The 72089-nt window shown below is 37.9% G+C and overlaps 3 protein-coding genes across 5 annotated transcripts; 2 read left to right on the forward strand and 1 right to left on the reverse strand.

Annotated features, from left to right (window-relative positions):
- The first annotated feature begins 15001 nt into the window (after window positions 1-15001).
- LOC133800968 (uncharacterized) lies at window positions 15002-30251 on the forward strand. Of its 3 annotated transcripts, XM_062239087.1 has the most exons (8): window positions 15002-15586; window positions 15672-16164; window positions 16306-16460; window positions 16539-16703; window positions 16778-16882; window positions 16970-17036; window positions 29771-29872; window positions 29969-30251. In XM_062239087.1, exons 2-8 carry the CDS (start codon window positions 16120-16122, stop codon window positions 30056-30058), a joined length of 729 nt encoding a protein of 242 aa, XP_062095071.1. In that variant the 5' UTR covers window positions 15002-15586; window positions 15672-16119; the 3' UTR covers window positions 30059-30251. The 3 variants fall into 3 exon arrangements, with proteins under 3 accessions (XP_062095071.1, XP_062095070.1, XP_062095072.1); XM_062239086.1 differs by lacking the exons at window positions 15002-15586; window positions 15672-16164 and having other exon boundaries at window positions 16179-16460; XM_062239088.1 differs by lacking the exons at window positions 15002-15586; window positions 15672-16164; window positions 16778-16882 and having other exon boundaries at window positions 16179-16460.
- Window positions 30252-49481: 19230 nt separating this feature from the next.
- On the reverse strand, window positions 49482-50518 carry LOC133799537 (uncharacterized mitochondrial protein AtMg00810-like). The gene is made up of 2 exons (XM_062237547.1): window positions 50365-50518; window positions 49482-50275 (listed from the first exon to the last, which is right to left on the reverse strand). Exons 1-2 carry the CDS (start codon window positions 50516-50518, stop codon window positions 49482-49484), a joined length of 948 nt encoding a protein of 315 aa, XP_062093531.1.
- A 19466-nt stretch (window positions 50519-69984) lies between these two features.
- LOC133799538 (uncharacterized) lies at window positions 69985-71987 on the forward strand. Its single transcript, XM_062237548.1, has 3 exons — window positions 69985-70294; window positions 70835-71240; window positions 71324-71987. The coding sequence occupies exons 1-3, from the start codon at window positions 69985-69987 to the stop codon at window positions 71985-71987; spliced, it is 1380 nt and encodes a 459-aa protein (XP_062093532.1).
- Window positions 71988-72089: the final 102 nt, after the last annotated feature.

The raw sequence follows: 72089 nt of genomic DNA on the forward strand, positions 1-72089 counted from the left end.
TATATATATATATATATATATATATGGATGTCCATAATAATGGAGAACTACTAGGTTACCCAAAGTTAAATATCAGCATTAATTCTTGATTGTATTTAAGGTAGTTAATTGATTTTCTTAGGTCATGTTTATCTATATAAATAGGGTCCATCCCCCACTGAAACAACACACAAGATTTCACTATTCTTTGCATTACCCTTTATCCATCTCTCTATATTTTATATTCTAGTTTGTATTATTTTCAATAATTTTATAACAATTATGAACTAATAAGAATAAGTGATTTTTTTGTGTTTATTTGTTACCATTGTTAGGAATCATATATATTTTGATTTAGTGAGATTTTGATATAAATTAGTGTATATATTTGTATACTATATTTTGAATATTTTTGGGTATTTTTCTTTAATGTTATATGTATGTTTAAAATTTTGGGATAAGTTAAAATATAGTTGTTATGCTGCTGTAATTTGGGAGGCTAGGCTTAGGAAAATTAAAACTAATAAAAAAAATAATTTCATAAATTTAATGTATTTTTAAAATTTATTTAAAAGGTAAATAAATAAAAAAATATGATTATGAATTTAATATGAAATAATTAAGTGAATTATAACTTTAAAATATATTTAATGTCCCAAAACAAGAAATGTAAGAAATATATATAGTTTCTCAATTTTTAAGGTAATAAAATTCAAAACTACAAAGAAAACCGAACAAAAATATTTTAGGGGCTCGAAAGTGGTTCAAAAAGTATTTTTTGGGCCTAAAATTGATGTGTGACGGGTACACCCATGTAAAACATTATAACATTTTAAAGTCAACCTACGCGCGCTTATCAAAACACTCGAACACAGGCATCGATTTTTTAATTATACTATTTTGAGACAAATTTATTAATTAATTTTTTATTTATTTATGATTTTTATTTTATTTAATTTTCAAAACATCAATTATGGCAGCAAATATCGCCACAAAAGGATTAAAAAAATTAAATATATATTTTTTTAAATTTAAAATCAATTGCGGCTACAAATTTAAATATTGTTGCTGAAATTTGGATTAAATATGACTATTTGAACAACTAGTTGCGGTGATTTTTTGGGGTTAATTGCGGTAGCATTGCCATCGCAATGGACACTCTTTTGCAGCAACACTATTTGTCACCGCAAAAGAATCCAATAGCGACAATCCTATTGCTTGTTGCTACAAAAGCCCATGTTTTTTGTAGTGATAGTTCCTTGTGAGTATGACTTGGTGGGAGTTGTTCAAGGAATGAAAGTGTGTACATAAAGCATACAACATGAGAAAAATTGTGCCTATTGTTACTTGAATAGTTGGCAGATCGACCTTAGTTCAAAGTAGTCAAGGTGTCGCGTATGCGCTTGCATCCTAAAAAAGTGAGCTTGTGACACTCAACACCATACATTAGAAGAACAAGTTGTCACCACACAACATTAAATTATCACATAAGATCATTACCTCTATTGAGAACGAAATAAGAAAGGCTGGTGAGGAGGTGGCCGACATATAGAGAAAAAATAAGGAACAAAGGGAAGCTCACACTACTACAAAACTGGGCTTTCCCGACACCCAACCACGACAGTCAAAGTTGCTTAGCGGGACTCTACACCGACAGTTAAAATCTGTAGGCATAGAGACCAACGTCAACGGCTAATAACTGTCACCATTGCTTTTAACTGTCGCTATTGACCCCAACATCGACAGTTAATTCGAGACCAATGCCGACAGTTAAAATGTGTCGCTATTGACCTCAACGCCGACAGTTAATTCTAGACCAATGCCGACAGTTAAAAGGTGTCGCTATTGAGCTCAACGCCGACAGTTAAAAGGTGCCGCTATTGACCACATCGCCGACAGTTAATTTGAGACCAATGCCGACAGTTAATAGGTGTCGCTATTGACCTCAACGCCGACAGTTAATAAAACTCCAATGCCGATAGTCATAAAATGTCGCCAAATTCAAATAAAAAATTATAATAATTGAATAATATAATTTTAAAAATATAAACTAAATTATGTAAATATATATTTATAAAAATTATGTGTTTATTAAAAACATTTAAAAATAGATTTTTTTTTTGTTTCTAAATTTTTTATTTACTTTTGTATTTATAATAATTTTTATATCAAAATTTAAATTTATTATTCTTTAACATATTTATCAAAATTTGTATTAGTTAAAATAGAGTTATTTTATTAATTGGAAAAGTATTCTAAAAAAATTAATGAATAGTATAATTTTAAAAATAAACTAAATTATGTAAATATATATTTATAAAAAATATGTATTTATTAAAAAAAATTAATGTAGATTTTTTTGTTTCTAAATTTTTCATATTATTATCTTTTGTATTTATAATAATTTTTATATCAAAATTTAAATTTATTATTCTTTCACATATTTATAAAATTGATTATATTATTAACTATATTATTCTTTAACACATTTATAAAATTTGTATTAGTTAAAAAAGAGTTGTTTATTAATTGGAAAAATATTGTAAAAAAATTTATGAATAGTATACTTTTAAAAATAAACTAAATTATGTAAATATATATTTATAAAAATTATGTATTTATTAAAAAAAATTTAAACTAGATATTTTTGTTTCTAAATTTTTCATATTATTATCTTTTGTATTTATAATAATTTTTATATCAAAATTTAAATTTATTATTCTTTAACATATTTATAAATTAAATTAACTATATTATTCTTTAACACATTTATAAAATTTGTATTAGTTAAAAAAGAGTTATTTTATTAATTAGAAAAATATTGTAAAAAAAATTTAATATATAAATTTATTATTTATGATTTTTTTATTAATATATATATGTTTAAATATTTTTTTATAAAAACGTATTGGAGCAATGCCGAAATTTAAAATGTGTCGTTGTTGGGAAAGAGGATTTTTTTTAGGGGCAATGCCGACACCTATAAGCTGTCGCTTTTGGAGGCAATAGTGACAGCTTATAGGTGTTGGCATTGCCCATTAAAAAAAATCACTTTTCCCCCAAACCTCAAATTTTCCCTCCTCTTCTTTCTTTCTTCCAGCCGAAATAGTCCCCCCCCCCCCCCCAAAAAAAACCTTCTTTCTTTCTTTTCCCTCTTCTTTCTTTCTTCCAGCTGAAAGAGTTCCTCCACTTCCAGCCTATACGTTCTGCCTCCACCAGTCAGCCACCACGACGCCGTCGATGCCGAACCAACCTCTCATCCGCCGGCACCGCCTCATCGGCTTTCTCCCTTTCTGTCTTTCATGCAACCAGCGGCTGGCCACACCTCACGGTCTCTCTCTCTCTCTATATATATATATATATCTTTTTTGCAATTCTAGTTTGGATTTTGACATGTTTATTATCTTGAAAAACCTCACCGTCCTTGATCTATCCCAAAACAAACTCTCACTGATTTTTAGTTCTGGGATAAATGAAAATTTTCCACAATTCACTATACTACACCTGTCCAACTGCAACTTAAGAACCTTTCCTCATTTTCTTATACATCAAAAAAAATCTCCAGATCTTGCATCTTGATCGTAACCATATTAATGGTCGAATACCGAATTGGATGTTGGAAGTAAGTAGAAAAACATTGATCATTTTATCCTTTGTTGGAAACTCTTTAATAGGGGAACTCTCATCTGCAATATGCAATCAAAGTTCTCTGAAAGTCCTCCTTTCCCATAATAAGTTGGGTGGCATTACATTACTTAATTGAATAGATATTGATGGGTTTTAGTTGTGAGTCTTTTGTTTTGGGGTCTTTTATGAGTTTGAATAACTTAATTGAATAAGGAGTATTCTAGAGGAAAGTATTGCCGTATCAGAAACTCAATTTGTACTTTTATTTTTATTGACCATTTTCAATATATATCATAAGAAACATCAGTAAATCATTATTAATTATTTTGAGTTTTCTCTAGTACAATTATTCAAAATCGTTTACTTAAAATTATTGTCCTGTCCGCACTTCCTAGCATATTCCCCTAGCCTAAAATATGACATTCATGCTTATTATGGTAATTAACAAACAATGAATATGAAAACTAAATTAAAATCATGCATAGAAAGATTCACAACCATCTTCCTTACCATTTGTCACCAATTAAGAAAACCATCTTCCTTACCAATTCCCTACTTGAGAATTTGAATTTGGGTCCTAATTTGTTTTAGTCATGTTTTCTATTGCCTTAAAACTGTACAAATTAGTTTGATCCTAAATCTAAATTTGGGTAGATAAATCATAAACCATCCAAAACGATCAATATATCAAACATGAATAATATATTTTAAGTCAATAATACATTATTAATATTTAATTATGTCCAGCTTCTTCGAAGATGAAGGAAAATTGTATGAAAATGGTGTGGTGTTATGTAGATATTAGATAATAATGACTTTGAATTGGGGGATGAAGTTATTCAAACATTTCATATATATTAACAATAATAATAAAAAAAGTTTTGCAAATGAGTAAATCTGGGTTGACTAATAGAGTTGAATAGAGGCAGGGTCTTGTGTCGCACGCGGTGTCTGTAATTACTAATTAGTAGATTTGCTCCGAAACAGTTTGAGCTTCCAGTTTTGTATAGCGTGTGTTGGCTAAGTTTGAACCACGTCTACTCAGATATTGATGGTGTAATGGATATGAATGGAGTAAGTTGTGTGCATTGTTATATGGGGGAGGTGAAACCTTGGCTGTTTATATTTAAAAAAAAAATTAGAATAATATTTTGTTTATTTATTTATTTAAGGAATTTTGAGTTCAGTTCATATTAGTCAGAAGTTCAATTAGTATAATATTGACTATTGAAATAAGAGGCTAATATAGAACAGTTGAATGTAAGTATCTAGGGGATATAACACATTACTTTAGAACAATTACTTGGAACATTATTTTGGCTCTTAAATATTGTAATGACCCACTACTCTAGACTTTTGGACCATTAACGGAACTATACATACAAATCCTTAATAAAACTTACATTTGCGAAAATACCATAAATTTATTAGAAACTTGTAGAAATAAAAGTTACTCTCATAAAATAAGTAGGATATGGGATCCCATTGTCTTTAAAAACAAAACATGGTTTAAAATGAAAGGAATTACATAAGAAGTGCGGAAAATACATGTAAAGATCATAAAAAAAATAAGACCACATCCTCGAAAATCGAACTATCGACTCATTGAATCCATTCACCACTGATACACAATCCCAAGCATCCACGAACCTTACCGCCACTAAAGCTATTTTCCTGCACATAAAACAAAAAGGAATGAGCCTAATGCCCAGCAAGGAAAATCTAACACATACATCATGTACATAAATTTCATAATAAACATAAAGACATAACATAACACTTATTACATACACATACTATAATGGCCATTATTACTTGGGGTCCCATAGACTAAACAAGTCATATGCCCATGAGATTAGTGGGGTCCTACGAGCTAAGTAGGTCATATGCCCATAATCTATTTGGGGTCTTTTTAGTCAAATGGGCATATGCCCAAGCCTACAAACATACATATTTCATAACACTTATCATAACATAAGAAATATAAGATAACATATAGAACATATAACATATGCATTGCTATCCTATTTTCCTTACCAAAGTTACCGGGATAAGAGGACAGCGTTTGGACTTTTGGAACACTCCTAAAACCATATATATAACAGGGTGAGTAGATTGAAGAAAAAGTAATGAAAAGAATGGAAGGAATGGAATGACTAAACCTTTGAGAAACATACTTACCAAAACTTATGAGCAAGTTCTTAGATTTCCTAACCAAAATAAGAATAAGGTTAGAAGACTGAGTAGAAGACTATGAGAAGGAAAAATAACATAAAACCAATGAACTAGAGAGTGTGGAAATACCTTGAAGACTTGTAGACCAATCTAAACCTCGAATCGAAATACTATGAATCCTTACTTCCCAAAGTGTTTGATAAGCTTATGGTGATTAAGCTTATGATTCCCCAACCCAGGTGTTTACACTCTCACACTCACTTAGCACTTGCAGCCTCTGAACTTAGAGCAAAAGATGAATAATGGCTGGGTACTAGGTCCTATTTATAGAGTTTAGGAATGAAAAGATCTAAATTTTACTTGAATAAAAATAATAGCTTTTTAGGTGAAAATAATTTGAATAATCGTTCAGCAGAGGCTGAAGACTCGTTCAAAAAGATGCTGGACTTATCAAGAGGTTGAATGGCTGAAAGGAAAAAGAATTCAAAAACTTTTGAAATATGCTGAAGGAGGCGATATATCGCCCCCTGTAGGCGATATATCGCCTGGGCCAGTATGCCCGAGGTTGTCGTGCATCGTCTCGTGTTTTCCGTATCTACGTGCTGCGATATATTGGCACACGCTGATTAATTAAACACGAAATTACACATTTTTAGCTAAGTTTGAATGGAGTAAACAGCCTTGACTAAGCCCCCAATGTATTCAAAGCTGTTGACTGACCTTATAGCATTCAAACTTTTACCCTTATTAAATTTTAATCCTCAAAATACTTAATCTTTAATCACCCATTCATAACATGTGCCTAAAATCCTATTGGTCCTTATCTAAACCTTATGGTATAATAAATATTATCCTTAATATCAGTCGTATAATCAAACCTTAGGTTAACATTAATATTCTTAAACTATAGGTTAAACTTAGAAAATCTATAAGTACCACTATGAGTGTCCAAATAATTCCTGGTCTGAACCAAAAATCCACAGTTACAAAGATAATACTATAAATATTATAATACTACTATCTAACTAGCTAAGTAAAGTTCTTGGACTCTATAATTCTCCCCTACTAAAAAGAATTTCGTCCACGAAATTTACTTACCAAATAATTCCGGATACCGGCGTTGCATGTCCTCCTCCAATTCCCACGTTGCCTCGGGTTCAGAACTATTACTCCATAGGACTTTAACTATAGGAAAGCTCTTGGACCGTAACTGCTTCATCCCCCTATCTAGGATGCTAACCGGTCGTTCCTCGTAACTTAAGTCTTTCTGGAGCGCTATCGTATCGTACTTGAGGACGTGAGATGGGTCTGACACATATTTGCGTAGCATCAAAATGTGGAAGACGTTGTGACTATCGGCTAGTGCTGGCGGTAGGGCTAGTCTATACGCAACTGGTCCCACTTTGTCCAATATCTCAAAAGGACCTATGAATCGGGGACTAAGCTTGCCTTTCTTCCCGAACCGCTTGACACCTTTCATAGGAGATATCTTCAGGAAGACTTGATCTCCAACTTGGAACTCCACATCACGTCGCTTGGTATCCGCATAGCTTTTCTGACGGCTTTGAGCAGCAAGCATACGCTGTCTAATGAGCGCTACTGCTTCTTGAGCTTGTCTAACAGCTTCGGGGCCTGGAAGCTGCCTTTCTCCTACCTCGTCCCAGTGCAACGGTGATCAACACCTTCTTCCATACAACAACTCATAAGGTGCCATCCCGATCGTCGACTGGTAGCTGTTGTTGTACGAGAACTCGATCAGCGGTAAGTACTTGTTCCACGATCCTCCGAAATCAAGTATACACACGCGTAGCATATCCTCTAAAATCTGAATCGTACGCTCGGACTGCCCATCTGTTTGAGGATGGAAAGCTGTACTAAGACTTAACTTAGTACCCATAGCTTGCTGTAAACTTCCCCAAAATCTCGACGTAAACACCGATCCTCTATCTGACACTATCGTCTTGGGGACTCCATGCAGCCGTACAATCTCTTGGATGTAGATGTCTGCATATTGGTCTGCCGTGTATGAAGTCTTAACAGGCAGGAAATGAGCCGACTTGGTTAGTCTATCTATTACTATCCAAGCGGAATCATGCTGCTTATTCGTCTTTGGCAGACTCGTCACGAAGTCCATGGCTATGTCGTCCCACTTCCATTCTGGTATGCTAAGCGGTTGCAATAAACCTGTAGGGCGCTGATGCTCCGCTTTCACTTGATGGCATACCAGACACTTAGATACATACTCCGCTATGTCCTTCTTCATCCCTGGCCACCAATAGATTGCCTTGATGTCATGAGTCATCTTGGTAGACCCTGGATGAACTGAGTACGGGGTGCTGTGCGCTTCTTCCAGAATCGTTTTCTTAATACTTGATCATTCGGCACGCATACCCGATCCTTGTATCTCAATAAGCCTTGGCTAGATATTGAGAAATCTGTAGTCTTGCCTTCTCTGACTGCATCCATGTGTGCTGCTAGTGTGTCGTCATGTCCCTGACCAATTCGTATATCCTCTAACAAATTCGATTGGATAGACAAATTAGCCAGCTTGCCTACAACCACTTCTATTCCGGCACTGATAAGCTCCTGCTGTAGCGGTTTTTCTATTCTGGATAAGGCTGCTAAATTCCCATAGCTTTTCCTACTAAGCGCATCGGCAACTAAGTTCGCCTTCCCTGGGTGGTATAGGATTTCACAGTCGTAATCCTTGACTAATTCTAACCACCTGTGTTGCCTCATGTTGAGCTCCTTCTGCGTAAAGAAGTATTTTAAACTTTTGTGGTCCGTATAAATCTCGCACCGTTCTCCGTAAAGATAATGGCGCCAGATTTTTAACGCAAAGACCACCGCTGCCAACTCCATATCGTGAGTTGGATAGCGCTGCTCATACTCCTTTAATTGACGTGAGGCATTGGCTATCACCTTGTCGTTTTGCATCAGCACGCATCCCAATCCTAGCTTTGATGCGTCACAGTAGACAACGAACTTATCGTTGGGTGTTGGTACACTAAGTACTGGTGCTGAGCAAAGCTTATCCTTGAGAAACTGGAAGCTTTCCTCACACTTATCATTCCGGTTAAACTTTTGTTGCTTCCGGGTCAGGTTAGTAAGTGGAGTGGCTATCTTAGAAAAGCCCTCTACAAACTTCCTATAATAATCTACTAGCCCTAAGAAGCTTCTTACTTCTGACGCGTTCTTTGGTCTAGGCCAATCCTTCACGGCCTCTACCTTTGATGGATCTACTGCAACTCCGTCTTTCGATTTAATGTGCCCGAGGAACGCCACTTGCGAAAGCCAAAACTCGCATTTCTTGAACTTTGCGTAGAGTTGATGCTCCTTCAATCGCATCAAAATCAACCTCAAGTGTTCCTCGTGCTCTACTTCATCCTTGGAGTAAATTAAAATGTCGTCGATGAACACAACGACGAATTTATCCAAGTAGTCTTTGAAGACCCTATTCATTAAGTCCATAAACGCGGCTGGCACGTTAGTAAGACCAAAAGACATAACCAAGAACTTGTAATGTCCATAACGAGTCCTAAAGGCTGTCTTAGGAATATCTTCTCCCTTTACCTTGAGCTGATGATACCCAGACCGTAAATCGATCTTTGAAAATACAGTCGCGCCTCGGAGCTGATCAAACAAATCATCAATCTGAGGTAGCGGGTATTTGATCTTAATTGTTACTTTATTCAGCTCACGATAGTCTATGCACATCCGCATACTTCCGTCCTTCTTCTTCACGAATAGTACCGGAGCTCCCCATGGTGAATGGCTTGGCCTAATAAAACCCAAGTCTAGGAGTTCTTGTAGCTGCGTCTTTAACTCCTTGAGTTCCGTAGGTGCCATCCGGTATGGTGCCTTAGAGATATGCTCGGTGCCTGGCACTAACTCTATCGTGAAGTCTATTTCTCGATTTGGCAGAAATCCTGGCAAGTCATCAGGAAATACCTCTGGAAATTCTTGTATAACTCGAACATCTCCAACCTTAAGCGGCGTCTCCCTTTCCACGTTCATGATGCTGGCTAAGAATGCTTGGCATCCTTTCTCCATCATTCTTTGAGCTTTGAGAGATGATACTAACGGGGTGCGTAGTCCTGAAGCTTGTCCCATGAAGCATAGTTTCTGGCCGTCAGGAGTCTCGAACATCACCTTCTTGCGTTTGCAGTCGATCGTTGCGCCATGTCGTGCTAGCCAATCCATGCCTAGTATTACGTCGAAGTCCTTGATCACTAGCTCTATCAGGTCTCCTTCTAGTTCTATGTCCTCAATCTTGATCGGTACGCTTCGTACTATTCGTGATGATAGAACTACTTTGCCCGAAGGCAACTCGGTTACAAACCTAGTTCTAAATCTTTCACTAGGTTTGTCTAGTTTTTCTATCATTCCTAACGAGATATACGAGTGAGTGGCTCCCGAATCAAATAATACATGACATAAGTTATTGAGGATAGAAACCTGACCTGTGACCACCTTGTTGCTAGCATCGGCCTCTCCTTGGGTTAAAGTAAAAACCCTAGCAGGAACCATCTTTTCGTCCTTCTTCCCTTCTGGCTTTTGCTGAGGACAGTCTCTTTTACGATGCCCTTCTTGACCACAGTTGAAACACTCCTTGGTGTTGGCGCGGCATTCTCCAGGATGCTTCTTCTGACATTTAGTACATGGCGGGTATTCCACGTAGCCCGACCTATTTCCCCCATTATTCGTATGTGCCTTCTTATCGCTGTCGAACTTCTTGTTATCAGGATGCCGTCTTTTCTGGCCGTTACCGTTGTTGCTGGACTGATTTTTGCTGCTATTGCTAGACTGATTGTTGCTGTTATGGTTGTTATTTTTCCGACTGGCCTGAGGTTGGCTCTGCTGTCTAGGTTCAGGCTTACTGGCTTCTTCTTTACTTACATTGGCCTGCAACCTTTCTGCTTCGATTGCCGTCTCAAGAACGTCGGCATATGTAGTGTTTCCCGGGTTTTCTAGCTTAACCCCCATCTCGATCTTTGGTCGAAGTCCTCTAACAAACTTGTTTACCCTCAGATAATCGGTTGGAACCATTTCTGCTGCGAACTTTGTTAAGCGGTCGAACTGACGAGCATATTCCTCCACTGATAAATTGCCTTGCTTCAAGTTGGAAAACTCTTCAACTCTTGAAGCGAGTACAGCTGAGTTGTAGTACTTTTTGTGGAACAGCTCCACAAATCGGGTCCGCGTCATGGTGGCAGCATCATGGGATTGCTGGACCAAGTCCCACCATATCCTGGCATCTTTCTTGAGCAAAGACGAGACGCAGGATATGCGGTCCGCATTACTGAGATTCATGTGGGCCAGAATCGGCTCCACATTCCTTAGCCACTCTTCTGCTTCAAAGGGCTCTGTAGTCCCTTCGAAGTTTGGAGCGTGCTGCTTGCGGAACCTCTCATACACTGGCTCCATGTGCTGTACTGGATACGGCGCGTAGTTCTTCATAGGCCATCCCCCATATGGACCAACTTGTTGGGTTGCTGGGGCCATTTGCTGTGGCTGCGGCTGCGGCTGAGTTTGAGCCTGTTGGCGTTGTTGCTACAGAAGTTCCTCGACTTGTTGCCGCGGTCTGGCGATCTCTGTGGTGTTGTCAGCTGGCGGTGCCGGCGCGTTGCGGCGGGCAGTAGCACGCACTCCCCTTCGGCGAACTGGAGGGACTTCATTGGTTGCTGGGACGTCGTTGGAGGCGTTTCCGTTGGTGCGTGCAGATCTTCGGAGCGACATCGTAGCAGAGTCCCAACAGTTGAAAGAAACATGTTAGAACTTTACCTAATAGGCTCTAAGGCAAGAACTTATTCTAAAACAAACATATCTCGGACCTATTTATTATGACTTTTTATGAAAAATTATATAAGTCTTTATTTATCATTAGAGTGGGTTTCTATACTTAGAAAAACAAGTCATCTTTATTTTCTAAGTGTGTTTCTAATCATCCTATATGACTTAATTCTCAGGCTCAAAACTTATCTTTGTTCCAAAGTTAACCATATTGAGGGAGGGCTGGGATCAGTAAAATCGTTCCCACTACTATGGCCCCCTAACTCTCAATAAGGAAACTTGGTTCATTGATTTGTATCCACCCTCACCGAACTTAGTCATTATTCATTTTATTTAGTATTTATTATGATTGCGAAAATAGAATCAAACTCATACATGAAAATAAAATAGCATGTTATTCATTTGGAAAAACAGTTTTCACTTATTACAATCATAAAAAAAGTAAATAAAACAAACAATAAAAACTACTAATCTAAAAACCGGGATCTTCTACATCTGATCCCTCATCTAGCATATCGTCATCTATCTCCTCATAATCATCATTGTCATGAGCATCAAAATGTCCTCTAGGAAGGTTTGTGAGAATCCTATGTTTTTTCTCATTTGTGAACTGAAACTCGAATTTTGCGGTGAACCTAACTAAGAGGAAGTAATAACGCATTGCTAATGGTAGTTCATCCTCATCATTCATGTTTTCCCATATTTCTTCTAAGGCTGCTATTACAGGATGGAAATTTTTAAATAGCCTAATTATAAGTACATATTGTTCCGTTGATCTTAACATTATTTGCTTAGACTCTTGAAGGTGACCTATTTCTTGGTGGAACAAGAGCAGTCTTCTTGTGATTCTTTCTAGTGCTCCTACAGTGTTTCTTGGCTCCCTTATTCTTTTTAAGGCCTTAGTGGCTCGGATATCTTGGTAGGTTAAAGCTCCGTTCATACTTAACTGAAAACATAAACACTAAAGTTGTTAGCTATACACATAAGCAAATTAACTTGTAACTTACATACTTACTTGGCGGTCAGATTAAGAGCTTTGAGCATGTGTATCAAGGAGAACTTCATGCGAAGGAACCGTTCGCTCTGATACCAACTGTAATGACCCACTACTCTAGACTTTTGGACCATTAACGGAACTATACATACAAATCCTTAATAAAACTTATATTTGCGAAAATACCATAAATTTATTAGAAACTTGTAGAAATAAAAGTTACTCTCATAAAATAAGTAGGATATGGGATCCCATTGTCTTTAAAAACAAAACATGATTTAAAATGAAAGGAATTACATAAGAAGTGCGGAAAATACATGTAAAGATCATAAAAAAAATAAGACCACATCCTCGAAAATCGAACTCTCGACTCCTTGAATCCATTCACCACCGATACACAATCCCAAGCATCCACGAACCTTACCGCCACTAAAGCTATTTTCCTGCACATAAAACAAAAAGGAATGAGCCTAATGCCCAGCAAGGAAAATCTAACACATACATCATGTACATAAATTTCATAATAAACATAAAGACATAACATAACACTTATTACATACACATACTATAATGGCCATTATTACTTGGGGTCCCATAGACTAAACAAGTCATATGCCCATGAGATTAGTGGGGTCCTACGAGCTAAGTAGGTCATATGCCCATAATCTATTTGGGGTCTTGTTAGTCAAATGGGTCATATGCCTAAGCCTACAAACATACATATTTCATAACACTTATCATAACATAAGAAACATAAGATAACATATAGAACATATAACATATGCATTTCTATCCTATTTTCCTTACCAAAGTTACCGGGATAAGAGGACAGCGTTTGGACTTTTGGAACACTCCTAAAACCATGTATAACTTGGTGAGTAGATTGAAGGAAAAGTAATGAAAAGGATGGAAGGAATGGAATGACTAAACCTTTGAGAAACATACTTACCAAAAACTTATGAGCAAGTTCTTAGATTTCCTAACCAAAACAAGAGTGAGGTTAGATGACTGAGTAGAAGACTATGAGAAGGAAAAATAACATGAAACCAATGAACTAGAGAGTGTGGAAATACCTTGAAGACTTGTAGGCCAATCTAAACCTCGAACCGAAATACTATGAAACCTTACTTCCCAAAGTGTTTGATAAGCTTATGATGATCAAGCTTATGATTTCCCCAAACCAGGTGTTTACACTCTCACACTCACTTAGCACTTGCAGCCTCTGAACTTAGAGCAAAAGATGAATAATGGCTGGGTACTAGGTCCTATTTATAGAGTTTAGGAATGAAAGGATCTTAATTTTACTTGAATAAAAATAATAGCTTTTTAGGTGAAAATAATTTGAATAATCGTTCAGCAGAGGCTGAAGACTCGTTCAAAAAGATGCTGGACTTATCAAGAGGTTGAATGGCTGAAAGGAAAAAGAATTCAAAAACTTTTGAAATATGTTGAAGGAGGCGATATATCGCCCCCTGTAGGCGATATATCGCCTGGGCCAATATGCCCGAGGTTGTCGTGCATCGTCTCGTGTTTTCCGTATCTACGTGCTGCGATATATCGGCACACGCTGATTAATTAAACACGAAATTACACATTTTTAGCTAAGTTTGAATGGAGTAAACAGCCTTGACTAAGCCCTCAACGTATTCAAAGCTGCTGACTGACCTTATAGCATTCAAACTTTTACCCTTATTAAATTTTAATCCTCAAAATACTTAATCTTTAATCACCCATTCATAACATGTGCCTAAAATCCTATTGGTCCTTATCTAAACCTTATGGTATAATAAATATTATCCTTAATATCAGTCGTATAATCAAACCTTAGGTTAACATTAATATTCTTAAACTATAGGTTAAACTTAGAAAATCTATAAGTACCACTATGAGTGTCCAAATAATTCCCGGTCTGAACCAAAAATCCACAGTTACAAAGATAATACTATAAATACTATAATACTACTATCTAACTAGCTAAGTAAAGTTCTTGGACTCTACAATATATATATATATATATATATTCTTACCAATATTATTGTTTTGTAGCTATTATATAAATATATCATCTCACTTAGCTTGGTAGCTTAGTATTATTATTTTAGAAAGTAAATGTTGACAGGGATTTAGACATAAACTTATTACTCTTTTATTTATTTTATTTCATGTTTTTGAAAGGCTCTTCGGGATAAAACTCTTGATCTCAGATTTTTGCTTCAGAAAGCAATCTAAAGTTCAAATGGATCATCTTAGGTATGTTTTAATGGTTAAAACTTATTAATTTAGATTCTAATTGTTTAAACATATTCAGAGGTATATTCTTTTATTCTTTTTAAAATTATACAAGTGTATGTTAGAGGAGTTTGAATATCTTAAATATTCATCCATAGTGAAGTAGGTTATGGGATTATAATTGTGTACTGCAGTGATAACGGAAGTTTGAGAACTTGCATGTCTTAGTGAAGTAGGTTCTATGATATCTATATAATTGCGTGCTGGGGGAGATATAAGGAAGAAAAATTGTTTGTTGTTTGAATTGATTAAATTATTTGTATTGATATTGACAGATGGTTAGGTTACAAATATAGGGGAAGTGATGTCCGTTTTAAATCATAAAAAATAGTATGAATGATTTATATTATGAAATATTAACGTTTCAATTTCATTTATATTCAAAGCTCAAGTAGTCATATATTTTGACTACTTCAAGCTTTCAAACATCTGCAATGAATCCACCAGATGCATGGAGCAACTGGATCAAACAAGATGATTGGGAAGGATTCATTGCTAAGAGATTATCTCCTCAGTGGGCTGAGCTAAGAAAAAGAAACAAGGTGCGCGGGCACAGAACAAATACAATCACCGCACAGGACGGGGTGGTTACAAACAAATAGAGCAATAACTTGAAGCATAATTAGGCCACGAACAAACAGATTTTGATAGAGCTGATATGTGGTTAAGGATAAGAAAGGACTAAAAGGAGAGTCAACTGAGGATGTAGCATCAATTATGGAGAAGATTGTGAGTATAATTTTACTTCTTTACTAATTAACATTTTTAAATGGAATTTCGTATTAATTATTAACTAATTTGATTTTGTATATAGGTTGACTACAAACAAAAGGTAGCAGAAGGAACTTTGGTGGTGGAAGGATCCAAAGATGTCCTAACTTTGACTTTGGGCACCCCTGAGCATTCTAGACGTGTTACGGAGAAAAAGTCAGCTTGAAGTAACTACTTCAGAAGATAGCCGCATTAATAGGCTGGAAGAGCAACTTTGACAATCTGATGAGAGGAACTGTCGAACTGAGGAGAAGTTAAATCAATTGATGGAGCAATTTAGATCGACACATAGCAATATCGGTGAGTCATCGCATGCATCTGGTTCTTGTGTGGGAAGAGCAGCCTCTAATGTATCACCACCACCACCACCACTAGCACCATATGTTGAATAAGAGGTTGTTCCACCAGTACTAGCACCACCACCACCACCACCACTAGAACCCCATGTTCAACAAGTGCTTATTCCACCACCACCACCACATGTTCAACCAATGATTACTCCACCAGAACCACAAGTTCCGCCAACTATGCATGAGGTATTCTAATTACCATAATCAACTTAGCAAATGTTAATGCTTAATAATTTCACTATTGTAGAGCCATTGACACAGGAGCTAGTGTCAATCTCTCACAATGATTCGGCATCTATGTCAAGCAATTTGACCTCTTTATTGAAGTTTGTATCACCATGGGATAATGACTACCACAAGAAGATTAATATCCCATCGCATGTTTTTGGATACAACACGATTGCTACGCTTTTCAAGAATGATGTGACGCAATTTTGCAACATGGACAAGATTGGGCAAAGTCCAATGATATTGTATTTGAGGTATATATTCACGTCTTTTATAATTTAAAGTTTGAATTATATGCATGCCTTTTATAATTAAATATGATTAATTTCTAGGTTGCTGGATGATATACTACATATCAATGGGTTGGATCATTTGTACGCATTTCAGCATCCAAGTGAAGTTAGTGTAGGTCATGAGAATAAGCGTGCCCAAGCACTTAAAGATCGATTCATTCAAATGGGCAAGAAGCAGTTCCTTATTTGTCCCTGGAATAACAAGTAAGTTTATATTGAGTTTTGAAATGTTAATTTCATATAGTCATCTTCTAAATATTTGATTGTTTGTTTTCTAGTGAACATTGGATGTTATTGCTATTTCAACCTTACTCACATTCAATGGCGTTCTTGGATCCCATTAACCTTCAATTATGCATTGAGATTAAAAATATAGTTAGGCTGTAAGTTTATATAAGTTTCATTCCTTAAAGTATATTATCTTTTTAATAAAACTTGTTTGCTAATTAAAATACTTTTATTATGTGTAGTGCTTTCACGCTATATGATATGGAAAAAGGAAAAAGAGTTATAAGTCTAAAGTATTATAGTCCAAAAGTAAGTAACATTCAACTTTATAAAACATAAGATTTAAATTATAAGTGTTGACGCGGTTCTTCGCCAACAGGTAATAAAGAAAATAAGAGGAAGGGATTAGTGCTTATGTTGAACCGAAATAGATGAATGATCTTTTTAAAATGGGCTGGTGACACAATTACGTTTTTTAGGTGGTTCAAAGGTTAAAATCCTTCTACTCCACCAGTCAATATTATTGCTAATGCTTGGTATTCTTTTACAGGGTATTTCTTACACAATAGAATCCAACCCTTTGCCACTCCCAGGGTCTCCATATTTATAGGAGAGGGCACCTGGGAGTTGGTAAGAAGGTCATCTCGTGACCTTCTTACCTATCATGTCAACTTTGTGACATTCATGATTAATTCCTAAAACCTGACACATGAAGTGTGGTCTAATCAATAGGTAAGGGGGATAATGGGCCGCACGGCCCAACCCAGTCGTGCGTGTCTGAATACGCACGTTCATGCTGCGTGTCCGAGAAGTCAGGGATATATCAGACACGTGATGTCTGATATATGCACGTTTGCCTTGCGTGGTTGACTTTATAAAAGGTCACAACCTCCAACTCTAGCTCGTACCACGAGCTGGATACTTCCCTCGACCTGTGGCCTTCAGAGTCCAGACTCAGTCCTTAAGTAATCTTGACGAACCCTTTGGTTACCTTGAGCTAAGGAGGTAGGATCCTACGATGGCAGCTCCGGTCTTGGGGATGTCCACGTGGTAGACATGATTAGGCCGTATCTCAGCCCGCTAACAGCCCGTGGGAAAATTAGGGCGTACATTTTCCCCCCAAGCCCCTGCTCGTGATACACGACGTCGCATAGGGCCACAGTAGGGGCTTTTAGGCTTCCCCATGAACTCTTCATATTCCACATTTTACGCAGGCGCCGAATACGTGGAACATCGTGGTTCGTGTCGGTACGTCTTCCGAGAACCGCATTAAATGGCCTAGCCTATACTCAGTCGTCGTTTCGTCTGTCGAGTGGAGAGCCTTGGATCCCACATCAGGGCAATCCAACGGCCCTCCTCACGTGGCCCTTCACGTATATAAAAGGGTTGGCCACCTTACGCATGGGCCACCCGTTCTTTTGAAATTTTCCATAATTTTTCTTCTTCTTCTCTCTTCTTCATCTTCAAAAGAAAAACCTTCCTCTTTCCGGTCGTCATTCCCAGCACTCAAGAAGCTCAGGTGCAAGGGCTCCCTTGAAGCTTTGGAATCAACTACTCCGACGAAGCCCCAACCCAGGCGATCCCTTCATCCTCTTCTCAACCAGAACACTCTGTAAGTCTCCTGACCATGCATGTTTTGAAATTATTTTTCACTGTAGCCTAGGTAAATATTTTAGTAGCCGCATGCAATGTTCCGTTGGTTTTTGTGGGCATGAAGGGTGAAAGCCTTTTAGGTTAGGGTATCGTTTGCAGTAGAGAACCATTTAGGAACACAGTTTATAGGGTGTGTTTTCTGGGGAAATTTTCTGGGTAGGATTTTAGGTATGCTGGTTTAAAATACCCAGTATTTTGGGTGCAAAACCGGGTAGCTTAGGGGACACGCTTCACAGGCGGTTTTGCCTCTCTTGCCTACTGAAATTTTCCTTCCAAGGCAAATTTCTATCCTGACCCTCCTGACACACGAATTCCAAGTAATCGGGGATCTGTTGAGAGCACAGGCGTGTGTTCGAAGAACCGCGTGGTCTCACTCTCCACGGGCTGGGCTTACCTCAGCTCGTGCCAAGGAAACACACAGATTCTTCTCCATTTTTAGGTCGCCTTTTTCTAAAATTTCTTCTTTTTGTTCGCTAGGCGACCAGATAGGACCCAAGAAGAACGCTCCCAAGAAGTCCGTAGGCAGCTCGTCCTCCCAACAAAATAAGGGAAAGGAGGTGATGGCTGAATCCCCGATTCCCAACTTCAGGCCAGCAGTGGAACGGGAGCTTGAGGTGGCCCCCGACGCATTCTTCGAGGCGGAGAAGATTGTCTCGAAGATCACTGACCAGGCGAGGGTAAACAAAATATTCCTCTCCCATAACATCGAGCTGGGGAGAGGAACCGTGATTGCCCGACTTCCCTTAGAAGGCGAGCGGAGCTGCGCGCCGCTTGATGAGGTGTTCTCGGCCTAGAGCGATGAACATTTCAAGGCGGGGGCCTTCCTCCCGCTGGACCAGTACTTCGCCGATTTCCTCAACTACGTGAGGTTGGCCCTATTCCAGCTCCCCCCCAACTCTTACCGTTTGTTGGCGGGGTTAAGATACCTGTTCTTGAAACAGGAGTGGGAGGTCTCCACTCCTGCAGACATTCTGTATTTCTTCTGCCTCAAGGCCAGCCCGGAGTAGCGGGGGCGAGGTGACGGGTTCTATTACTTGACCCAGTTCCCTAACACGGCTGCGGTCATCGAGCTTCCCATCCACCCCAACGACTTCAAAGACCAATTCTTTATGTCGACGGGGTTCCAAAACTGCGAGCTGCACTACTTCAACCATCCTCGTAAGTGCCTTTCAACCTTAGCTCGTAAGTTAAGTATCAGTTAGCTCCCCCTGTATCCATTTCTGACTTAGATTAATTCTGCAGCTATCTTCGTGAGGACAGAGAAGTCCGTGATCCTCGGGAGCCAGTACGAGACACTGGCGGGCTTGCCCCCAGTGAAAAGGACTATCGCTAGCTCGTGACAGATGAGACGACGCTAGCCTGCAAGCTGATCTCCCCAGGCCAGACTCTGAACCTGAGGAGGCCCCGGGTGCCTCCCCCAGCTCGCGACATGAGGCCTACCTCTGTGGAGGAGGCCGCGGAGGATGAGGATGAGGAGGATGAGGTGCCCCTCGTGAGGACGAGGAAGCAGGCATTGGAGGTCGCCCAAAGAACGGACGAGGAGAGGATCCGATCCGGAGCAGCTGCAGGTCCCTCCGGCCAAGGTAACCCATACATGTTTAGGAATTTAGATAGGGCCACTGCAGACCCCCGGCTAGCTAGGTTCAATCCCAAACAGCTCGTCCGACGCCACCGAAGTGACCCAGACTTTGAGGAAACCCTGCTTCATTGCGTCGACCAGCTCGTGCTGGATTACGAAAGTAGTCGCCCTAGGGGTACCATAGCTGTAGACAACACCCTAGCCTTTAGGTCGGTCCTATTCGAGGAATATGGGACTAACCTTCGGTCATGGCCATCACTCTGGGAGGGTGTCATAGCTCCGGGTCTTAGGCAATGCGTAGAAGAGTCTAGTCCTAAGACAGCCTCGGATACAGAACCTGTGCCAGCTCGAGAAGTAATTGTCTTAGATCCCCCCACAGAAGCTCCGGGGCCGATGGTCGTAACCATAGATTCCTCTTCTAGCTCGGGGGGTAGGATTCCCTTTAGTATATATATATATACTTGAATTTCGCCTTTTTTTCCCCTTCGTTTTTGTTTTTGCATGACTGCTTACTGACATATTGATGTTGTCTTTGTTTTGCCAGAGGAGATGTCTCAGCCCGGGGGAAAGAACCTGCGAGCTATGTTCACCGGAGGGAACTCCTCAGTTGGGGCTTCTGGGCCCAAAATGAAGAAGCTTCGGGTGGCGAAGAAAGCCGCTGGGACCCCCACCAAGTCCCCTGCAAAGGGGAAAGAGCAGCCCCCAGCTGCCCAGGTTGAGGAAACTACACCTCTTACTATAGTGGAGAACATGCCCCCACCCCCTCCGTGAGCTCCGGCCTTTGTCCAGGACACAGGGGCAGAGCTCGGGACCTCGGCAACTGCGCCCCCCGAGGTACGTATCCCGGTGGACCCCCAGGACCTGGAGAAGATTCCAGATGTCTTTCGGGGGACGGTGTATGAGACGGCGAGCTACGCCGTCAGCCACTTCTACAGCTTCAACGAGAGGGAGTTGCGGGCCATCGAAACCAGGAGCCCGGTGGGCATAATGGAATCTTCATTGGGCATGGCCCTAACGGTAAGCTGACTTTACCCTTCTACGATTTTTTATTATTATGCCTTGCCCTGCTTTTCCTCTTTTTTTTTTCCTAAGGCAGTTGCCTCTTTGTTTTTGCAGAGCATCTTGGCCCTTCACCGGAGCATAGCCAGGGCCAAGGCCCAGCTCGAGGATATGAGGGGCGAGCATCAGACGGCCTTGGCCGCCCATCAAACTTCCTTGCAGACGGCCCAACAGAAGGAAAAGGAGGCCAAGGATGCCCTGGCGGCCGCGCAAGCCGAGCTGGCTGAAGCCCGTCCTAAGCTTCAAGAGGTCGATGCCACCAAAGACGTCCTCGCCGCTGTGCGGGCAGAGCTAGTGCGAAGGCTGGGGCCGAGGAGGCCAAGGCCGCTCTGGAAGCCGAGAAGGCAACCTCTAGCTCCGCCATGGAGGACATGCTCTACCACTGCTGGGTCTACAACTCGGACGGTGATTTCTCCTTCTTGGGAGCGGACGTCTGTGAGCCCTTACTGGAGGGGTTTAAAGCTCGCCTCCAGAAAGAGGCACCTTCTGAGACCAGGGAAGTCTCCGTCGTAGCCAAGCTAGAGGGCGAGACGGCGACCTCCACGGGGCCGACTGGTGGAGCCTAGGGCCTTTCCATTTTGCACCCACTCTTTTATTATTATTCATTTTTTTTTGTTGTAACTTTTGCATGAGGTTTTTCTACCTCGAGACAATCGGTTTTATGAATTTTTTCTTTTAATCGATTTACTTCCTTTTGCCTTTACTCATTTTAGTTACTATTTTGAAAAACTTAGTTCGTGTTAATTTTTTGACTAATATCTCGTGCTTTTTAAGAAAAAATACTGATTAATCAATTTAAATTAACCTCTAAGTTTTATGACCTAGTTATGTCCAGGAACTTAGTTTGAAAACTTAGTTCGCGTTAATTTTTATCAATATCTCGTGTTTTTTTAAAAAAACAACGATCAATCAATTTAAATTAACTTCTAAGTTTTATGACCTGGTTATGTCCAGGAACTTAGTTTGTGTCAATTTTTAACAATATCTCGTGCTCTTTAAGAAAAACAACGATCAATCGATTTAAATTAACTTCTAAGTTTTATGACCTGGTTATGTCCAGGAACTTAGTTTGAAAACTTAGTTCGTGTTGATTTTTATCAATATCTCGTGCTCTTTAAGAAAAGCAACGATCAATCGATTTAAATTAACTTCTAAGTTTTATGACTTGGTTATGTCCAGGAACTTAGTTTGAAAACTTAGTTCGTGTTAATTTTTATCAATATCTCGTGCTCTTTAAGAAAAGCAACGATCAATCGATTTAAATTAACTTCTAAGTTTTATGACCTGGTTATGTCCAGGAACTTAGTTCGCGTTAATTTTTATCAATATCTCGTGTCTTTTAAGAAAAACAACGATCAATCGATTTGAATTAACTTCTAAGTCTTTAAGGCGACCTGGTTATATCCAGGTACCATATGCCCCCCAAGTAACTGGGAAATGGTCTTTCGTGGTTACTTTAGATTACACTTGTAAATATGTACAATCATAAACAAAAAGTTAATTCTCATTGCTTAATACATAAAAAATGGCCTTTAGGACTTACAAGGGGGGTCATTGATAATATCTCTTCAAATGGATGGCGTTCCAAGTTCGTGGGACTGCCCCTCCATCGAGCCGAGCTAATTTGTAAGTTCCTTCTTTAATGACCTCGATGATTTGATATGGCCCTTCCTAGTTCGGTCCCAATACTCCATCTTTGGGATCCTTCCCGGCTAAGAAAACTCTCCTGAGGACCAGGTTGCCAACGCTAAAGGCGCGTTTTTTGACCTTTGAGTTGAAATAGCGAGTGATTTTTTGCTGGTAGTGCGTGAGCTGGAGTTGAGAATCTTCTCGTCTTTCATCAACCAAGTCAAGGGAAGCGCAAAGTAGCTCGTGGTTGCGATCCTGGTCATATGCCTGGACTTTGTGCGAAAGTACCTTAATCTCCACAGGGAGGACTTCCACACTCCCAAAGGTCAGGGAGAAAGGAGTATGACCCGTAGGAGTCCGATGCGAGGTCTGGTATGCCCATAGAACCTGGGGGAGCTGTTCTGGCCAGACCCCCTTCGCTTCGTCTAGTCTCTTCTTGAGGCTCGCCTTTAGAGTCTTATTGACGGCCTCGACCTGGCCATTCGCCTGAGGATAGGCCACGGAGGAGAAGCTTTTCACAATCCTGTACCTTTCGCAAAATTCGGTGAATAGGTCACTGTCGAACTGAGTCCCATTGTCGGAAACGATCTTCTTGGGCAGCCCGAATCGGCAGATAATGCTCTTAACCACGAAGTCGAGGACTTTTTTGGAAGTTATCGTTGCCAAAGGTTCTGCCTCAGCCCACTTCATAAAGTAGTCAATGGCCACCACGGCGTAGCGGACCCCGCCTTTTCCAGTAGGGAGGGCGCCAACCAAGTCGATCCCCCAAACTGCAAATGGCCATGGGGAAGAGATCATCTTCAGCTCGACTGGGGGAGCTCGGACAACTGTGGCAAATCGCTGGCACTTGTCGCACTTCTTGACATACGAGATCGAGTCCTTGGACAGAGTGGGCCAGTAATATCCTTGCCTCAGGACCTTTAGGGCCAAGTTTTGCCCCCCAGTGTGATCTCCGCAAAAACCCTCATGCACTTCTTGCAGGATGGCCTTTGCTTCGCTTGGAAGAACACATTGTAGGAGAGGTAGGGAGTGCCCACGTCGGTACAGCGTCCCATCTACCATCGTATACCTTGGAGCCCGGTACAGTACTCGCCGCGCATCATTACGCCCTTCAGGTAGCTTCCCCTCGGCGAGATACTCAAGGATGGGGGTCATCCAGGTCGGCCTAGCGTCGATCATCTCGACCTCTGTCCTGACTTCTTCTATACTTGGTTTTTCCAAGAACTCTATTGGAACTAACCCCAGAGCCTCCGTCTCCCCGGAGGTGGCGAGCTTGGCAAGAGCGTCTGCGTTAGCGTTTTTCTCCCAAGGTAACTGCTCGATTGAGCCTCGCCCAAACGCGGACAACTCAACTTTTACCTTCGCTAGGTAGGCAGCCATCTTGGGTCCTCGTGCTTGATATTCGCCTAGAACCTGGTTCACCACAAGCTGGGAGTCACTAAAGCACTGGACGGAGCTCGCCTTCAGCTCCTGGGCTATCCTTAGCCCGGCCAGTAAAGCTTCGTATTCGGCCTCGTTGTTGGAAGCTTTGAATTCGAATCTCAGCGCCGAGTGGAATCTATGTCTCTCAGGGGATATTAAAATGATTCCAACCCCGGAGCCATTCTCATTGGATGAACCATCCACGAAGATCCTCCACGACGCCCGGGCCGAGGTGAGCTGGGGTGAGTCTTCTACAGGGTCCTCCCAGAATCCTGTGCACTCTGCCACAAAATCAGCCAGGGCCTGAATTTTTATAGCAGTTCGTGGGGTGTACAAAATCTCGAACTGACTGAGTTCGATGGCCCACTTTAACAGGCGTCCCGATGCTTCAGGTTTCTGCAAAATCTACCTTAAAGGCTGATCAGTCATGACGTGTATTGAGTGGGACTGGAAGTACGGCCTGAGCTTTCGGGAGGCCGTGATAGGCAGAACGCCAATTTTTCCATCAAAGGGTATCGGGATTCAGCTCTAAGAAGTCTCTTGCTGATGTATTAGACAGGTTTCTGAACCCGGTCTTCTTCTCGGACTAATACGGCACTAGCTGCATCCTCTGTGACAGCTAGGTAGAGAAAAAGAGGCTCTCCTGCTTTTGGTTTGGATAATACGAGTGGCTCGACCAGATGTGCCTTTAAGTCAAGGAAAGCGTTTTCGCACTCTTCTGTCCATTTGAACTTCTTATTTCCTCGGAGCAGGTTGTAGAATGGCAGGCACTTATCGGTGAATTTTGAAATAAACTGATTGAGGGCTGCCACCCTTCCTGTCAGGCCTTGGACGTCTTTGTGCGACCTGGGTGAGGGAAGCTCGAGCAATGATCTGATCTTGTCGGGGTTTGCCTCAATTCCTCGGGTATTGACGATGAAACCCAGGAATTTTCCAGATGCGACTCCAAAAGTGCACTTTTGTGGATTAAGCCTCATGCCATACTCCCTTAGTATCTTGAAGCACTCCTCCAGGTCGGAAACATGGTTATCGGCAGTCTTTGACTTAACCAGCATGTCATCAACGTACACTTCCATGTTCTTCCCGATCTGGTTGGCGAACATTCTATTTACTAACCTCTGGTACGTAGCACCGGCGTTCTTCAGCCCGAATGGCATGACCTTGTAACAATAAACGTTAGTCGAGGTCATGAAGCTGGTATGCTCCTGGTCCGCCGGATTCATGGCGATCTGATTATAGCCTGAGTACGCGTCCATAAAGGACATGAGCTCGTGCCCCGCCGTGGCATCTACCAGTTGGTCAATCCTTGGCAAGGGAAAACAATCTTTGGGGTAGGCTTTATTCAGGTCGGAGAAATCGATGCAGGTCCGCCACTTCCCATTGGGCTTCGGGACCAGCACGGGGTTGGCGACCCAAATCGGAAACTTGGCTTCACGGATAAAGCCGCATTTCTTGAGCCGGGCTACTTCTTCCTCTAAGGCCTCAGCCCGAGTTGTTCCTAGGCGCCATTGCTTCTGGGACTTTGCAGGAACACTTTTGTCCAAATGAAGGGTGTGCATGATGACACTCGGGCTGATTCCCACCATGTCCTCGTGTGACCACGCAAACACATCCAGGTTATCCCGCAGAAATTTGATCAGCTCCGCTTTCCTCTTGCTACAGAGGTTTTTCCCGAGCTTGACCATCCGTGAAGGGTTCTGTGGATCGATGTTTACTTCCTCGAGCTCCTCAATTGCCTGGAGCTCGGACTTATCCTCGCCTATTCGGGGGTCAATATCCTCACTTAAGACGATATTTTCCCCTTCGGCGTTCTGAGGTTTTTTAATCTCAGGATCAGCTAAGGGTTCCTGAGATTCCTCTCCACCACCTTGGATGGCCATTGCTAGCTACCCGGGTTTCGATTTTCCCTTCATGGAAATGCTGTAGCATTCCCTGGCAGCGAGCCGATCGCCACGGACCGTGCATATTCTTGTGGAAGTAGGGAATTTCATCGCGAGGTGGCGAATGGAAGTGACGGCCTCAAAAGCTATGAGTGTGGGTCGGCCCAAAATTGCGTTGTACGCAGCGGAGCAGTTGATGACCACGAACTCGAGGAGTTTGGAGACTGTCCGAGGTCCTTCTCCTAGGGTGATCACCAGCTCGATCATCCCTATGGCCGCTAATCCTTCTCCCGAAAAACCATACAGCATCATGGAGGTCGCCTTCAGCTCGGCGACAGTCAAACCCATCTTCTCTAGTGTGGACCGGAATAGGAGGTTTACCAAGCTCCCATTATCGACCAGCACTCTCCTAACCTTCCGATTAGCGAGCTGAACTGCTACGACCAGAGGGTCGTTATGAGGGAAGTGGACATGGCCCGCATCTTCTTCCGTAAAAATGATCAGTTGCCTCTCCACTCGCAGTTGCTTTGGCAGACGCTGCTCCGGGACGAACTCCACTCCATTATGCGCCTTGAGTTCGTTTACGTACCTCTTCTGGGCACCGCTACTCGCGCTAGCTAAATGCGGACCTCCAGAGATCGTGGATATTTCTCCTCCTATCACGGGAGGAGGGACGTCTTGATCTATCCGAGACCTGGGCTGACTGACCGGGACTTCTGGAGCAGGTCGACTTGTTGGAACCCTGTTCCGCGCGTACTGAGCCAAGGGGCCGGCTCTGATGAGAGTCTCAATCTCATCTTTCAAATGCCTACAATCATCAGTATTGTGGCCAACATTGTTGTGAAAACGGCAAAACTTGGAGGTGTCTCTCTTCCCCTTTTGGTGCTTCAACGACTCCGGCCTCTTCCAGGGGAGGCGAGTAGAGTTAGCTAGGAAGATGTTCTCCCTAGAGTGGATGAGCTCTGTATAAGTCACGTAGACGAGCTTAAATTTGTCTACGGACTTATTCTTCTTTGGGTTATGCTGGTTGCCCTCGCCGTTCCCCTTTCTTTTGCCTCCACCGAACTGGTTATTCTGTGTGGCGTTTTGGGTCGCTGTCATGACCTCCGTCCTCACTCCAGCGGGCTACTCAAGGACCTGGCTGGTCCCTGCAGCTGAGGCTTCGGCCTCCTCCAAGTTGATCCATTCATGGGCCCTATTCAGGAACTCGTTCACTAAGCTAACTCCCTTCATTTGTATATCTTTCTAGAGTCCCCCTCCGACGAGGATTCCAGTCCTCAAGGCCATGAGCTTGGAGCTGTCATCCGCGTCTCTGGCCTGAGCAGCGACGTTTGCGAACCTGCTCAGGTAAGCCTTTAGAGGCTCGTCGGGTTGCTGCCTCACGTTAGCCAGAGAGTCGGCCTTGACGCGGGCAGCCTGGGAGGCTCGGAATGCCCTTTTGAAGTCAGCCGAGAAAGTTTTCCAGGAGCTGATTGATTGTCTTTTGCTTTTCTTGAACCACTGCCTGGCTGGTCCAGTTAGTGTGGAGGGAAAGATCAGACACCTTAGCTCAGGGCCAATGTTGTGGGTCATCATCAGGGTGTTGAACATCCCCAGATGATCCAACGGGTCTCCATCTCCGTTGAATTTGGACAGATGCGGCATACGGAAACCGGGTGGGTAAGCCGTTGCTGCTATGCTGGGGGCGAAGAGTTCCAGCACGTCCCCCGAATCATACTCGTCTTTCTTTTTCTCCGACAGGAGCTTCCTCATTAGCTCCTCCATCTGAGCCAGGTGCTCGAGGGTTTGTCCTGATTTCCTTGGTTATTCCGGGGCTACTCAATAGCTCTGGATCCACTGTGTACGTTTGGTGGGTTATTGCCCCTCCTATCTTGAGATAGGTTATTTGGGGCGTTCTCGCCGTTACGCACCTCGGACAGGTCTCCCCCTGAGCGAGCATGGCTACTACCTCCTACTGGCCCCCCTCTATGAGAGTTAAGGTCGATCTCGAAGGTCGCCCCCCTGGGTGGTTGGAGGACTTTGTGCCGAGCTTAAATGTTGACGGAGGTCTCCACCTGAAAGGTCACTCCGGCGACTGCCGGTCCAGTAGCTCCTGTTAGAGAAGCTCGGAGTCTGCCTTTGGGGGTGAGGATCCGAGCTCTCTCTCGGCACCCTGCTACGTCGGGAAGGTCCTGCGGACGGCGGGTTTCTCCTACTACTTCTGTAGGCTGGAATATCTCGGATGGGCTGAGGAGGAGACAGATATCTTATTGGAGACGGAGGATGCCTGACTGGAGATGCGATCCTGGTTCCGTCAGGGCGGATCAAGTTAAGTGGGGGCCTTTCGGCCCTGCCAACCTACAGGTCCCGCGCCTAGCGATCTGGACGAGGCGCAGGACGGCTGGTGGGGACGGGCTGATGCTGTGAGCCCTCCCCGGATCTCCTCCTGGAATTCCCTCGAGCTCTCCTGGGCGCGCTCGAGGCTGGTTAGGAGCTGGGAGTTGAAGTTCGGACTGAACGGCTATACTGTTGTTGTTCGGCTCTAGGTGCTTCTTCGAAGTTTGCCTCTCGACAGTGCGATGAGGGAATATAGTTGGCTGTCGAAGGTCTATCCGAGTGGCTAGGCCTGGACCGATTACCCCGATGGGACTTATGAGTCTCGCCTTGCCTCTTTCCGACGTTAGCGTCGGTTGTAAGAGGGGGTAGTCGGGCCAACACCTCCTTAATCTGCTGATTAACTTTTGCTAGTTGGCTCCTCAACTGAGCGTTTTCCATCTCTACCGCACTGTAAAAATCTGGGTTTGGATTAGGTGGCCGAGGCGCCGAACTTCCAGTGTCATCTTGGCCCACCGGCTGTTTGCCCGGCCACTGTTGGACCTCAGGAATTTGTTCACTGGGGATGGCGATATGATGAGCCTCTTGCCCATCATGTTGTTCTGTCTCGTTACCGTGTCTGGATCGAGTGGTCACCATAGTTGGATGTTTGCGATAGCACCAATCTAACTAAGCTCTCAATGAAAGCACCAAACTGTTGATGCGGTTCTTCGCCAACAGGTAATTAAGAAAATAAGAGGAAGGGATTAGTGCTTATGTTGAACCGAAATAGATGAATGATTTTTTTAAAATGGGCTGGTGACACAATTACGTTTTTTAGGTGGTTCAAAGGTTAAAATCCTTCTACTCCACCAGTCAATATTATTGCTATATGCTTGGTATTCTTTTACAGGGTATTTCTTACACAATAGAATCCAACCCTTTGCAACTCCCATGGTCTCCATATTTATAGGAGAGGGCACCTGGGAGTTGGTAAGAAGGTCATCCTGTGACCTTCTTACCTATCACGTCAACTCTGTGACATTCATGATTAATTCCTAAAACCTGACACATGAAGTGTGGTCTAATCAATAAGTAAGGGGGATAATGGGCCGCAGGGCCCAACCCAGTCATGGGTGTCTGAATACGCACGTTCATGCTGTGTGTCCGAGAAGTCAGGGATATATCAGACACGTGATGTCTGATATATGCACGTTTACCTTGCGTGGTTGACTTTATAAAAGGTCACAACCTCCAACTCTAGCTCGTACCACGAGCTGGATACTTCCCTCGACCTGTGGCCTTCAGAGTCCAGACTCAGTCCTTAAGTAATCTTGACGAACCCTTTGGTTACCTCGAGCTAAGGAGGTAGGATCCTACGATGGCAACTCCGGTCTTAGGGATGTGCACGTGGTAGACATGATTAGGCCGTATCTCAGCCCGCTAACAGCACGTGGGAAAATCAGGGCGTACAATAAGTATACTAACAAGAATATGTAATATACTTTTACATTTGTCTATGTTAACAGTGCCGACAACAACCAAAAACCACAGAGTGCGGTATCTACTGCATGAAGTATGCTAGGGATCTCATTTCACAACAAAGAACCAGAGCATATCTATCGAATAATGTAATAATTAAATGTGTTTACCTTTTAACTTTAATAAAGTTATATTTTAATTTCATATATATTTGACATGTAACTTATAATTTAAATTATTTGCAGTTCAATTCAGATTTACCATATACTAACGCTAAACTTAATGAAGTTCAAGAAGAGTGGACAAAATATATTCTACCGCAACTCGCTAAATGATGGCATGCATGCTTAGTACCTATGTGAGGGGATTTAGTCATTTTTTGAACATTGTATTTCTTTTATTAGAAATCGTTAGAACTAATCAAATACAAAATCAATCTAACAAATTATAGGTAGTTAATTTAGCTTTTTGAGGTGCATACTGTGCTAAATATTCATTTTATGACAAACTTTTTTGGAACTATGTATTTCTTTTATTTAGAAAGTGTTAGAACTAATCAAATGTAAAGTTAATGTTACCAATGTTAATTCAATTTAATTTTTTATGTGCATTATTTTACTGCAATTGTTGCGTTGATTTTGAAACTAGAGGGCATTGACAACATATTTGCAATGTCCTCTGGTGTGGAAACTTTGCGACAGTTAAAAACTGTCACCATAGATAGTCAATCACGACACATAATAACTATCGGCGTTGCTAGCAACGGTGACACCTATTAACTGTCAGCGTTGCCAGCAACGGCGACACTTAATAACTGTCGGCGTTGCCAGCAACGGCGACACCTAATAAGGGACACCTAATAACTATCGGCGTAGCTACCCTATGCCGACATAGGCAAATACGACAGTTAGTCGACTGTCGTCGTTACTCAATAGCGACAGTTAAAAACTATCGGGAAATCCCGTTTTTATAGTAGTGTCAATATATTCAATTTTATGGTTTTAGTTTAAAACTAGTTCAATTAGATTGTAGATTTTAAAATAATAATACATGCTTGTTGATGAGTCATTATATGATTTTGATGATTGTGCAAATGAGTTTTCCGATTCGGATGAAAAATATGTAATAGTAGGTTGGTTAGGGAAATTGTTAGATAAACTCCTAACAAATTTCAGCCAAAGTCACTATTAAAAATAAAAAATCTTGATCTCTTGAAAGTAGAAGATTTGATGAGTTGTTTTAAGTAGTTGAATATGAATTAAATAATAAAAAAACCATAAATTTGCATGTGAGAAAATTAACATGTATAAGAGTAAATAAAAAAAGCAAAGAAAAACAAAACATATAGACGTCGTATATACATGTGAGAAAATTTCATAATTATCTTCTCAACTTTACTATTAATTTAAGAGTGGAATGCTTTGCTCATGCCTGAAGAGGTTATCAGGGCTGACTTCGCTCTTCACTCGCACCAATCACTTAAAGTATCCTTTTTGTAATACTTTATACCCCAATGATCATTACTTGACCAATTGAAGCTCGTGTTCTTCTTATTAATTCCCAAATCAAGATCTCTATAATTGACGTAAGCTTTCCTGGGAGAGTTGGAAACATAAGGAGTCATGTACTCGTACAACTCCCTAATCCAATCAAAGTGCCTTTCACAGTCATTCTCCCCATCTTCCCATCTAGTAATATAGTGACTCGTGAATATTAGATATCATCGTATTGATGATAATGACCATAGTGTCTAGTGGTCCATTGAGTTAGTTGTGTAACTGTTTTATGTTATTCTCTTAGTTGTAGTAAGGTCTTGTAACTATTTCAGTTGTAACAGCTCTACGAGCTTGTACTCTTACCAATGCTATATAACACTCGTGTCTCAACATTGAGAGGTTGAGCTATTCATTTTTTATTTCAATCACAATTCTCATTGTTCCATTTCCCTGTTTTTCATTCTCCTTTGGTATACTCTTATATGTTATCAAAGACCATCTGCCATGGCGTCCGACAGGAACAACAACTCTCATGCTTCTTCTCACTCCACTGGTGTTCACCCTCCACCTACTCCAACTGCTTTGATCATTGCTCTAGCTCCAGAAGCCGATCCTGTTCGCCTTCCAAACAATAATCTTTTTCCGCTCCAACTTCGACTTGATCGATCGAACTACTCATAATGGCAAGCCTTGGTTCTTGCAGCAGTTCGTGCTTACAATCTTGATGGTTGTGTTCTTAGAACCATGCCTCCTCCTCCGATTCATCTTGCAGGTAATGAACTAAACCCTACTTATCTCCAATGGCTTATATTTAATCAATTCCTAATGCATTGGATGATGAATTTTGTCACTGAGGTCATGCTTGGTCACATCATCAACTGTCGCACTTATGCTAAAATTTGGTCCATTCTGGCCCAAATCTTTGTTAACAATTCCAAAGCTCAAGTTCTTTAAGTCAAAGGCTTACTTCAATCCACCAAGAAAGGTTCTTCTTCAATTGATTACTACATCTTGAAGATGAAAGGATATGTTGATGCACTCTCTGCTGCTAGTGATCCAATTTTTGACGACGGCATTTGCCTCTACTTTCTTGGCGGTCTTAGTTCTGAGTTTGAAGCTACTGTGGTTAATCTGACCAATCGCACTAAACCTTTGAGTCTTCAAGATCTTCATTTCAATCTGCACAGTCAAGAAATGCTCCTATCTCAACAAACTAGTACCACTATCGACATGGTTCAAGACAATTTTGCTAGCTTGTCTCTTCGTGGTGGCAATAAGACTTCAAGTTGAGGAGGACGAACCAATGTTTATGGTTGTCGTGGTAATTTTGTCAATCTTGGTGGTCGTGGTAACAAACCAGTTTGCCAGTTGTGTGGTTGTGCTGGACACATAGTTCAGAAGTGTTATCACAGATTTGAATCCACTTCACTGGCTCTCCTACCTCTAATGACTCTTCTTCCTCTAATGGATCTAACAATGCTCAAGCCCATGTCACAGAGTCTCAATTTTCATAGGATTCCCCTGGTTCTTGGTACTTGGACAGTGGCGCAACCAACCACATCACCACCAAACTCAACTACAAAGGCAAATCCAAAGTGATTGTTGGTGATGGTAACTCTATGCCTATCTTACATATTGATTCTAATTCAATTAATACATCTCATGCTTCTCCATCCTTAGAGCTAAAAGATATATTGCATGTTCCTAATGCCACTAAAAATCTGCTTAGCATTTCTCAATTAACTAAAGACAATATTGTTGTCCTAGAACGACTCAGTTCGTTGCCTCATTAAGGACAAGATAACGAGCCAAGTCATTCTTCAGGGTAACCTCATTGATGGCCTATACAAAATCCAATTTCGTCCACCACAATGTCAAGATTCATCTCCACCTCAATTCAAGTTGTCCTCCCATAACTCCTGTTGCACTCCTCGTGTATTCAACTGCACCACTACTAGTAGTTTTGTACATGACAAGTCCCAAGTGACCAATATTTGGCACTGCCAACTTGGTCATCCGTCTAAACATGTTTTAGCTAAAGTTCTTTCCGTTGTAAATCCCAATGTGAAATGCAATTTAGTTGCTTTCTGTGATGCTTGTCAAATTGGCAAACACATCAATTTAGCTTCAAAAGCACTATGAATAAAACAACTTCCCCTTTTGAATTGAATATTCAAATGTATTACATAAGCTTTGTTGATGACTTTACAAAATACACTTGGATTTTTCCAATGCAAACCAAGTTTGAAGTTCAAATAATATTCAAACACTTTAATGCTTATGTCGAAAGAATGTTCAAAACCAAAATAATAAGTGCTCAAATAGACTCACGAGGTGAGTATAAACCTCTGTACAATCTGCTCCAAGAGCTTGGCATTGTTAAAAGCCACTCCTGTTCCCACACTCACCAACAACAAGGTCGAGTGGAAAGAAAATATAGGCATGTAGTCCATGTTGGCCTCACCCTCTTAGCCAAAGCCAACATGCCACTTACATTCTAGTGGGAAGCATTTGTCTCAGCCACCTTTCTGATTAATAGAATACCCATTCCCACACTTAAGCTTGTTTCGCCATTTCAAAACTTTTTCAATCAAATTCCTGACTACAATTTACTCAAGGTATTTGGTTGTTCTTGCTTTCCATTATTAAGATCTTATCGAACTCACAAGGTTTCTTTCAGGTCTTCTATGTGTGTGTTTCTTAGGTATAGTGTTCATCATAAGGGTTACAGGTACATGCATTCCAGTGGTCGCATATATGTTGCTAGGAGTGTAACTTTCAATGAAAGTGAGCTCCCTTACCCCACTCTGTTTACAACTTTTTACTGGTAACTGTTATTGTATGAGAATTCAATCAACGAGAGGTACTTACTCCAAGACCCCTCGAAGTCTAGCATACATGCTCTAAGCATGTCCTCCAATAAATGAATTGTCCTCTTAGACTGGCCGTCTGTCTGAGGATGAAAGGCTGTACTGAACTTCAACTGAGTCCCCATAGCCTTCTGTAAACTACCCCAAAACTTCGAAGTAAAAATGGGATCCCGGTCCGATACTATAGACTTTGGAACCCCATGGAGACATATCATCTCCCTCACATACAGCTCTGCATACTGGTCCACAGTATAGTTTGTCCTCACTGGCAGAAACTGAGTTAACTTGGTATATCTGTCTACTATCACCCATATCAAGTTATGTTTCCCCGTCGTCCTTGAAAAGCCTCCTACAAAATCCATGGTAATATCTTCCCACTTCCATTCGGGAATACCTAAAGGCTGTAACAGTCCTGCTGGCCGCTGGTGTTCAGCCTTCACCTTCTGATAGGTTAAACACTTCGCTACATAATTGACCACGTCCTTCTTCATCCCAGGCCACCAGTACAACGACCGTAGATCCTGATACATCTTCGTGGTACCTGTATATAATGAGTATGGTGTGGTATGAGATTCATTGAGGATCTCTCGTCTGATACCCATGTCCATCAGAACACAGATCTGATCCTTATATCTCAGTAAACCTGCCTCTAAAATGGAATAATTCTTAGCTACTCCAGCTAGGACATCCCCTATAATATCCTTCAACTGTGTATCACCCATCTAGACCTCTTTTATTCTCTCTAAGAAAATAGATTGCAAGGTAGTATTGTCCAACTGACCCATTACCAATTCTATCCCTGCTCTACTCATATCTTCTGCCAAATCCTTCGATATCTGCTTTGAACTAAACAATTGTCCTGGGCCCCTCTGGCTCAAAGCATCTGCCACTACATTGGCTTTCCCTAGGTGATAAAAGATCTCACAATCATAATCATTTACCAACTCTAGCCAACATCTCTGACTCATATTTAGGTTCTTCTGGGTGAAGAAATACTACAAACTCTTGTGATCGGTGTATATCTCGCACTTCTCTTCATACAAATAGTGTCGCCACACTTTCAGTGCGAATACCACCGCTGCTAGCACCAAATCATGGGTAGGGTATCGTTGCTCATATTCCTTCAACTATCGTGATGTGTTGGAAATAACCTTCCCATTATGCATCAACACACATCCTAAGCCCAGTCTCAATGCATCGCAATACACCACGAATTTGTCCCCATCTGAAGGAAGACTCAGCACCGGAGCAGTAATCTATCATCGGTTTAGTTCTTGGAAACTACACTCACATTTTTCTGACCATGTGAACTTCAGGTTCTTCTGTGTCAACTCAGTCAATGGTGTGAGAATCTTCGAAAACCCTTCCATGAACCGTCTATAATATCCTACTAACCTAAGGAAACTTGTAACCTCCGAGGCATTCCTTGGCCTTGGCCAATCTCTAACTACTTCTACCTTGGCCGGGTCTACCTTAATCCCGTCTCCACTGACAATATGTCCTAGGAATGTCACCTCCTATAGCCAGAACTCGCACTTCTTAAATTTAGCATATAACCGATGCTCCCTTAACCTCTGCCATACTAATCGAAGACGATGCTCATGCTCTACCTCTGAATGAGAGTAAACCAGGATGTCATCGATGAAGACAATCACGAACCTATCTAAATAATCCTTGAACACCCTAATCAACAGGTCCATAAATGATGTTGGGGTATTGGTTTATCCAAATGACATGCCTAAGAACTCATAACGTCCGTACCTCATGCGGAAGGCTGTCTTCAGGATATCCTCGTCCTTGATCCTCAGCTAGTGATAACCAGATTGAAGATCAATCTTCGAGAATACTATCTTACCCTACAACTGATCAAACGGGTCGCCTATCCTCGGTAGTGGGTACTTGTTCTTGATAGTTAACTTGTTAAACTCCCTGTAGTCTATACACATCCTCAAGGTCCCGTTCTTCTTCTTCACAAACAAACCCAGAGCACCCCATGGTGAGAAGCTAGATCTATAAATCCTAGGTCTAATAACTCTTGCAACTGTACCTTCAACTCCTTCAAATCTGCTGGAGCCATTCTGTATGGTGCCCTCGACACTGGTTTTGTACCAGGAGCTAACTCAATAACAAAATCAATCTCCCAGTGCGGTGACAATCCCGATAAGTCCTCGGGGAACACATCCAAGAACACACATACCAGTCTAGTCTCCCCTGGACCCATTGGCATGACCCTAGTGGTATCCACCACACTGGCTAGAAAACCTACACAACCTTCTTGTAATAGGGGTCTAGCCCTCAATGTTGATATCATGGGAATGTGAGGTCCATGCATAGCACCAACAAAAATGAAGGGGTCCTCCCCTCAGCTCAAATGTCACAATCTTCTTCTTGTAGTCTATAGTCGCCCCATACCTGACTAACCAATCCATCCCCAAAATCATGTTGAAGTGATCCATATCCAACTCAATCAAATCTACTGATAGTTCCTTGCTGTCCACAATCACTGGCAGTGCTCTAATCCATCTCCTGGAAACTACCAGTTCCCCTGTAGGCAATATAGTCCCAAACCCCGCAGTATAATACTCACAAGGCCTACACAATCTATCAATCACTTTGCTAGAAACAAATGAATGTGTAGCACCAGAGTCAATCAATACAGTATATGAAAACCCAGTGCTAGAAAGTTATCATGTCACCACCGAGTGACTAGCCTCAGCCTTTGCCTGAGTCAAGGCAAACACTTGAGCTGGAGTCAAGCTGTCCTCCTACCTTGGTTCTTCTTTCTTCAAAGTCGGGCAGTCTTTCTTGAGATGCCCAATCACTTTGCACAAGTAACAGGCTTTCACCCGGCATTCGCCAAGATGGCGCTTCCTACATGTAGCACACTCTAGGTAACTTCTCCATGTCTCACCACCACCCTGGACACCCCGACCCCTCCTATCAGGACCACCAATGGTAGAGGTGTCAAGGGTCTTCCTCTTCTGATCGCTGGGGCCTCCGCCTCTACCAGACCCTGTAAGTGGAGGCACTGCCCTCCGAACATCCCATCTTGCAGCGCTCTCCCTCCATACCTTATTCTTTGCCTCCTCAGCTCTGAGGGCCTTCTCAACCACCTAGGCATAATTCGTCTCCCCAGGTACTAATGTGATCTGTACATCTCAGGCTATCATAGCATTCAGCCCCCGAACAAACCTGTCTTGCGTGACTGCATCTGTAGGCACTAGATGAGGTGAAAACTTTGCTAGTCTGTCAAATTTCAGGGCATGCGTAGTAACTGTCATGCTGCCCTGTACCAAACTGGTGGACTCATTCACCTTCGCTGCCCTGACAACAATGTTGTAGTATTTCTGGTTAAACAAATCTCTGAACTCATCCCAACATATGGTAGAAACATCTTGAGTCTGGGATGCCACCTCCCACGAAATACGGGCATCATCTCAAAACATGTAAGTGGCACATGCCGCCCTATCATTACCTACCACCCTCATGAAGTCCAGGATGGAGGTGATCACACTCATCCACTGTTCAGCCTTAAGTGGATCTGGTCCTCCCTCGAAGATTGGAGGATGCTACTTCCTAAACTTCCGTACAACAACTCCCACCTATTCCCAATCTTAGGCTGCTGTACTACTGGTGCCACAACAGGTGGCAAGTCTGGTGCAGCGTTCTTTGGCAGAACCTGTTGTCTCAGAAGACGAATCTCTTCCTATTGACTCTGAAATCTAGCTTGCATGTTAGCAAGCATCTGCTGCCAGTTCTCAGGGACTAGCGGAGGGTTCTGACCCTAATCGTCATCTCCAGCCTTGATCTCAGTGCCGGCTAGTCGAACTGATCGCCTTGGAGGTATAACTCTCCATGTTAATTTGTAATCAATGACTCGGCTGATTAGGCAATGATAACAGATTTTTGAAATCACCCCACAGTCTAATGCCAATACTCGAGCAACAATATACAATTACAATGCAAACAAGCATTATAACAATTATTCATATACAACATCAATGCTAATAAGCATGCCTCATCATATACACATAGCAGTCAAGGGCCAGACCCTATTAGTATATCTTACGCTTCCTAGTAAACAAGTAGATAAGGCATTTATATTTCATTTAAATAGTTAAACATGTAATAACATATATAGTTACCAAACCCTGAGTCGAGCTTGTGTTTACCAGCGAGTGTACATGCCCAGCCAGTCTTTAAGAACCCTTAAACCTAGACCGCTCTGATACAAAGTTGTGATGCCCTAGATAGCCAAGACCATTACACTATGTATTTTAAATAGTACAAGACTTGCTAATCAATTCATTTGGACATAAACGTGTTACTAAGGTCAATTAACGGGTTAGGGTTAAAATTTTTTTACCATAAAGTAGTTTTTTTCATTAAAAAGTTTTGTACACGGGATCCTAAAAAGGTATTTACAAGGCAATTACAACCCTAAAAAAAATTACAACTGAAGCCAGCCTAAGTGGAAAAATACAATTTGGCTATAGTCCCTATCAATCCCTCGGCCGTGGCAGTTGAGCAACTGCTAATGTACACACTACCTCTAAACCTCTCCAACTCATGGCTGGTCTAGCTTTCCCTTTCCCTTACCTGCACCACATACCCTTACCTGCACCACATAGCACTCGTGAGCCAATGCTCAGTAAGAAAACTTAATTCACAAACACAAATGAACAACAATATATAAACTGTACACTTAAATCGTTCAATTCAATAACAACAGGTCACACACAATCAGCTAGGCAATAATAATAATAATCTTCTCAGTTCAACCCATATTCAACCACAACATTCAATATAGTTAGTTAAGTGCAAAAATACACTTATGCTTATTCAGAGACGTTCAGGCCCGGCGCCCTTAGGTCGAGCCCTCTGGTTATTTAGCTGACCCTGGCACGCTTAGGCTGGGCTGCGTTCAACACGCTTAACATCAGCCCCAACTCCCTTAGGCAGGACATTCAGATCAAATATACGAAATAATTAGATTGCAGAACACGCAATCGATTGTAGCACAAACAAGCATGCCTATCCAGATATTCTTAATTACAAATATATTCACAATCATAAACATATTACTTAATAGGGGTCTAAGCCCCAATCACAACCCGGGTGCAGTTTTCTTACCTCGAGTTACGAGCTGAAGGTGTAAGGTGGTCCTAAGCACGATCCTCAATCCAGAGCCTTAATGGTAACCCTAGTCACAAAGCAATAATGGATAACCATTAAAACCTAAACCAATTAAATGCTTCATAATAACATACTAGCCTCCGAGACCTTGAATTCTACTAAACCTGTAGTAGAATCCTTCCCGAGCACTTAGGTTGAGTTCTCGAGTCTAAAAACCTGGTTTTGATATTTCTCTCAATTAGAGTCGCGTCCCAGGCCTTAAGGGTCGTGACGTGCTACAAGTCAGAGAGCCTCAAGGCTCTCTCATGGGAACACGAACTGCGACATGCCCCATCCTGCGCCACGATGCTTGGGTGATTTCAGAGACCCCTAGGGCCTTCTCACGCACACAGGCCGCGGCACCTGAAGAATAGGGTCACAGCTCGAGCCCAAAACCCAGAAATCTCTTATGTTTTTCTCGAGCCAATTCTACAAAAATCCATCCAAATCAAAATCTAAACCCAGAATTGTGCCTCGAATCCATCAATGCAACATGATCAACAACACTACCCCAAAAACTACTCCATAGCTTTATCAAAATCCCAAAACCAGCCTAAGGTTTAACCTCTAGAAATCCCCTTAAATTACAGCAGAAACTCAATGAAAACTAGCATAAAACCCTTACCTTGATAGTAATTCCGAGCCTGAACTGATCCTCAAGTGATCCTAGCTTTAAGTTCTTGGATTTCCTGTCCAATTCCTCAAGAGCTTCAAAATCCTCCAAAGCATCAAGGAGAGAAGGGAAAAACGAGAGAGAGAGAGGGAGAGAGAACTGTGAGTGTCTTGATGTTTTTCGGTTACTTCCTAAAGTTTTTCCTAAGTATATCCCTCAACACAAAAGACCAAAATGCCCTTAAACTTAACCACAACCCCTTATTGCCTTTAAGGGCAAACTCGTCATTTACCACATTTCCCACTAATCCTTAAGTGGTCCTATAAATTCCCAATTAATCCCGATGTTCCCAATTAATCACCAAATATCCGCTAAGTTCCCAAAATATCTCCGGGCTCACCCCGAGTCGGGATTTGACCCCGTTGTGACTATTCTGCTAATCCACTCGCTAGGATCGCCTCAAGTTGAATACTACAAATATATCCACATAATAATGTGGTCTCAATCATTTAACAAATATAATCACATTTATACCCTCAACAGGTCAAAATTACAAACACTCCCTTATTAACAAGAACGGGCCCACATGCATATTTAATACACATAAACATGCATATATATATTCATATTACCATATAAATCATGTATGTCACATAGTCACACATTTAATCAATCAATTTCACACATATATATATATATATCTAATTATGCCCTCCCAGCACGCTAATCAAGACACTGAGCCTTACTAGCGAATTTGGGACGTTACATGCATTAACTGAATTAGAACCAATATTTGTTAAAAATGCTCTTGCTAACCCATGTTGGGAACAAGCAATGCAGGAAGAGTTTCAGGCTTTGGAGAACAATTGCACTTGGATTTTAGTTCCTGCAACACCTGACATGACTATTGTGAGCAATAGATGGATTTTTCGGGTAAAGTATAATGCAGATGGTAGTGTGGACAGATATAAGGCACAACTTGTTGCCAAAGGCTTTCAACAAACAACTGGTTTGGATTTCTTTGAGACTTATAGCCTTGTGCTCAAGCCATGTACTATAAGAGTTATCTTTACTCTTGTTGTTACCTTTGGATGGGATGTTTAACAAATAGATGTTAACAATGCTTTCTTGAATGGGGAGTTACAAGAAACAGTCTATATGCACCAACCTCAAGGCTTCGTGAGTACTCATCATCCTACTAATGTATGCAAACTCAACAAGGAACTATATGGCTTAAAGCAAGCCCCACGAGCTTGGTTTGATAAGCTCAAAAGTTCACTATTGAGGTATGGTTTCACTAACTCAAAGTCTGACACAAGTTTGTTCTTCACCAGAAAACATGGCAAGCTCATTCTTGTTTTAGTTTATGTCGATGAAATTTTGATCACTGGTGAAGATCCTGCCCTTATTCACAAAGTTATCACAGACTTTCATTTACATTTTTCTTTGAAAGTTCTTGGATCTGTTCATTATTTTCTCAGATTTGAAGTGTTCAGAAACGAAACTAGCTTGTACTTGAATCAGAGGAAATACATACAAGATCTTTTGTAGATTGGGCCGGGTGCAGTGATGATCGAAAATCTACCTCTGGCTACTGTGTCTTTCTTGGAGGTAGTCTAATTAGTTGGTCTTCGAAAAAGCAACATGTCATTGCAAGATCAAGTACTGAGTCTGAGTATAGGTCCTTGGCTTTAGCTACAACAGAGCTAATTTGGTTGCAGTCACTTCTCATTGAGATAGCTATTCAGCTAGTTCATTGTCCAATTTTGTGGTGTGATAACATGGGAGCTGGTTCACTTGCTTTGAATCATGTTTTCCATGCCAAAACAAAATACATAAAGGTTGATCTTCACTTTGTCCGAGATCGAGTTCTGGCCAAACAACTCGATGTTCGATATGTTGATTCCACTCATCAGATTGCACATATTCTCACCAAGCCTTTGCCTATATCTCATTTCACTACTCTCAGTAACAAGTTGACACTCAAAGACTCTACGTGTCACTTGAGGGGGGATATTAGATATCATCATACTGATGATAATGACCATAGTGTCTAGTTGTCCACTGAGTTAGTTGTGTAACTGTTTTCTGTTATTCTCTTAGTTGTAGTAAGGGTCTTGTAATTGTTTCAGTTGTAACAACTATTTGAGCTTGTACTCTTACCAATGCTATATAATACTTGTGTCTCAACATTGAGAGGTTGACCTATTCATTTTTCATTTCAATCACAATTCTCATTGTTCCATTTCCCTATTTTTCAATCTCCTTTGGTATACTCTTATAATGAAAATGATTCCCTCTCTGTGAGGGTATGGAATTTTTTATTCCGAAATCTTGCTCATCATTCCTCCAAATGGAGTCCAAATCATACCTAGACTCTCCTTTTTCAACATCCTCATCCAAACTCCCTCGAGGGCTTTTTCAGGTATGGTAATCATGACAAAATTTGATTTGGCTTTGAAGTATTTTCTTAATGTATTTTTGCCCCCCGAGAAGGCTCTAAAAGGGTTTTCTTTTTGGGTATCCTAATTCATAATGAAATGATTCAACCCAGCTCATTTCTATACAATCTTTTCACTACAAACCCAACTCAGGGAAACCCTTTTCAAGAACTTTAAGGAGTCTATAAGAGTCCCCAACAAACAACCCATTGTAACTAGTATTGAGTGTTCTCTAATTAGTATTGTTGCTTGAATTAGTTACCTGGGAAAGAACGTTCATGAAAATATCTTCATCAAGTTTATCCATAACTTGTTGCCACCGATAGATGAGCTTCCCGCCGCCTTATTCCCATGTCTTACCAACCTTAAAATGTGTCGCTGTTTCAGGCACTGATACAAGCATAATCTTCCACCAAAGAATGATTCCAAAGCCTAATCTTTTTTCTATCAAAAATTTGACTGTTAATATCGACAATTTGAGTATCGATAACATTATCAGCTGCCAGGGCATATTTTCTCAACATAGTGCCATAACCACCACCAGTTAGATGCCTGCCAATTACCACTCTTGGACAAATTCCTGCTGGGAAGCCATGAACTTTACACATCTGAGGAACTCGATAGTAAAGTTCTCCAAGGGTGGCACCAACTTGAACCCAAGCTGAGTTATCTTCAATGTAAACATTGACGAGTCAAAAATTGATTAGATCTATGACAATGAAGGAGTTTCGATCTTGGAGACGTAGGAAAGTCCTTCATAGTCATGGCCTCCACTACGAACTCTAAGATGGAACTCTAGCCTTTTTTGAGCAAATCACGACTACTTGGACATGGGAATCATGGATGGGAGCAAAGATGAACTGAGGTTTTAGAACTGAGGGCCCTGAGAACCTGAGATGAGTTGGTGTTGATCTGAGAACATCAGTGAATGAACAAGTGTTTGGTGTTAATAGGGTTGTGATGACTGGAACTGAAAGCTCAAAATTGACAGAGACACATTGAATGAAGTTTTCAACAGCTGACTTGGCTGATGTTGCACATGGAGAATAAGATCGGAGAAGAAGAAGAAAATATAATAGTAGTTGGCATACTACTATGGATGATGATTTTGAAAGCATATTTAAGTACAAATATCAACCTAGATTTTGATTTACCTCTCGTTCCATTTTCTGAGGAGGATAAGCCAAGGTTTATTGGGTTAAATAGATGGACCACTACAAGAAAGATGACTTTTGCCGGTGCGTTTCAGAAAAGGGTCGACAAAAGTGACTTTTCTAGCGTTATTCATGAAATGCGTCGGCGGCAAAAGTCTGAATAATTTCCGGTGTTGTTTTACGTCGGCAAAAATCAACTTTTGCTGGCGATTTTGGGTAACTCGCCGGTAAAAGTCACTTTGCTGGAAAGCGCCAGCAACACCTTTTGGTGATCAAATATGTGTTTAGACTTTTAGTGGCATATTTCGCGAAAACGCCAGCAAAAGTGACTTTTAGTGGCGAAATACGCTGGGAAAAACACATTTAGTGGCGCATTTCATGAAATGTGCTGGCAAAAGTGCCTGAAAATTTTATAAACTCAATGTCAATCATCGTCGATCTTATCCCGAGGTAGTACTTTATGAAAAGCCTTGGCTAATTATGTGATATTTCATATTTAATCAACAGTTTGATTACGCCCAGGATGTTTCAAGATACACAATTTTACTAATGAAGACCGTTCAAATTGGTTGTTGATGGTCAAAGTTATGTTATCGATGTGAATCATAGTCGATCTCACCCCTGAGCATTAGTTTCTTGAAACCAAAGCACAAATTATGGGGTATTTCAAACCTAATCAACAGTCTAGTTGCCTACGGGATGTTCCTAGGTAAACATGTTCACTAACCAAGATTGTTCTTGTTGAATGTTAGTGGTCAAAGTTCTGATATTGGTGTGAATCATAGTCGATCTCACCCCGAGTAGTAGTTTCTTGCAACCTTGACTAATTATGGGGTATTTCAGACTTAATTAACATTCTGATTGCCTGCGATATATTCCAAGATTAACAATTTCACTAACAAAGACTGTTCTTGTTGAATGTTAGTGGTCAAAGTTCTGCTATCGGTGTGAATCATAGTCGATCTCACCCCGGCATAGTAGTTTCTTGCGACCTTGGCTAATTATGGAGTATTTTAGACCTAATTAATGGTTTGATTATGGCCGATGTGACTTAAGATTAACAATTACACTAATAGACTTTTAGCGGTGCATTTAGCAAAATGCGTCCACAAAACTACCTGAAAAATTTATAAATTCGATATCAATCATTGTTGATCTTATCCCATTTTCTGTCCCATTATTTTTAGGTTGGTTTGGAGAGTAGTTGGTAGTTGCTACTGTGCAACCTTTTAATCATAGTGGGTACTTTCCTTGAAATTATTTAAAGTTTGTTTGGCATAATTTGTTGGTGTACCATCAAATTCATGAAATCTTTTGATTATTGAGATTACAATTGGCATTTGCATTGTCGTTATGTGAGTATAATATATTTTTTTTTTAGAGGATATCTAAAGTGGTGCAATCACGCTTTTGTGGTGCAATCACGGTGGGATTTAAGAAAAAAATATATAGATTCTTTTTTTAAATGTTAAATTGCATGTTAAACAATTACTCATATTTGTAGTAATATTGGTAACTGATAACCTAAAAATTAGGCATATCTGACTGAGTAACTTTGTCATTATTAATATCTTAGTTTGCGATTGCATGATAACTTATTATTCATATTTGCAATAATATAGATAACATGTTACCCATAAATCAAATATAATATGTCATGTTACCCGGAATAAATAAAGGTAACCTTAACACTTAACTCATTACTTAATCCAAAAATTACAATAATAAATATATCTCTTCTATATAAAATGTGTGTAGATAATGAGAATTCTTGGTTTTAGCAGTTTTTTATTTTTTTATAGTTAACTTTAACCGAATATTCTGATATTTAACAGAATATTTTCGTATTTAACGGTAGATTGTAAACATAACTTTGTTGACGCCGTTTTTCGTCAACAGTGAAAGAAGAGCACGTAAACAACAGACAATAATGACCAATTAAAAAATAACAACACAAAACACGATTTTTACGTGGTTCGGCAGTTAAATCTGCCTAGTCCACGAGTCTCTATTATTAAACTCAAGATTATCTCTGAAAATTCTTAAGCATGAATTCTTCAGAGTTTTCTCTCAAGGTTCAGAATTTCGGTCCATTACAATGGTGCACGACTTCTCTACTTATAGAGAAGGATGCAGAATACTATCCCACATATTTTGGGTAGTTACTCTTTTTATGTAAATAAATTAAATGGCTTTAAATGCCTGCAATCCGATATAAAAGGAAACGTCCCCTGAAGACCAGGGGGCGTATAACTAATCGAATAATATCCCATGATTTTATGGGATATACAATAATAAATACAGAGCACGCCCCTTATAAACAACACTTATAGATATTCAAAGTCATTATCATATATCTCTAAGGCCTTAATCTCCCAGATTTCTCGTCAGCGTTCAAGCTAATGACATCTCCCGAGGTCACATGGCTTCGAGATCGTACGTATGTCAGGCTCGAAGTCCCTGATCCGAGGTCATTCCTGAGGATAGAGGCGTCTCGGGAGCTACCTTTCGAGATCGTGAACGTTTCAAGGCCACCACATTCGAGGTCGTCTCGAGTCTTGCAGGCTCGATATTTAATCTTGAAGCATACTTCGAACTTTACGGGTTCATTCGCTGCGAATCCAGCTTTCTAGGTCACATTTAACATGGCTCGAAATCTGGGTATAACAAACTTAAACTTAAATAAATAAATAATTAAACAAATTAAAATATGATATTTTTGAGATATTTTTTAAAAATAATTATTTAAACATATAATATATAATCTTTGAACAAACATAAACTTAAGCAAAAAATAATTAATTAATTTATTTATTTATTTATTAAAATATGATATTTTAAAGATATTTTATGATAATTTAAATGATTAAATCATAATTATTTAAAAATAATAAAATCATATACATTATTTTTTTTTATCTTATAAATTTTTGCGATTGTTTATTTATTATGAGGTGATTGGAGCTTTTTTTCTTCATTACACTACAATAAAATAGATTTTTGCAGGCACAAAAATGCACCTGAAAAAGTCATACTATGCGCCTAGAAACGTTTTAAGGACGCAAAAGATTTCGTCCTACAGTGTCTATAATTGTGTGTCTAGAAAATATCCCACATGCGCTTTAATTGCAATCCACCTGCAAAAGTAAATAGTTTTGCAGATGACTTTTTCTTGTTCTTTGCACCTACAGAGTTAGTTTATTAAAAAAAAATTACATGTACAGGCACTTCTACGTGCACCTGTAAAAGCGTGATTTGTACAATAATATATTATTTAATATTTTATAAATAATATTTAATTTAAATTAATACTTAGAATTACCTTATTTCATAATTTAATATACAATAATCAAATAAAATTCATATAATTTTAAAATATTAATCTAAATATCTATATACACCAAATATTGTTAAAATACTAAAAAATATTAAAAGTTTTACACATGAACAATTCTTGTCTTGCTCTGGAAAGTTTCGTATTCATAATTATAAATTAGATACATTAGAAACTAAAAATAATTGATGCATGTATATTACTGTTTATACTATGATTTTTTCTATTATTATTTTATTTCTATTATTAATTTTTTTTTAAATACTATTGTATTTTATATATAAGTCATGTAGCTATGTAAATATATATATCAACGTTGTGTTTATATGTCATATATGTAGAGATTATTGATATAAATACTTATATATACTATAGAACTATAATTCATTCTATTATATATATATATATATTAAAAAAATAGTGTACCAATTTTTATTAAAACTATAGACAATATTTACAATTTTAAAATTAAGTAACCGTGCATTGCACGTTACTTCTACCTAGTATATATATATGAAAAAATATTTTACATTAATAGTAATAGGAATATAAAAAAAAACTTTACCTTACCAATAAATTAACAATATATAAAAAAGAATTTAAAAAAATAAAAAAACAATCCTCTAATGTAAAAAAAACATATAAAAAAATAATATGATGAATGATACAATTAACTTTGATAATTTAGGTTAAATGACAAAAGTTAACTTTAATAATTTAGGAGATAGATTTTGGGAAAATTTATAATCTCATCAAAAAAATTGATTATGTTACATCAACACGCGTTTCACAATTGTATTTATTTACATTTAGACAAAAAAAAAAAAAAAAAGCAAACAACGCAACAAACGAAAGTTAAAGGCTGATCTAGATGAATGGACATTGGACAAAGAGTGCATGAGAACTTCAATTAATGCTAGGTGGAATTACGTTTCACAATTATTATGAGACATGTAGGTCCACAATATTTAACTTTAATGGCAATTCACAATTCTAACGAAATTGAATTTGAATTTGAATTTGAATTTGAATTCCAATAAATATATTAGGGCTTGATTAGTTCAGTGTTCAAAAACAATGTATTTGGATAATTAAATTGATTTGAAAATACTTTTGAAAATAATATTTTCACTTTTCAAAATTTTGATTGGTTAGTCATTTTATATTTAAAATGACGTGGGCTCTTCTGAAATGTAAGAAAATGATAGGAAATGACAAAATATCGTTTTCAATTTTTATGTGTAAAAGCATACTCATTTTTCAAAACTTGTTTTGGATTTGTTTTTTAAAATAACCTACCAATAAAAGATTATGTGAGATTTTTATATTTTAAGGATTCAAAAACATAAAATTGTATTTAAATGACAAACCAATCACTCCCTAGTAAGATATGTACATTATACTTATATTGCAATATGCTGTCTCCAACAATGATCATAAGATTTCTCAAAAACTAGTTCGATGGATTCAGAATTGTTTTAGACGAGAATATCACCAAGCTAATTTGGAGAAGAAAAAGGCCTTATTTCCAATTAATGCTAACATATATTCATGACGTACGATTCTCAAAATATATATATTGGGAAAGATTATGGTCAAGCCATTTTTTTGGAAAATATATAATTTTTTTCTAATTTTTGTTATATGATAGTGTATCTTGTACTCATTTAAGACATCTTATAAATTTTTAAGAAATTTTGAATAATTTACAGTGCTGAAAACAATATTTAAACTGATTGTTGCACATGTGTATATTTTTTTGTATGCGCGAGTAAAAATCAATTATTTGAATTTTATTTTCAGCACGGTAAATTATTCAGAATTTTTTGAAAATTTACAAGGTGTCTTAAATGGTTACAATGTATACTCTCATATAAAAAAAATTGAAAAAAAAAATTATTGAGATATAGAAAACACAAGATGGCTATACTGATGCATCCAAAAAAGTTGATGCATTATAGCCGCTCCCTATATATATCATATGTGTATAATAAATCTGATTTTTTATCATATAAAAAATGTGTATATACTTTATAAAATAAGTTTAAACACTTATTAAAATTAGTTGTCAATTACAAATGTACATAATTACAAAAAAAAAAAAGAAATTCATATCACCCTTTGGTGTTGGTCAAGGCATTCACCAATGCTTTTTATATGAATTTTTTTTAGATATCAATCACGCCAAGAAAATCTTGCATTATGGATATAATCCATTAAAAAAAAACAAGTTACTCCAGCCCAAGCCCATCTCTCCCTTACCCTGAAATAATTTTCCCATTTTCTCACCTAGCCACCCCTTCCCTCACTCTTCTTTATGGTTCTTTCACCCCTCTCTTCTTTCACTCTTCTTCATCCAGTAGTGATGATGAGGCACCTCACCCTGTGGCAGCAATGAGATGCGAGGCCATACAGTTAAGTTTTTAGAGAAATTGATTTGTGAGGCCATACAGTTAAGTTTTTAGAGAAATTGATTTGTGATAATTCTCAGCTCAGGTGGCTGAGGATGCAGGACATTTCATTTATAGCAAAAGGCCAATACAAAGAAGGAAAACAAGGCCAATATTAGGCTTACACCTGGCATAACTAACAAAAGGAATATTGCCTAAAAAGTTATGAAAAATGGTACAGCAAATCATAACAAATTGTAACAGAAAGATTCTCCTCGGGATTGCTCATTCATTGATTGCCTCATTGTCATTAGTGCAGCCATCATTAGCATCATCATTATGGCTTGATTCATTTTCTTTAACTCCACCCCTCAAACAAAATGGTGAGGGAACAACATTGAGTTTGTTGACACCAAATCTAGTTGGAGTGAGCCCCTTTGTCAAGCAGTCCGCAATTTGATCATGTGAATGTACATACCGAATTTCAAGTTGCTTCTGCAGAATCTTGTCTCTTACAAAGTGCACATCGAGCTCGATGTGTTTTGTTCTTCCGTGATAAACAGGGTTGTTAGCCAAAGCACTAGCGCTTAAGTTATCACACCAGATATTTGACATTTCAAATCTCATCTCAGCGAGTAGGCTTTGTAACCATGCCAATTCAGCTGCTAATAGAGCTAAGGCTCTGTACTCCGACTCGGTACTAGATCGAGCTACTACCGTTTGTTTCTTAGAGGACCAGGAGATTAAGGATTCACCAAAATAGACACAGTACCCTGCAACTGACTTTCGATCGTCTGGGCAGCAAGCCCAGTCAGCATCGGAGAAACCAATTAGAGAGAGTCTATCACTTGGGGCAATGTGAAGACCATGATGGATAGTACCTTTTAGGTATCTTAAGATGTGTTTAGCAGCTCCCCAATGCACATCAGTAGGTTGTTTTAGGAACTGGCTGAGCTTATTAACGGCAAAGGAGATATCTAGTCTAGTGTGGCTGAGGTATTGCAGTGCCCCAATGATGCTTCTGTACAGAGTTGGCTGAGACAATGGTGTTCCATCATGCAGAGACAGAGTTTTCCCTGCTGCATTGGTGTAACACTTGGCTTTATATTCTCCATGTTTGCCTTTTGAAGTAATTCAGCAATATATTTCCCTTGGGATAAATAAATGCCAGTGTTATCTCGAAACACTTCAATCCCAAGAAAATAATTCAGTGCTCCAAGATCCTTTAGAGAAAAGGTCTTGTTTAACTTTGCAATGAAATGATTAAGTTCCCTGGAGTCACTTCCAATGACTATGATATCATCGACATAAACCAATACCATAATCGCAAACCTTGCATGCTTGAGCAGAAAGAAAGAGGAATCAACCTTTTAGTTTTCGAAATGCCATTCTATCAGTGTGTTCTTGAGTTGGTCATACCAGGCTCTAGGTGCCTGTTTAAGGCCATGCAATGATTTTTTTAACTTGTATACATAGTGAGGATGTTGAGGGTCTTCATAGACAGGAGGTTGTGACATGAAAACATCCTCATCGAGAACACCATTAAGGAAGGCATTGTTGATGTCGATTTTCCTCACTTCCCACTCATAAGTCACTGTTAAAGTAAGCACAACCCTGACTATTGCAGCCTTAACAACAGGGCTAAATGTTTCCCCAAAATCTACTCCAGGCCATTGGTGAAATCCCTTGGCAACAAGACATGCTTTGAATCTCTGAAATGAACCATCTGAATTGAATTTGAGTTTATAAACCCATTTATAGCCAACTATATTGCAGTAAGGAGGAGGTGGTACTAGAATCCATGTCTTATTTCTTTTCAAAGCATACACTTCTTCATCCATGGCCCTTGACCACCCCTTATGCCTGAGAGCTGCAGCAACTGAAACGGGTTCATGAGTATCAAGAGAAAACATAGATTGACCAAGGTAAACTTTGGGTTTGAAAATCCCTGCTTTGGCACGTGTAACCATGGGGTGAGAAGGCTATTTTGGTTCAGTTGGAGCTGGACTTGGCTGAGGAGAAAGATTAGCTGGAGATACAACAGGAACTTCTAGACAAAAATCATCAGAGGTGTAGGCAATTGGAGAACCAACATGAGAAGAAGAAGTACTTACCGATTGTTGCTGTGGTGAAACAGGAGAAGATGGTATTGCAGTAACATGAGATGAAGAATCAGAGGTACTTGTTGAAGAGGGGATATTCAGAGGCAATGTAAACCAGGCATGAGGGGTGTTCATGGTCACATATTTCTCAGCTTGGTAATTATTCAGAAAACCGTGATGGAAAGGGAATTTTTGTTCATTGAAAATGACATGCCTAGTGTTGACCCTGATTTTGGCCAACTGACACGGAGTCAAATATGCTTGATGTAAACAAATGCGTTGAAATGAATGTGATGACAAAAACAATAAAGCACGCAAGAGTTTATAGTGGTTCGGCCCCAGAATCTGGTAACAACCTACGTCCACTTGAACTGTTATTGATATATAATTCAAAGAAGTGATCAAAGAACTAGGGTTCAACGAGTTTCACTAACCTCCGAAGAACAAAGCAATATGTCAAAATATGATAACTTTAACTGGTATGTTTAATTCTCGTATTTATTATATATATATTTATAATTGTTGTGTGTTTACTTATTTATAAGTTTGAATTATAATATATTTATAATTAAATAACTTTTTTATAATGTGCAGGTCTATATTGAGATGCATTTCTTTGGCGCAATACTAGACAACATTGACATTTGAAGTTTTTAGAGTAAAAAATATATTTCACTAACATTGTATACATTTCTTGTTTAATATTTGGTGATGATAAAATTTGATTGTAGTATAAACTATCATGTAATATGATTTTGTAAGCCGAGTAGACTAAATACTGAAATGATATTTTTGAGTAATTAATAAAAATTTATTTTGTTGTATTTTCTTTTGAAATTTTAGAAATCTAACATATATAATACATTTTGGACACTCAAAGTGATATATTTTTTCTAAATCAAAATGAAAATTATAGCTGTATTTTTAAAAAAAAAAAATTACTTTTAAGGGCATGCAAAGCGAGTCCTAAAAACTTAATTAAAGGCACTCAACCAGATTTTTTAGGACTCACACCTGATTTTTTAGGACTCGCTGTTCTTTTAGGACATGCAATGCGAGTCCTAAAAACTTAATTAAAGGCACTCAACTAGATTTTTTAGGACTCGCAACACGAGTCCTAAAAACAGTTTTTAAGGCTCTCAAATAGAGGACTCACGCCCCGCGAGTCCTAAAAACTTTTTTAGGACTCACAATGCTAGTCCTAAAAATCATTTATTGTAGTAGTGTAAAGATTACCAAAGGCTCTGATACCAGTTGTTGGGAAAACTTATACACAATCTTTATTTATTTTCATGTAGATCTAATATTAAACAAATTAATATGAGATAACCTAGAACATGTTTCTAAAAGTGAATTTAAAGAGAAACAAAGATAAGAATACTTACAATATACGCAGCGGAATGAAAGAATCATTCGTTCAGTTTTTCTAACTCTTGTATCCTTTCTGTCGTAGAGTATAATAAAAAAAATGAACCGTTCATCTAATTTCTTCACACCCTTCCAATGTATCCTTAGAATCACCTAGACTAGCATGGGAAATTCTCAACACATGAGAAAGATACAGAGAGAAGAAGAGAAAATAACAAAGAGGCTTAGAAAATGACTTGTGTTTAGAGATAATCTAAAACTATCAGAAAACCAGTGATTAAAATTATCAAACTTATGTTTTGACTTCTCTCTAAGCACTCCTTTTATAGACTCAATTAGGCTATTTAATTTAATTTAAAAATCAATAAAATAATAGCCAAATTGAAGTCCTAGATTGAAATTATCATAAGCTTTAGGCCTGTGAAATTTCCCATTTGATTATAAGTCCATTGGACTTAAAATTAAGGCCTGCATTATTTTCTATTGATTTAATTAATTAAATAATTATTTAAATCCTTTATCAAATTAATTGTTTATAATTTGAACATTGATTTAAACTTATTTATTAATTTAGATACCAATTTATCTTAATTAATAAATCTGCCCAAATTTATCTTTTCTTCTCAAAATTACATAACTCTGTGAAACTATCCAAAATTTACCTGGTCAACTTTGATAGTTCTAATTGATAATTACATCAATTAATTGATACCATCTAGATGATTTTATCTAAGGTACAATGGGGACCATGGGCCTATGAAATCAAGCTCCAATAAGTTATCATAAATCTAACAAATAAATTTACTAACTTATTAATTCCTCGTGACTTCACTATAGACTTGGAATTGCACTCTTGAATTCATAGAACGCTCTATAACAAATATAGATACACTATTAATTATCCATCGTTACAACCATAATTGTCTCTTTATCCTCTATAGACGGTCTACAATGAGATGAGACTAAAATACTGTTTTACCCCTCATTGTATTTTACCATTAAAAGACTTAGTTCCTTGTAAATGATATTTCAGAAAACTAATTTAATTAATGAAATGAGATCTCTATCATTTAACACCTTGAACCAAACTAAAAGGAAACCATCATTTCACTTCTTCAGTAGAAGCTATAGATGTTCATATCTATGATTAACACTCCCACTCAATTATACTACCGAGTTCCCAAGATGTAAGTATGGGCTAGTCCGTAGGGTAAGCTGGTAACGAACAAGTCAAAGAACTAAAATAATACAATCAGTTAGAATACTAACCACTCAGAATTGAGATTGAATTGACCTATGGTCAACTATATGATATGACTAGAATAGATAATAACAGTATCTTTACTTATCTTATCAACTCTCAATATCGGTCCAGTCCGATGTAACAAATACATCCGATCTTATCTACTTTGCTAATGTTTTGGAAAGAACATAGCACTGTAATGTGTAAGTAGATCATATCGTAGATTGGCAAGTCCGTGTAAATCCTGTGCACTGACTAATCTTAGGACTAACTTATTTTGAACATATAATCATATTTTTATTCTACTGTGATTACATCACTATAAATAAGATTAGTTATATGCTCGGGATTTAATAGAAGTTTATATTAAACAAATAATCATAAAAATAAAACATGTGAGCAAAGTATTTGACTAAGTCAAAAAATGATTTCTATTCTTTTATTGATAATAAAATGAGATTACAAAGAATTTGGGTTTTAATTAGGGCATAAAACCCCAACACAATATTGGAGTGCAATATACACTCACTCAGCATAGGCCGTGAGCATGGTACTTAGGTGATGCACCGTAATTGACATAGGCGGTGAGCATGGTGCTTAGTGGTGCACCTTAATTGGCATAGGTCGTGAGCATGGTGCTTAGTGATGCACCTTAATCGGCATAGGTCATACTAAATGTTTATATTGTTGAACTAAATGCAATTGTGGTTTATGAATCTTGTGAATTGTTATATATGTTTATTGTGTATATTATTTATGCCTTATGGATCTTTTCTTGCTGGGCCTTGGCTCACGGGTAGTGATGCACACAGGGCGGGGAATTGGCGGGGAGTGCTCCCTCCGTCCCCGTCCCCATTTATATTTTTAATCTCCATTCCCCCTTATTCCCCCTCAGGGAGGGGGTTAGGAATCCCCTATTGGGGCGGGGAATCCCCACGGGGAACCCATTTATTTAAAAAATAAATTTTAAATTAAAATTTTAAAATAAAAATCGTAAATTATATGTAAATTAAAATATTGCAAAATATTTATTATTTAAAATATTAAACACTATCCTAAATAAAATTTAAAATGTTAAAAAAGTTACTACTATACTACAAAAACATATAAAGAAACATATAAAATACATATAAAATATTACAAAAATATATAAAAATTTAAACGCGTCCCCATCAGGCGGGGAGTGCTATCCCATCCCCGCCCCATTTAACATTCGGGGATTGAAAGTTATCCCCGTCCCTGCCCCGTCTCCATGGGGAAAATGTGCATCCCTACTTACGGGTGCTCTATGGTGCAAGTAAAGGCAAAAGTGAATGTGGGTCAGCCATGAGTTGGAGGGATTTGAAGCGACACATACATGTTCGACCTGCTTGGCCGCCACGGTCGATATTTATTGGGGGACTCACTGTAAAAGTCTGAATTTTGTCGCTTAGGTCGACTGTGTGTAAAACTGTAATTGTAATTATGTTTTGATCAGATTTTTGGGGATCCCATGTAAACTCTTTTACAGTCTTAATGAAAAGTTAAATTTTTTTATCCAAAAATTTTACTACCTGGACATTTATGTTACTTAAATTGCACTTTTGAGTCCAAATGACTCGCTTATCGAGTTAAACACGATTTTAAACACACAATATAATAGTTCTGGATTAGTAGGGTGTTACAACAAGACTAGTGTTCTCTATGATTTTCTCTCTTGATGGGGGAAGAGGAGAATAGAGTAAGCTTTTGTTTCTTGGGGACCACTACCAATATATAGAAACTAATAGTTTATTAGATTTCAATATTTCTAATTTAGCCCCTCAATAAATTAGAAATATCACTTAAGGTATCTACACATTTAGCACACAACATATTAATATCCAAAATTACACAATTACTAAAATGATCATTTTATGTGGATAACCTTAGGATAACAATATGCACTAATACATATGAGCTCACATTGAAGATTTTAATCCAACATATGGACCATAAATAAGACTATCTTATCCTAGGAGTAGATCTTACGATCACCGAAAACAAAACAATAAATGGAATACTTGCACATGCATATAGAACTTATGTGACAAGGAGAGTTAAGGGGAAAAAAAAGTAGATTGGAGGCAAGGCAACAACTCTCACACCTAGAGATGTTGATTTCTTTTGTAGGAATGTGGTGTTGGGGTTTTATACCCTAATAAAAACACAAATTCTTTGTAATCTCATTTATTATCAATAAAAGAATAGAAATCATTTTTTGACTTGGTCAATCACTTTGCTCACATGTTTTATTTTCATGATTATTTGTTTAATATAAACTTCTATTAAATCCCGAGCATATAACTATTCGTATATATAGTGACGTAATCACAGTGGAATATAAATATGATTATATGTTCAAAATAAGTTAGTCCTAAGATTAGTCAGTGCACATGATTTACACTGACTTGCCAATCTACGATATGATCTACTTACACATTGTAGTGTTATGTTATTTCCAGAACATTAGCAAAGTAGATAAGATCGGATGTATTGGTTACATCGGACAGGACTGATATTGACAGTTGATAAGATAAGTAAACATACCATTATTATCTATTCTAGTAATATCTTATAGTTGACCATAGGTTAATTCAATCTCAATTCTGAGTGGTTAGTATTCTAACTGATTGTATTATTTGAGTTCTTTGACTTGTTCGTTACCAGCTTACCCTACGGACTATCCCATACTTACATCTTGGGAACTCGGTAGTATAATTGAGTGAGAGTGTTAATCATAGATATGAACATCTATAGCTTCTGATGAAGAAGTGAAACGATGGTTTCCTTTTAGTTTGGTTCAAGGTGTTAAATGATAGAGATCTCATTTCAGTAATTAAATTAGTTTACTGAAATATCATTTACAAGGAACTAAGTGTTTTAGGGATAAAATACAATGAGGAGTAAAATGGTATTTTAGTCTCATCTCATTGTAGACCGTCTATAGAGGATTAAGTGAAAATTATGGTTGTAACACTGGATAATTAATAGTGTATCTATATTTGTTATAGAGCGTTTCATGAATTCAATAGTGCAATCCCGAGTCTATAGTGGAGTCACGAGGAATTATTAAGTTAGTAAATTTATTTGTTAGATTTATGATAACTTATTGGAGCTTGATTTTATAGGCCCATGGTCCCCATTGTACCTTGGATAAAATCATCTAGATAGTCTCAATTAATTGATTATCAATTAGAATTATCAAAGTTGACCAGGTCAATTTTGGATAGTTTCACAGAGTTATGTAATTTTGAGAAGAAAAGATAAATTTGGGCAGATTTATTAATTAAGATAAATTGGTATCTAAATTAATAAATAAGTTTAAATCAAGGTTCAAATTATAAATAATTAATTTGATAAAGGGTTTGAATAATTATTTAATTAATTAAATCAATAGAAAATAATACAGGCCTTGATTTTAAGTCCAATAGGCTTATAATCAAATGAGAAATTTCACGGGCCTAGCCCATGATAATTTCAACCTAGGGCTTCAAATTGACTATTATTTTATTGATTTTTTAATTAAATTAAATGGCCTAATTGAGTCCATAAAAGGAGTGCTTAGAGAGAAGTTAAAACACAAGTTTGAGAAGTCACAAGTCAGATTTTCTGATAGTTTTTAGATTCTCTCAAAACACAAGTCATTTTCTAAGCCTCTTTGTTATTTTCTCTTCTTCTCTCTATATCTATCTCATGTGTTGAGAATTTCTCACTCTAGTCTAGGTGATTCTAAGGATACTTTGGAAGACTGTGAAGAAAATTGAAGATGAGTTCAGTTTCTTGATAATAATCTGCGACAGAAATGATACAAGAGTTAGAGAAACTGAAGGAATGACTCACTAATTCCGTTGCGTATACTGTAAGTATTCTTATCGTTGTTTCTCTTTGAATTCAATTTTAGAAACATGTTCTAGGTTATCTCATATTAATTTGTTTAATGTTCGATCTACATGAAAATAAATTAAGGTCTTGTATAAAGTTTTTCGCAACAACTGGCCTCAGAGCCAGGTTATCTTTATTTTCATGCATGAGCATGTTAAGAATTAGATTATTTGATGTGTTTGAATAATTTGATGGTTTTTCATGTGTTATATGAAGCATATTGATTTTATGTGATTATTATCAATTTTTAGGTTATTTTGTAGTGTTTTATATGCTATTCATTTTTATATTCTTTATTTTGTGTAAAAACATGTTAAAAATTAATTACAAAATGGTTTTGGTTTGAAAAATTGCACACAAAAAAGTTTCATAAAATTTTTGGCCTAATTGGCCATGCGCGCGCGCACGCCTGCGCGCACCAGCCACCTGCGCACGCGATGAACAGCCGGGTACTGTTCATCCGAATTTAAAAAAAAAAAATTATTTAAAAAAAATTAAAAATGTGAAAATTTATTATTTATAATCAAAGCCAAAAATATCAGATTTATTTTTGTATTTAAAATTGTTTTTTAAAATAAGATATTTTTGTTAGTTGAGATTTAAATAATTAGATATTTTCTACAAATATTCAAATTCAAATTTAAAAATAGACTAACAACTTAATTTTAAATCTTTTATATATATTAAAATTTTAGAATTAAGATATGAGATATTTAAGATATTTTCTTTTAAATTCTTGATATTTTTATTAAATCTTTATTTGAAAATATAAATATATGTTTATTCTATAGTTTTTAATATTTAAATTATTTAAAATTTGAAATTTGTTAGTTAGATATTTTCATGGATATTTGAATTTGTTTACCTATTTTAAGATATTTTAGGGTTGTTATAACTATTAATATTTTATTTTAAAAAAAATTGTTAAAATATTTGCATATAGTTGTAACAACACAAGATATTTTTGAAAAACGGTTATGATATTGATTTTAAAATTTTAAATTGGTTAAATTTTGAAAAATATCATTTTTCAGCCAATTAATAAAATATATTTTTTTAAATGGGATTTAAATTAACTTTGGTAATTGTTGATAAATCATATTTAAATTAAATTAATATTTTTCAAATTAACCTAAACCAAGCTGATTGTTGATAAATGAAATTTAAATTAACTATTGTTAATTGTTGATAAATTTCATTTAAATTGACTTATTTTTGTAAAAATTTAATTAATTTGAATTTTTTGATAGATTTTAGATAATTAATTGTGATATTTTTGCAAATGAAATAAATTGTGGTATTTTTGCATAAATTCATAGAATTTCTCATATAGTAACATGATTAGGCCCATCCAATTATAACATGTCTCTTTGCACTCTATGTGGTATTTTTGCAATTGGGCTTAGATGCATATAGTGGCCCATATGTTTGTTAGAATATGGATTTTGTCAAATAAAATATTCATAAAATGATAGGTTTTATTTGGGCCCATTAGAAAATGTAAAGTTTAAATTCCTCTCTTGTGGGTAATTCCACTTATGAAGACCCATTTGCTTTGCATGACTATAGTAAGCCTAATCAATTAGTAACAATTAATAAAACGAATGTTTAAATTCCTGTATTTTGGACCTTGTATGGAAGGTAGGGGGACTTTGTAGTGGGAACGACATACTGGGCCCAGCCCTCCTCCATACAAGCCCAATTGTTAAGGCCCATTTACCTGAGTTGGACTTAATTGTATAGGTTCAGTATATTAGTTAAACTTAAATATTGATTAGCAATAAATTAATTACAAATTAATTGAATTTGTTTCAATATGACACTTTAGAATTAATAGGAAATTATAGGACTTTGGTTTTAAAAATTCTAATCTTACAATTTTTTGGAGAAACATAGTCATTAATTTTAAAAAATAATAAAAATATTAGTTTTTAATTTTATAATGAGCCTATTTTAAGAATTATATTCGATCTCCACCGTTGGTTTAACAACGTCAATAGTTTAATGGGGTCTCGAGGCGCTTTGTTTTGTCCCCCTATGGAAGGTGTTCATTAGCTATTTTGACAAGGTTAGATTTTAAAAGATAGATAATTATAGGTCAAATTCTACTAGACTCACCCTACGGTGACTACTATGACTAAATCTATGATTATCGAAATCGTGGGTCTAGCTTATAAAATAAGAGATTTTGTTTTCTTATTTTGATCGAATAGTAGGTTGTTAATAGTGGTGTCCATTATTAAATGAGTTTACAACTCTATTTAACTAGTGGTATTTTTTACTCTCGCCAACCGGGACAAGGATATCATAGATTAATTAAAAATCTAAAGAAATATAGATAAGATTGTTTTTGGTATTTTTTCTCATATCTTACATATTTTTGGTATATGTTGTGCTATTTCTTGAAATTTGTGTAAATAGAAGTTTTATTGAGCAAGAGTGATTGATTTCTATTTTATTGATAATTTGTAGTTTTAAGTTAAGTAGTGTCTAAATCTACTCCCATCCTTTCTCAACTTTCGATGGAGAAACTCACTGGAGAAAACTTCCTTAATTGGAAGCAGAATATCAACATAGATATGATTGGTGACAACTCCGAGTTCATCATGATTGAGGAATCCCCAGAACGAGCACCATGTCCGCACGTTCGTGGTGGCACCGTCAATGCTCATGATAGTACCGTAAATACCTGGATAGCACCGTCTCTGCACATATGTGATGACACCGTGAATGCTCGAATGGTACCATGTCTGCACGTTCATGATCAACTCAACTATGGTCTGATGCAGCTCATGAACGAGCTTCAGATTATTGAACCTATCATGGGTGAACCTAGTAAATGAGGAGAAAATAAGACTACTGTTGTTGCTGCTGATCCAGCTAAGGCTGAAGTTAACTAAGCTTCGTCTTCAAAAGCTGGAAACAAGAGGAAAGGTGGACAAAACAACAACCCCAAGCTTGCAAAGGCTGCAAAGACGAGTGCACAACCAAGTGCACAGACGCCTAAGGGGAAGAACAAGAAAAAAAAAAGGCAAAGATAAGTGCTTTCACTGCAAAGAGAACGGGCATTTGAAACAAGATTGCCCAAAGTTTCTAGCAGCTAAAAACAAAGGTAATGATTATAGTTCATTTATCTTGGAAACATGTGTTTTAGAGAATGATAAATCTGTTTGGATTATTGATTGGATCTACTAACCATGTTTGTAATTCTTTACAGCTTTTTGAATCATGGGAGGAAGTGGACGAATGCGGCTTAAAGCTTAGAGTTGGGAACGAAGCGTTCGTTGCGGTCCAAGCTACAGGAATAACTCGTCTGAAGTTCAGAAATAAATACTTAATTTTAAATGATGTATTTTTATTCCAGATTTTAGTCGAAATTTAATTTCATTTTCCATGTTGCAATTAGAACAATTTGTTATGACTTTCACAAGTTCTAATATATCTATTTCTTTCAATGGATCACAATTGTGTATTGCATGTTTGAAAAACGGGCTTTATATTCTGCGACCTAACGAACCCCTCGCTCTTAACAATGATTTATTCAAAGTAGCTAAACCTAGGACCAATAAACGTCAAAAGACCGATAACAATAATATGACGTATTTATGGCACTTGAGATTAGGTCACATTGGCTATGATATGATTCAAAGACTTACAAAGGAAGGGCCTTTGAGGGAACTCACCTTATGTGAATTACCTGTCTGTGAATCTTGTCTAGAAAGAAAACTAACCAAGCGTCCATTCTCTGCAAAGGGTGATAGGGCCAAAGAACCACTTGGACTTGTTCATTCAGATGTTTGTGGACCTTTGAATGTACAAGGTAGGGGTGGTTTTGAGTATTTCGTCACTTTCATTGAAGATTACTCTAGATACTCATGTCTTTACCTAATGCATAGGAAATCAGAAACACTTTCAAAGTTTCAGGAATTTCTAGCAATGGCTCAGAACCAATAAGGTAAAACGTTAAAGATCTTGCGATCTGATAGGGGTGGAGAATATTTGGATATGCAGTTCCAAGATCATTTAACTGAACTAGGGATTTTATCACAACTTACTGCCCTAGGTACTCCGCAACAAAATGGTATAGCGGAACGCCGTAACAGAACTTTATTGGAAATGGTTAGATGCATGCTTAGTTACTCAACTTTACCAACTTCATTCTGGGGACATGAAATTGAAACTGCGGTCGTCTAAATCAATCCCCAAAACACCTTTGGAACGCTGGAATGGTCATGAACCTAGTTTACTCCATTATAGAATCTTGGGGTGTTCCGCTCACGTCTTGGGGAAAAAGGAAGGAAAGCTAGAACCACAAACTGAAGTTTGGATGTTTGTTGGCTATCCTAAAGGTACTCAGGGTGGACTTTTCTATAGTCATTCAGAAAAGAAAGTGTTTACTTCTACGAATGCTACTTTCCTGGAAAATGATTATGTCCAAAACTTCAAACCTCGCAACAAAGTAGTTTTAGAGGAGATGGTTAAAGATTTGAATCCAACCAATGTTCCATCGTCATCAACGCAAGTTGAAGATGAAATTCCCACTCTTCATGTCCAACCGACGTAAGTAGATTTAAATGAAGAAAGTACCACTGTTCCTGAGCAAATAGTCACGGAGCCTCGTCGTATTGGGAGGGTTTCTAGGAACCTAGTTCGCTATGGTTTGGGTGGTGAAACCAATATGGTTGTCGGTGACACTAGTGATGATGATCCGTTGTCTTTCAAACAGGCAATGGCTAGCCCTGAAAGGGAACTATGGCTCGAAACCATGAAACAGAAAATGGAGTCCATGTACTCCAATTCCGTCTGGGATCTTGTGGAAGCACCTATTGACTTAAGGGCCATTGGGTGCAAGTGGATCTACAAGAAGACATGGGGTGTTGATGGAAATATCGAGACTTATAAAGGTCGATTAGTGGCAAAGGGTTATACCCAAAGAGAAGGTGTGGACTATGAGTAAACTTTTAGTCCAGTAGCCATGCTCAAGTCCATTCGCATCCTCCTATCCATAGCAGCCGCTCTCGACTATGAGATCTAGCAAATGGACGCCAAGACAGCTTTTCTTAATGGAAAGCTTGACGAAGTCATTTATATGGATCATCGAGAAGGATTTAAAGTAGCTGGACAAGGAAGAAAAGTTTGCAAGTTGAATAGGTCCATTTATGGACTTAAGCAAGCTTCTCATTCCTGGAATCTTAGGTTTGATGAAATAATCAAAACCTATGACTTTGAACAAAATATTGATGAGCCTTGTGTTTACCAACTAAAGGCAAATCAAATAGTGGTATTCCTGGTTCTTTATGTAGATGATATCATACTCATTGGAAACAATGTTAAGAAATTATTAGATGTGAAGAATTGGCTGAGCACTCAATTCCAAATGAAGGATTTGGGTGAAGCAAGTTATGTTCTAGGTATCCAGATCATCAGGGATAGAAAGAACATACTCTTAGTTCTATCTCAAGCAGCTTACATAGATAAAGTGCTTGAACGTTTCTTAATGAAAAATTCCAAGAAAGGGCGTCTACCGTCTTGCCATAGAATTCATCTTTCAAAGAAGCAGTCTCCCCAGACTCCTGCAGAGGAAGATGCAATGAGAAAAGTTCCTTACGCATCTGCAGTTGGAAGTCTGATGTATGCCATATTGTGTACTAGACCAGATATCTGCTATGCAGTGGGAGTATTGAGCAGGTATCAATCAAACCCAGGACCGGAACATTAGATAGCAGTTAAGCATATCTTGAAGTATTTAAGGCGGACTAAGGATTATATGTTAGTCTACAAGGGTGGTATTTTGAACCCTGTAGGCTACACTGATTCAGATTTTTAAACTGATGTCGATGATAGGAAGTTTACTTATGGAATGGTGTTTATTCTTGGGGGTGGAGCTGTGATATGGAGAAGCATAAAGCAGTCTGCAATCTTAGATTCCACCATGGAGGCTGAGTACATAGCCGCGTCAGAGGCATCTAAGGAAATAGTCTGGCTAAAGAAGTTCTATGTGGATCTTGGTGTTATTCCAAAAATGGATAAACTGCTTGTGTTGTTTTGTGACAATACATAAGCGATAACCAACTCGAAAGAACCTCAAAGTCACAAGAGGAGTAAGCATATAGAAAGCAAGTATCACATTATTCGAGAAGATGTGGCCATGAGAGATGTGAATGTTATGAAGATTACAACTGAAGACAATCTTCTGGATCCATTTACAAAGACACTATCATAAGCTACATTTGATAAGCATGTCAAGGAAATGAAATTAGCATAATTAAGGCATTAATTTCAATTAGTGCAAGTGAGAGTTTGTGTTGGGTTTTATGCACTAATTAAAACTCAAATTCTTTGTAATCTCATTTATTATCAATAAAAGAATAAAAATCATTTTTTGACTTGGTCAATCACTTTGCTCACATGTTTTATTTTCATGATTATTTGTTTAATATAAACTTCTATTAAATCCCGAGCATATAGCTAATCGTATTTATAGTGATGTAATCACAGTGGAACATAAATATGATTATATGTTCAAAATAAGTTAGTCCTAAGATTAGTCAGTGCAAAATATTTACACTGACTTGCCAATCTACGATATGATCTACTTACACATTGTAGTATTATATTCTTTCCAGAACATTAGCAAAGTAGATAAGATCAGATGTATATGTTACATCGGACAGGACCGATATTGACAGTTGATAAGATAAGTAAACATATCGTTATTATCTATTCTAGTCATATCATATAGTTGACCATTGGTCAATTCAATCTCAATTCTGAGTGGTTAGTATTCTAACTGATTGTATTTTTTTAGTTCTTTGACTTGTTCGTTACCAGCTTAACCTACGGACTAGCCCATACTTACCTCTTGGGAACCCGGTAGTATAATTGAGTTGGAGTGTTAATCATAGATATGAACATCTATAGCTTCTGATGAAGAAGTGAAACGATGGTTTCCTTTTAATTTGGTTCAAGGTGTTAAATGATAGAGATCTCATTTCAGTAATTAAATTAGTTTACTGAAATATCATTACAAGGAACTAAGTGTTTTAAGGATAAAATACAATGAGGGGTAAAACCGTATTTTAGTCCCATCTCATTGTAGACCATCTATAGAGGATTGAGTGACAGTTATGGTTGTAACAATGGATAATTAATAGCTTATCTATATGTTATAGAGTGTTCTATGAATTCAAGAGTGCAATTCCGAGTCTATAGTGGATTCACGAGGAATTAATAAGTTAGTAAATTTATTTGTTAGATTTATGATAACTTATGGGAACTTGAATTCATAGGCCCATGGTCCCTATTGTACCTTGGATAAAATCACCTAGTTATTGTCAATTAATTGATTTAATTATCAAAGTTGACTAGGTCAGTTTTGAATAGTTTCACAGAGTTATGTAATTTTGAGAAGAAAAGATAAATTAGAGCAGATTTATTAATTAAGATAAATTGGTATCTAAATTAATAAATAAGTTTAAATCAAGGTTCAAATTATAAATAATTAATTTGATAAATGATTTAAATAATTATCTAACTAATTAAATCAATATAAAATAATACATGCTTTGATTTTAAGTCAAATGGGCTTATAATCAAATGTAAAATTTCATGGGACTAAAGCCCATGATAATTTCGACCCAGGGTTTTAAATTGGCTATTATTTTATTGATTTTTTAATTAAATTAAATAGCCTAATTGAGTCCATAAAATGAGTGCTTAGAGAGAAGTTAAAACACAAGTTTGAGAAGTCACAAGTCAGATTTTCTGATAGTTTTTAGATTATCTCTAAACACAAGTCATTTTCTAAGCCTCTTTGTTATTTTCTCTTCTTCTCTCTGTATCTATCTCTTGTGTTGAGAATTTCTCACTCTAGTCTAGGAGATTCTATGGATACTTTGGAAGACTGTGAAGAAAATTGAAGATCGATTCAGTTTCTTGATAATACTCTGCGATAGAAAGGATACAAGGGTTAGAGAAATTGAATGAATGACTCACTAATTCCACTGTGTATACTGTAAGTATTCATATCGTTGTTTCTCTTTGAATTCAATTTTAGAAACATAGTTCTAAATTATCTCATATTAATTTGTTTAATATTAGATCTACATGAAAATAAATAAAGAACATGTATAAGTTTCCCAACATATGGCTCATATAATACGATCCTAATGGGGTGGGGATATTTATTATGATTGGTTAAATATAATATGTCAGTTGTTTCTACACAATGTGACATCTATAATCTATTAAATATAAGTTTTTGTTATAGACATCTATAATAGATTTTTTTTTTGTCTAAAGTGATACAATGAGGTATTTAAGCATCCCAAAAATATTTGGGAATATTTTGAGTAATTTGGCGTAAAGATAAGAGAGTTGACTAGCCCTAGAGGTGATATGTCCGATCCCAAGAGGTGATATGTTGCCACTCAATAGGGAAACCCATTTTTGTCTCCAAATTTTGTGATTTATATAGTCTAATTGTATTGGTTAAGACCAATAATGATGTTTACACTATAAATAGGAGTTTTTAGAGTTGTGAGACTTTGATCACACATCTCAACTCTCTCTAGCTCTCCAAGATCATTAATTCTCTCCAAAAAACTCATCAAGAAGTGCGTGAATTGTTTGAGTTTCAAAGCTTGTTGTATTTCAACCCTCTTTCCTCCAATGTTGATGCCTTAATCATCTTTTAATGGCTTGGAATAGAGAATTTGCATGGTGATTCTCATCACGTCCAAGATTTTATTATTCACGCATCTAACTCATTTTGTTTTCATTTTTAAGTTTGTAAATTGTGTTTATCAATTCTTTTGTGTTATATCAATTATATTTATTGCATTGAGTTGTATTCCCATAGTGATTGTTGTCCCTATTCCCAACAATACCTACATAAATAGGGCATGGAGTAGAGATGGTGATTAGCTTTTGTTCCCAAATGTAAAACATATTGAGGGTGGGGATGGCATTCTGCTAAGTGGTGGAAACGATGCGAGGATTGGGTGAGGAATGCCTTCCCATCCCATCAAAAAATATTTGACCTAATATATTTAAATAGTCAAGCAATATGTTTTATAATTATTAATTAAAATATATATTATTTTTTATAATTAATTACTTATTTTTATGTATAGTTATTTAAAAATTAATCTATTTTTTAATTAAAATTATTAAATTATTTTTTTAATATAAAAAGATTATCGTGTTCAATCAAACGAAGCAGTCTAATTGACATGAATCTAACATAATATTTCTAACAACTAAACATACATAGTTTGCAAGTTTCTGGACAATCATATTTTTCTTAATATTTTCATTAATGAGATAATATTAAATTTATCATACGTACTAAAGGGCTTGTAAGAAGAACATAGAATTAGTAAGTAACGTGTTATGGGATATATTTAGTGCAGTTTCACCTAAAGCGCCACTCGCCCACCCATGTGACAATCGACATCGCTAGTAACAAATAATCAAATGCTCGTTTTGATACTCTACATTCGCTCTCTTATTTTGTATCTACAATCGCCAACATGTTAACAATTTAGTGCAGATTCACCTAAAGCACCACTCAAGACTCTTTCTACCATCATTTTTAGCAATTTAGTGCATATTTGGTTTAGTGGAATCAACTTTGGAATGGAAATGTCACTCCTTTGTAAAGTACATTCCCATGTTTGCTTTACATTTTTAAGTTTAGGAAAGAGAATGTAAAACAACTATAATTCAACCACCATGGGAATAAGCTTTTGATCCCTACACCTTAAGAATTAGTTTCCGTTCCTAAAAAGATATATTATTACCTGTTAGTATAATTATTATTTATTAATTTAACAGTTTTAAAAATACCACATTTTGTCACAATAATTTTTAATAATTTATTTGATTAAATTTTTAATTGGAAGCATTTAATAAACTAATGTATTAGCAATGAATTATTAATTTATTTAGGGAATTATATTTTTTTGGACTTTGTATTTTGTCTTATTACTTGGTTGGACTCTACATTTTGATAAATTATTTTTTAGATTTTGTATTTTCTAAAATGCTTCAAATAACTCCTAAACCCAATTTTGATCAAAGTTTTTTGAATTAAAATCACAAATAATTCAAAACAAAATCACTATCATTTGGGTAATAACTATGTTGTCATATTAATTTTGTTTTCATCAAAATTGGGTTTAGAGGTCTTTTTGAACCATTTTATAAAATACACGATCTAAAAAATAATTTATCAAAATACAGAGTTCAAACATGTAATGAGACAAAATATAAAGTCAAAAAAAGTATAATTCTTTTGTTAAGTTGTGTTTGAAAAACAATATTACTTATTTCATCCATAATATGATTTAAATATAATTATATTACTAATTTAAATTTTAAAATATTCATCTTATTTATTAATTAATTTTTACTTACATATAATAATTTTTTCAATTAAAATAATGAATTAAAGTTATAAAAGTATAAGTAAAGTAAATTCCTTTGGGAAATTTTACCCTTTATGCATCATAACATATTTAATTTTTTTAAAATGCCAACATAAAAATTCTCCTCATAATATGCCCCCTCTTATATTTTGGACAAAAAAAACCCTCCTCACTCAAATTTAACACTTCACACATTTTTTCTCTCTATCTCTTTCTCTCATCCCTCATTTACAGCCATTTTTTCACAGCTCAGAGGTGAAACGGATTGGAAGTTTCTTGGCATTTTTAAGTGAAAAAATCATGGGTAAGTATCATTTCATTAATTTACTTATGAATACGAAATGACATGGTTAGATATTAGATTCGAACTATTCCGCAGTTGAGTTTGTATTTTTTTCTGCAATTTTTGAACTGTTCTTCGGATCTGGGATTTCCAAAATCGATGGTACATCGATGCCACTTCGATACTGAGGCGAACATCTAAATTAGATGATATTTTCGATGTAATATCGATGGTGTATCGATGTTGAATCGATGACATATATGTTGATTTGGTTCAGCGTCGATATGGCATCGATGTGGCATCGATATTACATCGAAATTGAATCGCATACATAGGGCAACCATCAGCATCGATGCCACATCGATGCCATATCGATGCTGAGGCAAATTTCGACGTTAGTATCGATGTAATATCGATGGTGTATCGAAATGCCATCGATGCCATATATGTTTATTTGTTTTAGCGTCAATGTGGCATCGATGTGGCATCGAAATTGAATCGCATACATAGGGCAACCATCAGCATCGATGGCATTTCGATGGTACATCGATGCCATTTCGATACTGAGGCAAATATCTAATTTCGATGCTGGTATCGATGATGTATCGATGTTGAATCGATGCCATATATGTTTATTTGGTTCAGTGTCAATAAGACATCGATGTGGCATCGAAATGGTATCGCATCGAAATGGCAACCATCAGCATCGATGATGCATCGAAATGTCATCGATGTGGCATCAATTTTGAACTACAATACAGATTTTCATAGGCATCGATACATCATCGATTTACCATCGATTCTTCATAGATTACACTTTATTTTTATAATTTTCTTATGTTTTTTTTTTGTAAATTTGTAGGTTCCAGAGTTAATATAATTGTTTCTTACAACGGTGTTTGGGAACAGAAGGAGAAAAATGGAATTTCAAAGCTGGTTCGAACACTATAATACATGTACCAATTGATGTTGGTTACATAGAATTATTGGAGAAGTTGTATTCAAAGTTGAAAGTGGATAGGTTATTGTTTGACTTAAAGATTGAAGTGCCGTTTACATGCAATGATTTTAGCGTAGATCCCATTGAAATCACAGATGATGAAGGAGTTAGTGCTCTTATTCTTGAAAATTCAAAGTCCTTAAAACATCGGGTTCCTTTATGCGTTAGTTCGATTGCAAAGAACATTGCTCTTATTGATCTATCTCCTAGAGCGAGTGTTAATATGGAAAATCATAATCAATCATGCACGGTCGTTCCACAAACAGCTCCTGGGCCAAGTGTATGCATGGGAGGTCCTAGTCATAATGAAACTTTTCCCCCCCATCAAATCTCCCGCATGATGATGGGTATGAGTATGAGCCTTATGTCAATGACGATCCAGTTGCCCTTTTTGGTGATGATGATGAAAGAGCTGAGGGGTGCAGTAGTTCTGATGATAACTCAGAGGATCAGTTGTCGATGCTACATGTGGTTCAAGTAGATAATTTAAATGTACGACCATTGCCAAGTCATCAAGAAAGCCAAGGATGGAGGACTGCTGGATCAGAGAGCAGTTGTCCAACTACAGAAGATGATGGAAATAGATGGAGTTCTCCAGCGTATACTGCTGAAGATATCCCATGCCCCTCTTATGTTATCCCTACGTTATCTGGGGTGAGTTGTGGAGTAATAGAAGTTGGGAAAGTTTTTGAGAACAAGTTAGAGTTGAAGACGAAGGCACACTTGTATGCAATGAAGCAGAACTTCGAGTTTGTGGTGAAGAAGTCAGGTACTGAAGTTTGGTATATCACTTGCAAGGATCCTGATTGTGGGTGGAGATTGAGGGGGAAGAGAATTCCTAAATCTGATATGTTCAAGATAACTCGTTTCACCAACAAACACACTTGCTCACTTGACCTCCGACATAAAGGCCATCGCCAAGCTGCACCTTGGGTTATTGGTCATTGCATAAAGAAAAAATATCAGACTGGATCGAATGCGTACATGGCAAACAACATAAGAGAGGACATTAAGAATGATTATGGCATTGAGTTGTCATATGGAAAAGCTTGGAGATGCCGAGAGAAGGCTCTTTCTTATGTCAGAGGGACACTAGAAGCATCCTACCAGAAGTTACCATCGTACCTGTTCATGCTTCAACAGAAAAATCCCGGGACGTTGACAGATTTTGTCACTGAGGAAGATTGATTCAAATATTTCTTTTTCTCACTCGGAGTTAGTAGAAGAGGGTTTCGTACATGTCGTCCTGTGTTATGTGTGGACAGTACCTTTTTAAAGACAAAATACAGTGGGCAGATGTTATGTGCAGTTGCGCTGGATGAAAATAACCATCTATATCCAGTTGCATTTGGTATTGTGGATAGTGAGAATCATGATTCTTGGAAGTATTTCATGTCAAAGCTAAAGGAAGCGATTGGGGAAGTCGAGGACCTGGCGTTTGTATCTGACAGGCATGCAAGTATTACACATGCCTTGGAAACTATTTTCCCCGATGCTTATCACGGTCCTTGCTACCACCACATTAGTATGAATGTGGTTGCTAAATTCAAGACTGATCATTGTCATGTGTTGATGTATAATGCGGCATATGCTTTTAGGAAATCTGAGTTCCACCCTAACTTCGAAAAAATCAAATCAAAAGACCCAGCCATTGCTCAATACCTAGAAGGAATGGGTTTTGATAAGTGGTCCCGCGCTTACTTTCCTGGAAATAGGTATGTCATTGTCAATTGTATTTTAATTTATGAAATCTTCTAAATGTATGTTACTATTAAATTTTAGTTTTCCTGGATACTAGGTATAATATAATGATAAGCAATTACGCTGAAAGTTTCAACAATAAGACCCAGGACGCTAGAAGCTTTTCGATAACTACATTCGTCGAATTTATTCGCTTCACACTACAGTCCTGGTTTTGTGATAGGAGAGAAACTAGCGAGAAGACAACTACAACTCTTGCACCGACCTATGAGAAAAATTTGGTGGGTATGGCTGAGAAAGCTCGATTCTTGATTCCTTATGCAATAGGGAGGCATGAGTTCCATGTGTTAGATGGTGAGCTGAATGGTGAAGTCGACCTCCTGAATAAGACATGCACATGCAGCGTGTTTCAGATTATTGGTATCCCATGTGCTCATGCACTATCTGGATCCCTTAAGCGAGGGGTGAACTTTTATTCGCTGTGTTCAGATTACTATAAAATTGAGACATGGAGGTCCTCTTACACAGAATCTATATATTCTACTGGTAACGAGGAAGAGTGGATTGTTCCACATGACATTATGACAATAACAGTGAGAACACCTGCGCAGAAAAACCCGGTTGGTCATCCAAAGAAGAAACAAGGTAGGCCTAAGACGAAACGCCATCCTTCCAATGGAGATAAATTGGTTGTTCCATGCAAGTGCAGCACTTGTGGAGGTCTAGGCCATAATAGGGCAACTTGTAAAGTTCGTGTTTGAAATTTATGGCATCAATGTTAAAAGTTTTATTTGGGTACTAATGGTCTTTGTTACTCTTTTTATTTGTGTATTGATGGACTTTGTTACTCTTTTTATTTGTGT

The sequence above is a fragment of the Humulus lupulus genome, chromosome 9, assembly GCF_963169125.1.
Source record: "Humulus lupulus chromosome 9, drHumLupu1.1, whole genome shotgun sequence".
In the NCBI taxonomy this organism is placed as follows: domain Eukaryota; kingdom Viridiplantae; phylum Streptophyta; class Magnoliopsida; order Rosales; family Cannabaceae; genus Humulus; species Humulus lupulus.

Excerpts from the sequence above, each read along its gene's own strand:
- LOC133800968 (XM_062239086.1), top strand. The coding sequence starts at position 16,195 with ATGTTAATGCTTAATAATTTCACTATTGTAGAGCCATTGACACAGGAG. Across the intron at positions 16,704-16,777 it reads ATTTGTCCCTGGAATAACAA|TGAACATTGGATGTTATTGC; the intron begins GTAAGTTTATAT and ends TTTGTTTTCTAG. Across the intron at positions 17,037-29,770 it reads TAAAGTATTATAGTCCAAAA|TGCCGACAACAACCAAAAAC; the intron begins GTAAGTAACATT and ends CTATGTTAACAG.
- LOC133799537 (XM_062237547.1), bottom strand. The coding sequence starts at position 50,518 with ATGGTATTGGTTTATGTCGATGATATCATAGTCATTGGAAGTGACTCC. Across the intron at positions 50,276-50,364 it reads AGTGTTTCGAGATAACACTG|CAGGGAAAACTCTGTCTCTG; the intron begins GCATTTATTTAT and ends ACACCAATGCAG.
- LOC133799538 (XM_062237548.1), top strand. The coding sequence starts at position 69,985 with ATGCTACATGTGGTTCAAGTAGATAATTTAAATGTACGACCATTGCCA. Across the intron at positions 70,295-70,834 it reads GTTTGTGGTGAAGAAGTCAG|TTGCGCTGGATGAAAATAAC; the intron begins GTACTGAAGTTT and ends TGTTATGTGCAG. Across the intron at positions 71,241-71,323 it reads GCTTACTTTCCTGGAAATAG|GTATAATATAATGATAAGCA; the intron begins GTATGTCATTGT and ends CCTGGATACTAG.